We start from the raw sequence: 67,440 nt of genomic DNA, 5'->3' as shown, positions 1-67,440 counted from the left end.
AAATTAAAATTAAAATTAAAATTAAAATTAAAATTAAAATTAAAATTAAAATTAAAATTAAAATTAAAATTAAAATTAAAATTAAAATTAAAATTAAAATTAAAATTAAAATTAAAATTAAAATTAAAATTAAAATTAAAATTAAAATTAAAATTAAAATTAAAATTAAAATTAAAATTAAAATTAAAATTAAAATTAAAATTAAAATTAAAATTAAAATTAAAATTAAAATTAAAATTAAAATTAAAATTAAAATTAAAATTAAAATTAAAATTAAAATTAAAATTAAAATTAAAATTAAAATTAAAATTAAAATTAAAATTAAAATTAAAATTAAAATTAAAATTAAAATTAAAATTAAAATTAAAATTAAAATTAAAATTAAAATTAAAATTAAAATTAAAATTAAAATTAAAATTAAAATTAAAATTAAAATTAAAATTAAAATTAAAATTAAAATTAAAATTAAAATTAAAATTAAAATTAAAATTAAAATTAAAATTAAAATTAAAATTAAAATTAAAATTAAAATTAAAATTAAAATTAAAATTAAAATTAAAATTAAAATTAAAATTAAAATTAAAATTAAAATTAAAATTAAAATTAAAATTAAAATTAAAATTAAAATTAAAATTAAAATTAAAATTAAAATTAAAATTAAAATTAAAATTAAAATTAAAATTAAAATTAAAATTAAAATTAAAATTAAAATTAAAATTAAAATTAAAATTAAAATTAAAATTAAAATTAAAATTAAAATTAAAATTAAAATTAAAATTAAAATTAAAATTAAAATTAAAATTAAAATTAAAATTAAAATTAAAATTAAAATTAAAATTAAAATTAAAATTAAAATTAAAATTAAAATTAAAATTAAAATTAAAATTAAAATTAAAATTAAGATTAAAATTAAAATTAAAATTAAAATTAAAATTAAAATTAAAATTAAAATTAAAATTAAAATTAAAATTAAAATTAAAATTAAAATTAAAATTAAAATTAAAATTAAAATTAAAATTAAAATTAAAATTAAAATTAAAATTAAAATTAAAATTAAAATTAAAATTAAAATTAAAATTAAAATTAAAATTAAAATTAAAATTAAAATTAAAATTAAAATTAAAATTAAAATTAAAATTAAAATTAAAATTAAAATTAAAATTAAAATTAAAATTAAAATTAAAATTAAAATTAAAATTAAAATTAAAATTAAAATTAAAATTAAAATTAAAATTAAAATTAAAATTAAAATTAAAATTAAAATTAAAATTAAAATTAAAATTAAAATTAAAATTAAAATTAAAATTAAAATTAAAATTAAAATTAAAATTAAAATTAAAATTAAAATTAAAATTAAAATTAAAATTAAAATTAAAATTAAAATTAAAGTTAAAGTTAAAATTAAAATTATAATTGAAATTAAAATTAAAATTAGTTTTGTTTTGTTATTGTTGGTTTTTTTCTTTAATCATTGTTGTTGTTTTTGATTTCAGCTTAAAACCATGCATTGACCAAACTACAAGTGTAGCTTAACCAACAGAGGAAAAGAATGTTTGTCAAATTTATTTGGGCACAGCCCTATAGACTGGAAGATGGTTGGATTTATTCTGATAATTGGTTGATAGTTTTGCTGCAAGTAGAGGATGCTGATGAGGAATGTGGTAATTCCGAAACGTGCGTCCATCCAACCATCTTGCAGTCTATAGGGCTTTGCCCAAATAAATATTTTCCTCTGTTGGTTAAGCTACACTTGTAGTTTAGTCAGTGCATGGTTTTAAGCTGAAAACAACAACAATGATTAAAGAAAAAAACCAACAATAACGAAACAAAACGAATGAAAAAAAGAGGAAGCACGCTCAAAATAAACCCAGCCATATGCACTCAAATCGATGATTTGATGGTAGCAAAGGAAAAGAGATATGTTTGTACGAATTTATTTCGGCATAAGCCGGCTATCGTGTAAACCTTTTTTCGGAAGGTCCAAGTGTGGTTCACTTTTGGGTTTAGTGAACTGCCTGAATTTATTCTGATAATTGGTTGATATTTTTGTTGCAAGTAGAGGATGCTGATGAGGAAGGCGGTAATTCCGAAACGTGCGTCCATCCAACCATCTTGCAGTCTATAGGGTTTTGCCCAAATAAATTTGACAAACATGCCTTTCATCTGTTGGTTAAGCTACACTTGTAGTTTAGTCAATGCATGGTTTTAAGCTGAAATCAAAAACAACAGCAATGATTAAAATTAAAATTAATTTTAAAATTAAAATTAAATTAAAAATAAAATTTATAATAAAATTGAAATTACAATTAAAATTAAAATTTAATTTAATTTACCATAATTTAAAACTAAAACTAATAATTGCGTTTAATATAAAAAACTAAAAATCATATAACGATAAATGACATATAAATAATTTAAAATAAATTATTTTTAATCAAAACCTTTTCTTTTTTTAGGTTTCTGGTTATTCCATTGCCATTTCTTGTTCCACATTGTTATTGGCATGAACTTGATCTTACAAGTGGGAACAAATGCTGATTTACCACCAGTGCCACCAGGTTTCCCTACATGTGGTGACCACACACCACCTATACCAATCAATTAAGGTCTTAACAGCAATATAACAAACAACAAAAACAAAAGTGAAAATAATTTAGGGGAAAATGTTGAAATCACTATACATAAACCCTCTTTTTCGGAACATGCTGAACATTTCGTAAAACGAAATCAACAAAGAAAAAAACAACACAACATTTACTCTAGATATTTTTCAATATCATTAAATATAAAACATAGTAAAAGACAAAACAAATAACAAGAACACATGTACAAAGTTTTAAAAGACACATACATATAAAGCCAGTAAATACTTAACTCAAGCCGAACTCTAAGTGTATTAAGAACCCCGAAAATCTAGACGAAATGCACAAACAAATCTAAATACCTATACCTACTACTTTGTAGAGATGCACTTGTATATTAAAACAAAAACCAGCAACACAAAAACTTATGAATTAAAAACTGTTAAGCTGTTTTTTTGGGAAAAATAAAGACAGCCTAAGGCCTTAGACAATTCAAGCTTTCAAAAGCACTATTTATGTGTTTAAGCTCTAGAGTCGCGTAAATATTTTAATTTTCTATGCGCTTTCAATGCTTTCCAAATTATGTACAAGAGAAACGTTTAAAGCTTAAGCCTGAAAGCTTTTTAGAGCTATAAGCTTTAAATGCAATTTTCTTAATTTGTAAAGCATTAACAATTGAATATTCAGTAATAATTTTCAAACATCTACTAGCGCAATAGTCATAAAATTAATAATAATAAAAAAATATATATATAAATAATTGCAAATACACTCCTCTGCTGTAAAATAGTTAATTATTATTTTTGTTTTTATTTATCTTCTTTCGTATCGCAATTGTTCCTTTATCCTACACCTTTTGTTCTTTTTTCTTATGTATAAAATATCCCAATTCGTGTTGTAAATTAAATAAATAAATTTTTGTTTTGGTGTTTTTTTTTTTTACTTTACTTTAAACTTTCTTAATCATTTTTATTTAGCACAATTAAATTATCCCTTGTCTATGTTTTTGCGAATCTGTCTTTTGTTTTCGTTTTATTATATTTTTTAAATGTATAAGTGAATTGTCCTTATTTTTATATTTGCTTAGTGTATATTATTTTGTTTATATATACATTTATATATAAATATTTTTTTTATTTGTAAACAGAACTGCAATAGTTTTATTTTGCTTATATAATATCCTGATTGTTGTGAGCTTAAACCACCTGAGGTCTTTCACGTTCTTAGCGGTGAAAGGACTTGTTGTGGAAAAAGCTCATCTTCTCAATACACTTTACCCTTTTTCATTCTCCCGAGCATATTTCGAATGACTTTATGTTAATTATTATTTTTTTTTCTATCTTTACATATACATATATACGTTCTAATTCAAAGACAAAACCAACATCATGTAAAGGAAACTAAATTTTTGTATAAAGACATGTAAAATATGACATATTATTTTTTATACGAATATTACTGCCGTTAATATTAAATTTAATTATTTTTAAAAATAAACTATAAAATAAATTATATAAAATCCAAATACTCCCATCATTCCTTGTATTATTTTTCTTAAAGCTTACCCCCACACAGCCACCTTTTTTTTTAACAGTTACATGTAAATATATGTATATTTGAATACAAAGAAAGCAACCTAATTGCTGGGGGATTTAAACAATTTCGTTGACTTTTTATAAAAAAAAAACAACGTAAATACATTCAATTCAAAAGTAAGAGAGAACCTAAGCCGGTCGCAACTGACTACACTTATGGTAAAAAAAATATTCACAATATCAAAGAAATATTTTTTTTGCCATAATTATATAATTAAAAGAAAGTCAACAATATTTTATTTTTGAAGATATTTTCATTAAACCTATTTTAACATAACAAATATACTCGTGATATAACGAAATAATACTTTTAACAAGTATATACGGCCGTAAGTTTGTTCAGGCCGAAGCTTATGTACTCTCCACCATGGATTGCGTAGAAACTTCTACTGAATCGAATTACTTGGGTTGCGGTAACACTTGCCGATGGCGAGGTATCTTAAAACTTCCTAACACCGTCTCCTAAATTGCAAGGGAGTCCATACGTGGTATATAGTAAACTAAAAAAGTCCGATTAAATACGTATATAATTAAGTTTGACAAAATTTTCTATAGAAATAAAATTTTGATAAAAGTTTCTATAGAAATAAAATTTTGACGAAATAAAATTTTGACAAAATTTTCTATAGAAATAAAATGTTGACAAAATTTGCTACAGAAATAAAATTTTGACAAAACTTCCATAGAAATAAAATTTTGACAAAACTTCCATAGAAATAACATTTTGACAAAATTTTCTATAGAAATAAAATTTTGATAAAATTTTCTATAGAAATAAAATTTTGATAAAATTTTCTATAGAAATAAAATTTTGACAAAGTTTTCAATGGAATTAAAATTTTGACAACATTCTCTAGAGAATAAAAATTTTGACAACATTTTGTATAGAAATAAAATTTTGTCAATATTTTCTATAGAAATAAAATTTGATAAAATTTTCTATAGGAATACAATTTTGATAGAATTTTGTATAGAAATAAAATTTTGGTAGATTATTTTTGGCTCGAGTGGCAACCATGACTATGAACCGATATGGACCAATTTTTGTGTGATTGGGGATCGGCTTTATATAACTATAGACCGATATGGACCACTTTTGGCATGGTTATTAGCGGCCATATACTAACACCACTTTCGAAATTTCAACCGGTTCGGATGAATTTTGCTTCTTCAAGTGGCTACGGAAATCAAATCTGGGTAACGGTTTATATGGGGGCTATATATAATTATAAACCGATATGGACCAATTTTTACATGGTTTGTTAAGGACCATATACTAACACCACGTACCAAATTTCAAACGGATCGGATGAATTTTGTTCCTGCAAGAGGCTCCGGAGGTCAAATCTGGGGATCGGTATATATGGGGGCTATATATAATTATGGACCGATATGGACCAATTTTTGCATGGTTGTTAGAGACCATATACTAATACCATGTACCAAATTTCAGCCGAATCGGATGAGATATGCTGGTCTTAGAGGCTCCGCAAGCTTGGAAAAAGCTTCAAACTTTTGCCAAGTTTGAAATCGATAGCTTGTTTCGTTCGGAAGTTAGCGTGATTTCAACAGACGGACGGACGGAAATGCTTAGATCGACTCAGAATTTCACCACGACCCAGAATATATATTCTTTATGGGGTCTTAGAGCAATATTTCGATGTGTTACAAACGGAATGACAAAGTTAATAGACCCCCCATCCTATGGTGGACGGTATAATAAAATTTAAAATTATTCGAAGTAGTGAATCTTTAGAGTAAAGATAAGAAATAGGTAACCATTTTTATACTCTTCACCATTTTTATACTCTTTGTCAAATAAATAATTTGTATAACTTTTTATAATTTTTTATGGAATCTAACGCTTTGCGGAAACGTTTGACCTCAAATATTTTCAAAAATGCACAATTTTTTCAGATTGGATTTAGCATTTTTTTCTACAAAATTTACAAAATTTACATTTTATGAATTCTTAATCTGTTTTTACCCTATTTGAAACAAAAAAGTTAAAATTATCCATTAATAGTATGAAAAAACCAAGTTGTAAATAATTAAATTAAAAGAACTTCCTGGGTAGTTAAAATAAAGAACATCATTGGGAGTGCATCTTCTGGAAGTGCTTTTAAAGTTGTGCCTTTAGAAGAACTTCCAATTTTTTTTGCTGGGATAGACCGATATGGACCAATTTTGGCATGGTTATTAGCGGCCATATACTAACACCACGTACTAAATTTCAACCGGATCTGACGAATGTTGTTCCTGCAAGAGGCTCCGGAGGTCAAATCTGGGGATCGGTTTATATGGGGGCTATATATAATTATGGACCAATATGGACCAATTTTTGCATGGTTGTTAAAAACCATATACTAACACCACGTACCAAATTTCAAGCGGATCGGATGAATTTTGTTCCTGCAAGAAGCTCCGGAGTTCAAATCTGGGGATCGATTTATATGGGGCCTATATATAATTATGGACCGATATGGACCAATTTTTGCATGGTTGTTAAAGACCATATACTAACATTACGTATTAAATTTCAACCGGATCAGATGAATTTTGTTCCTGCAAGAGGCTCCGGAGGTCAAATCTGGGGATCGGTTTATATGGGGGCTATATATAATTATGGACCGATATGGACCAATTTTTGCATGGTTGTTAGAGACCATATACTAATACCATGTACAAAATTTCAGCCGGATCGGATGAAATTTGCTTCTCTTAGAGGATCCGCAAACCAAATCTGCGGATCGGTTTATATGGCGGCTATATATAATTATCGACCGATATGAACCAGTTTTTACATGTTTGTTAGAGACCATATATTTACACCATGTACCAAATTTCAGCCAGATCGGATGAAATATGCTAGTCTTAGAGACTCCCCAAGCTAAATCTGGGGGTCCGTTTATATGGGGGCTATACGTAAAAGTAGACCGATATGGCCCATTTGCAATACCATCTGACCTATTTGTGCCAAGTTTGAAGTCGATAGCTTGTTTCGTTCGGAAGTTAGCGTGATTTGAACAAACGGACGGACGGACATGCTTAGATCGACTCAGAATTTCACCACGACCCAGAATATATATTCTTTATGGGGTCTTAGAGCAATATTTCGATGTGTTACAAACGGAATGACGAAGTTATTCCCCCCATCCTATGGTGGACGGTATAATAAAATTCAGTCAAGTAATACTAAATACCGATCGTCTTACGAAATGGTCACATTGGGTTGGCAGAAATCAAAAAAAAAAAGTCGTCGCCACAGTCAAACCAGCACATATTACTAGCTATTGGACATGATAAAAATATTTCCCAAAAACTATATCCAGATATTTAGAAAGTGCTCATGGATAAAGTTTGACACTCGTTTTGGGAAAATATTTGTCCAGTGTGACCATATCCTTAGAATTGAATTCGGAGTCAATTTTGCAATGTCCGTCTCACAGTGGATCCTAATCGGTTTTTTGGAAATAATTCTACAACATTTGATCGTATTGAGATATCAACATATTTTTTTCTTTGGTGGGTCCCTAGTGGGTCCACGGGCTGACCTATAGGCGTTGAAAGTTCGTCACCTCGGGGGTATGAAATTTTGTTTTAGCTGTCAATTTAATGATTTTTTCTTTGTGCTTGTATGTCAGCACGTGGTGTTGGAAACTTAGTTGTTATTGATGGGATAATGAACGTCAAAATGTATTTAAACATTTTAAACATTTTGAAAGAATGTTATTACATATGGATCATATCGGACCACTTCTTGGTATAGTCAACATATAAACCGACCCCGCGAATTACCTTTTAGAGGCTCTTGGATGAGCAAATTTCGTCAAATCTGTTTGAGATTTGGTGCGTAGTTTACAGCCTTTAACAACTATGCAAAAATTGGTTCATATCGATCCATAATTATATACCCCATATAAACCAATCACCAGATTTGACTTACGGATCCTCTTGGCGGAGTAAATTTCATCCGATCCTGTTGAAATTAGGTACGGGATATAAAAATATGCCCTGTAAAAACCATCTAAAAATCGGTCTATTATAATATAAACCGATCACCAGATTTTACATCCCGGGCCTTGTGGAGGAGAAAATTTCATCCGATCCGGTTGAAATTTGGCCCTCTAACTACCACGCAAAAATTGGCTCATGTCGGTTGATAATTATATATAGACTCCTCTATATAAATCGATCAATAAGGAAAGATCCTTAAATATATAGCTATTTATTCTGCTTTTTATACCCTCCACCATATGAGGGGGGGTATATTAACTTTGTCATTCCGTTTGTAACACATCGAAATATTGCTCTAAGACCCCATAAAGTATATATATTTTGGGTCATGGTGAAATTCTTCGATCTAAGCATGTTCGTCCGTCCGTCCGTCCGTCTGTTGAAATCACGCAATCTTCCGAACGAAACAAGCTGTCGACTTGAAACTAGGCACAAGTAGTTGTTATTGATGTAGGTCGGATGATATTGCAAATGGGTTCACTTTTACGTATAGCCCTCATATAAACGGACCCCAGATTTGGCTTGCGGAGCCCCTAAGAGAAGCATATTTCATCTGATCTGGCAGAAATTTGGTACATGGAGTTAGTATATGGTATCTAAAAACCATGCAAAAATTGGTCCATATCGGTCCATAATTATATATAGCCCCCATATAAACCGATTCCCAGATTTGACCTCCGGAGCTTCTTGAAGGAGCAAAATTCATCCGATCCGGTTGAAATTTGGTACATTTCGTTAGTGTATGGCCGATAACAACCATGCCAAAATTGGTCCGTATCGATCTATATTATATATAGTCGCCAAATAAACCGATCCCCAATCACAGAAAAATCACGATTGCCACTCGAGCCAAAAATAATCTACCAAAATTTTATTTCCATAGAAAATTTTGTCAAAATTTGATTTCTATAGAAAATTTTGTCAACATTTTATGTCTTTGGTAAATTTTGTCAAAATATAATTTCTATACAAAATTTATTTCTGCAGAAAATTTGATCAAAATTTTATTTGTATAGAAAATGTTGTCCGAATTTTATTTCTGTAAAAAATTTTGTCAAAATGTTATTTCTCTTAAAAATTTATGAAGCATTTCATAGTTGGAGAGGAATTTTTTGCAAAATCTTCCAAAACATCAAGAATTCTACCAATCTACCAAATAGTAAAAAATCTGCCATTTTTGGTAGCCTCGTCTTCATAATTGTATATAGCCCCCATATAAAGCGACGCCCATATTTCAATCCTGGCTCTATAATTACAGCACAAAAGCTCACATCGGGTCGTAATTATTTCTTCCCTATATATACCGATCGAGAACTGAATATATACGTATTTAATCGACCATTCTTTTGTCTACTATATATCCCGCATGGACTAACTTACAATTTAGAAGATGATGTTAAGAAGTTTTAAGATGCCTTGCCTTGTGGATGACAGTCTTTAGTAGAAGTTTCTACGCAATCCATGGTGGAGGGTACATAAGATTCGTATATACTTTTTTATCTTGTGCAATCCATGGAGAGAGTATATAAGATTTGGCCTGGACAAACTTTCGACCGTATATACTTGTTGTAGCTGAGTCCGAACGGCGAAGCTTTGGAACTCTCTGAAATGTTTCCAGCATTACTGAGATCCACTACTGAAAAACTTTTTGCTGTTCGTTAGAAACTGGGATTGAAGCCATCAGACTTTGTATGCAAGTGGGGCATACTAACCTTTGCACCACGGTGGGATTCTAGTAAATTTATTTTTTTTAACCCTAGCTTTGGCACTAAAGGGTGATACGGTCAAAATTTGGTCAAGGGAAAACGCGTGTAAATCGGTGAAATCGTTTATTTAAAAAATCAAATTAAATTTCTTTTTCAAGTATAAAATTCAGGGAAAATATTCAGTTAGGCTTTCGCTTTTCCAAATTCGAATTGCCGGGCCTCACGCTTGACACCTGCCATAAGATTTTGTACAGCCACCTTATCCACCTTCTTCGCCGCAGAAAGCCAGTTTGCCTTGAACTGCTGCTCGTCCTTAGCAGTTTTTTTGGTCTTCTTTAGGTTCCGCTTGACAATAGCCCAGTATTTCTCAATTGGATGGAGCTCTGGCGTGTTGGGGGGGTTCTTGTCCTTGGGAACCACCTGCACGATGTTGGCGGCGTACCACTCCATGGCCGTTTTACCGTAATGGCAAGATGCCAAATCCGGCCAAAACAGTACGGAACAACCGTGTTTCTTCAGGAAAGGCAGCAGACGTTTACTCAAACACTCTTTCATGTAAATTTCTTGGTTGACAGTCCCGGAAGCTATGAAAATGCTGCTTTTCAAGCCACAGGTACAGATGGCTTGCCAAACCAGATATTTCTTTGCGAACTTTGACAGTTTTATGTGCTTGAAAATATCTGCTACCTCTCCCCTTCCTTTTGCCGTATAAAACTCCTGTCCCGGAAGCTGCTTGTAGTCGGCTTTGACGTAGGTTTCGTCGTCCATTACCACGCAGTCAAACTTCGTCAGCATCGTCGTGTACAGCCTCCGGGATCGCGCTTTGGCCGTCGTATTTTGTTTATCATCGCGATTTGGAGTCACTACCTTCTTGTAAGTCGATAGTCCGGCTCGTTTTTTGGCTCGATGCACGGTTGTAGACGATACACCCAGCTTATTTGCGGCATCTCGGAGAGAGAGGTTAGGGTTTCGCTTGAAACTACCGGCAACTCTCTTTGTCGTCTCAGCGGCTTCCGGTTTTCGATTTCCCCCCGATCCAGACTTCCTGGCTGTCGACAAACGTTCCCCAAACACTTTAATTACATTTGTAACGGTTGATTTGGCAACTTTTAGCGATTTTGCCAGCTTTGCGTGCGAGTAGCTCGGATTTTCGCGATGCGCGAGCAAAATTTTGATACGCTGCTCTTCTTGCTTGGACGGCATTTTGACAACTGAAGAGTGAATTCCAAAATCAAAATAGGAGCAACATTCTACACACACACACACCTTCAAAATGAGGGGTGTTCAGGTTATTCGCTATAAATTTATAAATATCTGCAAGGCCTAATCACGAGATTAGGAGTATTATCCCTACACACTACTCATTCATTAACCGAGTTTGGACACACGCCCAGTTCGTTAGTTTCTTCATCATCGGATGATGCATCCTGCGTGAATACGTCTGGAATCACAACAATAATATTTTATGGTATTGCGCCATTTTAGAAATACGTGCGTACTGCAAAAGATCCCTACGGTTAGTCATATTTCGGCTTACAGCCTGCCAGAAATTAAACCGTATTAAGAATCAAACAGAAATGTCAATAACGGATAAGAGAATAAAATTATATCTTATTTAAATTAATTATACTCCAATATAATCGAACTACAAAGAAATGAAACGCTATATAACATAAGTTGATGAACGCAAAAGATTGTTTTAGTTTTTGGATCGTGGGAGAAACAGAAATTAAAAAATTAGCGCGAATTTGCAGAAGAAGAAGTGGAAGACATACAATTCGGCGAACGCAAAAGCAAAATATATTTTAGTTTTTGTGCGTACGAAAAACAGTAATTAAAAAATTCGCGCGAATATTTTAATTGTATGTCTTCCACTTTTTTGTTAGCCATAACATATTAGCCATCTGCAAATACGGTCACTCTCGCCTTACACGAATTAAACCTGCACACACTATTGTATAGATTTCTTTTGAGAAATCAGTTTTTTGATCCACAACGTAGGATAATTCACAATTTTCTTCTACACTCGTTTATAAATCGTTATTCATTTTATACCTTTACCGCTTCAGGTTTTTTCTCCAAAAACTGAGCATACCTATAGACTTACACAAAAATTCCTATAGACTTACACGATTCCTGCCACTACTTTTATGAATTATTTTAAAATTTAAGAAAGAGAAATAACCCCCCAAAATCCATATTGGGAAATTATTTCATTATGACAAATTTGGGTGTTATTTCATTTGAAATAACTCCCCAAAATTGAAAATGAAATAGTTCCCCAAAATATGAAATAACTCCCCAAAAATCGTTGTTTTTGTTCTCTGTAGAGGAAATTGGGGACATATTTCATTTTTTAGTTTGGAGTTATTTCATGGGGACTTATTTCATGGAGCCAGCAAAAGTGTGATCACCCAAACCTGTTGCAAGAGTATAATGATATTTATAGACGGCATACATGGAACGTTTTTGTAGACATTTTTTGTATGCTTATCAAAATCAGATATATAGTTTCCGAGAAAATAATATGTTTGCGGCAAACATGTTAAATGTTCGCTGTCCACAAATAACATTATGCTGTTAAAACATTTTTGAAATGATCATATTCATTCTCTACGTAATACCTCTGATTTCCCAAAATTTATAATATGATTATCGATTCATAGTTTATATAGATTTTAGAATTAAGCCCCACAGAATTCTCAATAAAAATTTCGCACCAAAATTGGTCTTATAAAAAGTGCAGACATTCTAAGAAATCTCGCGTTTAAACGTAATATTCTATTGGATTTCTGTTACAAATAAATTTTTAAATTCACTACCAATGTAAATAATCAAAAAGCACCAACCTTGTAAATGAAATTCGCTCCTTCAGAAGAATTTTCTCAATATTCAAATACGCACCAACCTTGTAAATGAAATTCGCTCCTTCAGAAGAACTTTCTCAATATTCAAATACGTTCTATGGTAAGTTAGGATTACAATTTAAATTAATGTGAAAATATAAATTTATCCACAATATAAATGTATTTATATTTATTAACACTTGTCATTCTCTCTCTCTCTCTCTCTCTCTGTTTCTATTTTCTCTTTCGATATAGGTCCTCAATCCTTTGGATGCAATATGCGATCGGAAACGTTCAGATGCTATATGTGTTTCAAATTTGAAAAATGCCAAAGCTGTGGATAAATCAGTGCTGGTTGAGAGACCGGATGTAAAGATTTTCTTGCCCTTCCGGTTCTATGTGTACGAGCCAAAGAATTTATTCATACCAAACACCTATAATCGTTATTTGGGTAAGTTCGATCTGGCACAAGGGAGATTTCTTCTGTACATTTTGTGTACTCTTTGAGCCTGTGTTACGCTCTCGCTCTGTGTGTCTCTCGCCCTCTGTTAATGTTTGTGTTTAGTTCAATGTATTTTTGCTACATTTGTATGCTTTATTCCTATCGCTCTAGTTCGCCTAACTTTGTGTGGGTGTTTTCAGAGTTTTGTGTTTAATTTTTTTGTTCCTAAAACCAAAGGAACCAAAATTTTTGAATATATAACTTTCTCATTTGGAATATCTATAGCATTCCAAAATTGATTCCTTTGGTTGTAGTTTTAAGGCTTTTTTATAACCATTTCTTACTTCTTCAAACCAAAAACTCGACATTTTAGTTGCTCCTTCTGGTGATCATTTGACTTCGTTGATCGATGAAATATCGTACATATCACCACCATCACCGATGCTCTCGCAAATACACGACATACCGCCAGAGCTCTTCTGTAATGGTGATAATCGTCCTCCGGATTGTGGTCCCAATTGTGAATGTGTCCACACCATTGATATACCGCTGGGAGCTGTTGTGGAAGTGGTGTTGGTTGACGAGGTGCAGCAAACCAATCTTAGTCATCCCTTTCATTTACATGGTGGCGCATTTTATGTGGTCGGTTTGGGTCGCTCACCGGATAAGGCCATTAAAAAAATCAACCTGAAACACGCATTGGATTTGGATCGTATGGGCATGTTGGAACGTGATTTCTCCAAGCCTCCGGTCAAGGACAGTATTGCGGTGCCCAATAATGGTTATGCTGTTTTACGATTTAGAGCCGATAATCCTGGTTATTGGTTTTTCCATTGCCATTTCCTTTTTCACATAGTCATCGGCATGAGTTTGGTCTTTCATGTGGGCACCCATACCGATTTGCCACCGATACCAGATAAATTTCCAACATGTGGCAACCATGTACCACCCGTATCTCTATTCTAAACTTAACCCAATCCCTGGGGTCTAATTTGTTGCAAACTTAAAGTGGTATACTGCTCATATGGTAGTTATTGCAATTTTGGGGGTAAAGCGTTATCAGATTAAGCCCACAAGATCATGAACAGTTAACTAATTCCTCATATCCGAAACGAACGATTTCGTTCCTTTATAAGTTCAGCTGTTGTGGACATCCTAGTCGAACGAAAGCATTCATTTCGAATATGAGAAATGAACCTTAAATTTCGGACACTCATCTTGGAAATTTGCATGCCTTATTTTAAAGAATAAATAAATATTTTTCATTTAAATTTGATTTAATTTAAAACAAACTTTAAATATATGCTAAAATAATTATTGGGATTCTTTTTGGCTTGAGGTCATGATAAATGAAAAATGCTGGTTTAGTTGCTTTTTTCAATGTTTTATTATTGAAATATTGCTATTTCGGATATTTCGATACACCTTCGGTGATCATCTTCAGCGAGATATTATCTATAAAATACCATAATTTAAACATTTTACAATATTTACTTTAACAATGGTTTTTAACAAAAATATAACAAACATTTTTTTTCATATATACGTTTTACAAAAACATTTTTCATATTTACGTTTTACAAAAACCTCAAGCCAAAAAGAATCCCAATAATTATAAAATTCCAAAGGTCAACTAAGAAAACTAAACATATGCTAAAATTTATTTCGAAGATTCGCATGCTTGATTTAAAGTATTTTTTGAAAATATTTTTAATTGGAAATTTCTGTAACAATTTGAATTTTTTAACTGACATTTTAAATTTAAAATGGATGACTACGCTTACAGGACCACATCTATTTAATGAAACTGAAGCATTGACAAATCGCAAAGTAGCTACCATATGTTCAATAACGCCTTCGGATAGTAGACGGCACCAAACAGTACACCAAAAAAAACATGCAATGTCAAACTTCAACTAAAATGTTATTAAAAAAGGTAATACTTTTTGTTTGTAAACAAAATTTGTTAAAAACAATCATATTTTGAAAAAAAAAATATAAATTAAAAATTTTTTAAAATGTTCTTTATTCTAGACGAAGTTCAAGATAGACACAATTTACACATTTTTGAAAACAATGAATACAATTTAAGCAAAATTTATTAATTTTAGAAAAATGTGAACTATGAAAATATGAGCAATGCCAATTACGAATTTAGTGCAATTGTGTACTTCATTTAAGGTGGGTATTAAGTTCGAGTTTAGCCGCTAAAGTGAAAACTAAATCAGTTAAAAACAAGAATATACTGCCGTAAGTTCGGCCAGGCCGAATCTTATGTACCCTCCACCATGGATTGCGTAGAAACTTCTACGAAAGACCGAACTTGGTATGGACCAATTTTTGTGTGATTGGGGATCTATTTATCTGAGGGCTATATATAACTATAGACCACCTAGTTAGGCATGGTTGTTAACGGCCATATACTAGCACAATGTACCAAATTTCAACTGACTCGGATGAAATTTGCTCCTCCAAGTAGCTCCAAACCCAAATGTCGGGATCGGTTTATATGGGGGCTATATATGATTATGGACTGATATGGACCACTTATGGCATGGTTGTTAAATATAATATACTAACATCAAGTACCAAATTTCAACCGAATCGGATGAATTTTGCTCTTCCAAGGGGCTCCGGAGGTCAAATCTGGGGATCGGTTTATAAGGGGGCTATATATAATTATGGACCGATTTCGACAAATTTTTGTATGGGTGTTTGAGGCCATATATTAACATCACGTACCAAATTTCAACTGAATCGGTTGAGTTTTGCTCTTCCACGAGGCTCCAGAGGTCAAATATGGGGATCGGTTTATATGGGGGCTATATATAAATATGGACCGATGTGGACCAATTTTTGTATGGTTATTAGAGACCATATACTAACACCATGTACCAAATTTCAACCGAATCGGATGAAATTTGCTTCTCTTCGAGGTTCCGCAAGCCAAATCGGGGGATCGGTTTATATGAGGGCTATATATAATTATGGACCGATGTGGACCAATTTTTGCACGGTTATTAGAGATCATGTGTTGACACCATGTACCTAATTTCAACCGGATCGGATGAAATTTGCTTCTCTTAGAGGATCGGCAAGCCAAATTTGGGGGTCCGTTTATATGGGGGCTATACGTAAACGTGGACCGATATGGCCCATTTGCAATACCATCCGACCTACATCAATAACAACTACTTGTGCCAAGTTTCAAGTCGATAGCTTGCTTCGTTCGGAAGTTAGCGTGAATTCAACAGACGGACGGACATGCTCAGATCGACTCAGAATTTCACCACGATCCAGAATATATATACTTTATGGGGTCTTAGAGCAATATTTCGATGTGTTACAAATGGAATGACAAAGTTAATATACCCCCATCCTATGGTGGAGGGTATAAAAAGGCATAGAATTATACATATTTGTTGCAGATTTCATTATAACTTGATGGGGAATAGCCCAAAGCAAATTTTCACAAATTTTCACCCACCTTTACATACAACTTTTTGTTGCCATTTCTAGTTCATGTTATTAAAGAAATAAAAAATAATTAAAATATGAAAAATTTTCTCACAATTTGGTAAAATGTATCTTAATGCAAAAAGTTTTCATGAACTAAAATAAAAATAAATCGGATATAGAAATTTTCGTTGACTTTTTTCTGAGCGAAATGTTATTGAAATCATTAGGAGACAAATTTAGAAGACCGTTTTAAAAATGAAATGCTTTAAGGCCAGTACTATGTTCATTCTTGCGAAAAAAAATTTTATAGAAACCATTATTTCGCACATAGAAAGCGGTGTTTATTTAGGTAACAGGGAGCGATATTGAATTAAGTTGGTGTTTGATGCTTGCTATTACGAAAGTAACATTTTATTTTTCCTTTGACAATTAATCTGCTACTCCTTTGATCCTTTGTATATTTTCGGAACAAAAATATGATCCGTGTTTGCGTTATAAACCCACACAAATAGTTTTAATAAATAAATTATTTCTTAATTCACATTGCAAATGGCACCATGCCATAAACGTCAGTTTTTAACTCGAAAAAAAAAACAAAGTACCCCACATGGAAAAAATTTCGCTAGTTTTTCACATTTTGTGGTTTTGTATGGAGTTTCAACGCGAAAACCGAACGGAGTACCGGCCTTTAGGTTAACATAGGTTAGGTTAAAGTGGCAGCCCGATTAAGTCTCAGGCTCACCTAAATAGACTGTTCAGTCCATTGTGATACCACATTAACTAAAAGTAACTATAACTATGGGCACATCTAGTTTAAACCACTGAACCTTCTCGATTATTTTCTTCTGTTGAAACAACCAGATTGTTCCATGAACCAGATTGTTCCCATACCAATCTACTATGATCTAAGCTTTTTCCCGCAAAACTTTATAATAATTATCACAAATTATCGGACACGCGAATGAAGCTAATATTTTTACTCCTCATTATCGTAATTAAAACAAGTATATACGGCCGTAAGTTCGGCCAGGCCGAATCTTATGTACCCTCCACCATGGATTGCGTAGAAACTTCTGCCTTAGATGTTGTAGAACAAAAAATGTGTGGCTGAATATCGCATCGTGTTTAATTTGAAATGACAATAACTAAAAATCGGGGAAAAAATAAATTAGAAAATCGTACAAAAAGTTCATATTTTGCCTAAAATTTTACTTAAAATGTGTTCATAATTTTTTAAACTGGGCAAATTGTGTACCTTCCTTGAAATATTTTAATATTAAAATTTTAATATCAACATTTAAAAAAAAAATAATTCCATTTTTTAAATATGAAATTTTGTGAAACAACAGAAAAATATATTTTTTAATAAATTTTCTTTAAATTGACAAAAAAAAGTATTAACTTATTTGTGTTATTTAATTATTTTTTTTAATAAACCTACATTCTCTTTAATATTGGGACCATTTTTGCCATTGTTTGATATGACAGTTTTACAATGCTTGGAAGGCTCGTAATAAAGTCTACGCTACATTTGGTCTGCAACAAATTAGGCCCATAACCTTTTTTAATTATTTGTATATGTATATGTATTTTAGAACAAGTTTGTTTTATATTATTTGAATTTGTGTTTTTGTTTTGTAAACTAATTGTAACTAATTAAGACATTTTCGTTGTTTTATTACTAACAGTGTAAGATTTTGTTGTCCATTTAACTTGGGATCATTTGAAATTTTAACACAAATCAAAATGATTTCGAAATAATTTGTGTACATTTTTTTACAAATTGCATTTAAAATAAAGAGGACAACAACAAAATTTCTCTAAATTTATGATGTCCTTAATCAGAAATCTTTTTTCGGAAATCGAAACGTAAATTTCTATTCAAATGATCTCAATATAGAAATTCTGGATTCATGTAGAAACGAAAACGGCAATAATACAAGTCAATTACAAGTGTATATTTAAAATTTCATAAACTAATGCTATTAAAAATCAAAAGAAAAAAGATTGATGTTTAGAAAAAAAAATGCAGTGATTAAAAGAAGAATCGGCCAATTAATGACTATCCAAAGGTCATACAACAGCATGAATGGTCAGTATACAAAAGAAAACAGATGATTTTTCTGTTTGGACTGTTTTGTACGGACCTGATTTGATTTACTACTCTTGGGGTAATTCATGTCAAATTATGTACCTCAAATTGGAATTACACGAAGACAAATTATTATATATTCAAATTCATAAAATTTGGTGAAATTCTTTTAGAAAACAATACTACAAGTAGATTGCCAGTTTGTTAGGCTTTTCTGGCCAAAAATAAAATAACATTAAGGTGGCATCACTTAAACTTCTGAATTTAGAATTACTTTTATTTCTATAGAAAATTTTGTCAAAATTTTATTTCTATAGAAAATTTTCTCAAAATTTTATTTCAATGGAAAATGTTGTCAAATTTTTATTTCTATAGAAAATTGTGGCAAAATTGTATTTCTAAAGAAAATTTTGTCAAAATTTTATTTCAATAGAAAATGTTGTCAAAATTTTATTTCTATAGAAAATTTTGTCAAAATTTTATATCAAAGAAAATGTTGTCAAATTTTTATTTCTATAGAAAATTGTTGCAAAATTTTGTCAACATTTTATTTCTGTAGAAAATTTTGCCAAATTTTTAATTCTGTAGAAAATTTTTTCAACATTTTATTTCTGTAGAAAATTTTGTCAAATTTTTATTTCTGTAGAAAATTTTGTCAACATTTTATTTCTGTAGAAAATTTTGTCAAAATTTTATTTCTATAGCAAATTTTGTCAAAATTTTATTTCTTTAGAAAATTTTGTCAACATTTTATTTCTATAGAAAATTTTGCACAATTTTATTTCTATAGAAAATTTTGTCAATATTTATTTCTATAGAAAATATTGTCAAAATTTTATTTCTTTAGTAAATTTTGTCAAATTTTTATTTCTAAACAAAATTTTGTCAACATTTTATTTCTGTAGAAAATTTTGTCAACATTTTATTTCTGTAGAAAATTTTGTCAAAATTTTATTTCTGTAGAAAATTTTGTCAAATTTTTATTTCTGTAGAAAATTTTGTCAACATTTTATTTCTGTAGAAAATTTTGTCAAAATTTTATTTCTATAGCAAATTTTGTCAAAATTTTATTTCTTTAGAAAATTTTGTCAAAATTTTATTTCTATAGAAAATGTTGTCAAGATTTTATTTCTATAGAAACTTTTGTCAAAATTTTATTTCTATAGAAAATTTTGACAAAATTTTATTTCTGTAGAAAATGTTGTCAAATTTTTATTTCTATAGAAAATTGTGGCAAAATTTTATTTCTAAAGAAAATTTTGTCAAAATTTTATTTCAATAGAAAATTTTGTCAAATTTTTATTTTGTAGAAAATTTTGTCCAAATTTTATTTCTTTAGAAAATTTTGTCAAAATTTTATTTCTATAGAAAATTTTATCAAAATTTTATTTCTTTAGAAAATTTTGTCAAAATTTTATTTTTTAGAAAATTTTGTCAAAATTTTATTTTTTAGAAAATTTTGTCAAAATTTTATTTCAATAGAAAACTTTGTCAAAACTTTATTTCCATAATCAATTTTGTCAATATTTTATTTCATTAGAAAATTTTGTCTAAATTTTATTTCTATAGAAAATTTTGTCAAAATTTTATTTCAATGAAAATGTCAAATTTTTATTTCTATAGAAAATTGTGGCAAAAGTTTATTTCTAAAGAAAATTTTGTAAAAATTTTATTTCTATAGAAAATTTTGTCAAATTTTTATTTCTGTAGAAAATTTTGTCAACATTTTATTTTAATAGAAAACTTTGTCAAAACTTTATTTCCGTAATCAATTTTGTCAATATTTTATTTCAATAGAAAATTTTGTCAACATTTTATTTCTGTAGAAAATTTTGTCAAAATTTTATTTCTATAGAAAATTTTATCAAAATTTTATTTCTTTAGAAAATTTTGTCAATATTTTATTTTTTAGAAAATTTTGTCAAAATTTTATTTCAAAAAAAAACTTTGTCAAAACTTTATTTCCATAATCAATTTTGTCAATATTTTATTTCATTAGAAAATTTTGTCTAAATTTTATTTCTATAGAAAATTTTGTCAAAATTTTATTTCAATGAAAATGTCAAATTTTTATTTCTATAGAAAATTGTGGCAAAAGTTTATTTCTAAAGAAAATTTTGTCAAAATTTTATTTCTATAGCAAATTTTGGCAAAATTTTATTTCTATAGCACATTTTGTCAAACTGTTATTTCTATAGAAAATTTTGTCAAAATTTTATTTTAATAGAAAACTTTGTCAAAACTTTATTTCCGTAATCAATTTTGTCAATATTTTATTTCAATAGAAAATTTTGTCAACATTTTATTTCTATAGAAAATTTTGTCAAAATTTTATTTCAATAGAAAATGTTGTCAAATTTTTATTTCTATAGAAAATTGTGGCAAAATTTTATTTCTAGAGAAAATTTTGTCAAAATTTTATTTCAATAGAAAATTTTGTCAAATTTTTATTTTGCAGAAAATTTTGTCAACATTTAATTTCTGTAGACAATTTTGTCAAAATTTTGTTTCTTTAGAAAATTTTGTCAAAATTTTATTTCTATAGTAAATTTTTTCAACATTTTATATCTATAGAAAATTTAGTCAAAATGTTATTTCTAAAGAAAATGTTGTCAAAATTTTATTTCTATAGAAGATTGTGGCAAAATTTTATTTATAAAGAAAATTTTGTCAAAATTTTATTTCAATAGAAAATTTTGTCTATAAACAATTTTGTCAAAATTTTATTTCTATAGAAAATTTTGTCAAAATTTTATTTCTATAGCAAATTTTGGCAAAATTTTATTTCTAGAGAAAATTTTGTCAAAATTTTATTTCAATACAAAATTTTGTCAAATTTTTATTTTGTAGAAAATTTTGTCAACATTTAATTTCTGTAGAAAATTTTGTCAAAATTTTGTTTCTTTAGAAAATTTTGTCAAAATTTTATTTCTATAGAAAATTTTGTCAACATTTTATATCTATAGAAAATTTTGTCAAAATGTTAGTTCTAAAGAAAATGTTGCCAAAATTTTATTTCTATAGAAAATTGTGGCAAAATTTTATTTATAAAGAAAATTTTGTCAAAATTTTATTTTAATAGAAAATTTTGTAAAAATTTTATTTCTAAAGAAAATTTTGTAAAAATTTTATTTCTATAGAAAATTTTGTCAAAATTTTATTTCTATAGAAAATTGTGGCAAAATTTTATTTCTAAAGAAAATTTTGTCAAAACTTTATTTCAATAGGAAATTTTGTCAAATTTTTATTTCTGGAGAAAATTTTGTCAAAATTTTATTTCTTTAGAAAATTTTGTCAAAATTTTATTTCTTTAGAAAATTTTGTCAAAATTTTATTTCTATAGAAAATGTTGCCAAAATTTTATTTCCATAGAAAATTTTTACAAAAAAAAAAAAATTTATAGAAAATTTTGTCAAAATTTTATTTCTAAAGCACATTTTGGCAAAATTAATTTTTTATTTTATTTCTATATTTTATCAAAAATTTTATTTCTATAGAGAATTGAAGTACCTAAAGAATTCTACAAACTTGGGCAACCCTACTTCCAATACCAATCTAACATGATATAATGTACAGCTTTTAAAACAATAAACATATTCAATATTGCATATTGTTTATTGTTTATGACTGATAATTATGTGCTACTAGTTACTAGTTTCTACTCGGAAAAAGTCTCCAACAAAAACTCTCTCTATTTATCATATGTCATATTTGTTCTCAAACGACTTCCAGCAAAACTTTATGATAATTATCACAAATTATCGGACACGCTAACGAAGCTAATATTTTTATTCCTCATTATCGTAATTAAAAAAATGAAAGATCAGGACTACTGAGCTGTTTCAGAGATGTTGCCTTCTTACATCAAGTCAAATTAATATTTAAGTATGTTTTCGGAACATAAATCTGCATAATTTCGTTGTTGTTCGCTTACTGAGCAAAGTTATAGTGCATGCACAGAAAAAAATTTCACGAAAATTTTTCCAATTAAAGTCTTAATTGAGTTTTAAAAAAATATTCAATTAAACATTTAATTGATTCAAAACAGTTTTTAATTGAAACAAAAATCAATCACAAAGATTAATAGTATCAATTAATTTTTTAATTGGATCAATTCATTTTTTAATTGACTTTCAATTAATTTTTTGATTGGTACATTAATTAATTTTTTAATTAATTTACTTTCAATTAATTTTTTAATTGGTACTATCATTTCTATGATTGAAGACATTTCAATTAAAAATTAATTGGATCCATTAATTTCGTGATTGATTAATCGGATTTTCAAATTTTTTTGCTAGTCGCATTGTTTAGTAAACAACCTATTGTTATTATTTGTATCTTTTAATCATTTGCAAATATCAGGAACATAGCCGTATTTCGTATTTCAAAATATTTTTGACTAATTACTACTAACACCAAATAAATGATGAAAACTTATAAATACTTCATTCCAACTAAATTGTATTTGCTTTATAATCTCTTACATAATAATGTGTAACTAACAAATGCCAATTAATAGTATTTTTTAATACAATTTCCATTTTAACAGTTGTATGCAACAACAAAATTTGTATATTAAATTAAGAATCAATTTCTCATATACGCAACGAATACTTTGATTGGAGGGAAATGATAAAAACAAATGATTTTAATAGAAATTCAAATGTTTTTGACCTGAACGATGAGGCGAGAAAAAAATATTTGCATATGTAAGAAATTGACTGTATTTGTTTTTTTTTTTATTATTATATACTCAGTTTTTGTTTGTTCTTTTTTTTTTTGTATATGAGTGATCTGTTGCCTATTGTTTAATAAATATATATGTATTTCTATATATAAACCCAAATACTATATGTAATTATATTTCCTATTGTCAATAACATGTAAGTTTAATTTTGTTTCGTTGTATTTGTTTTTTTATGTTTAATTAATTAATTTAACCTTACAAATAAATATTTATATAAACTACATAAACTTGAGTAAATAATTATTTTTGAAATATTTCTTATAACAATTGTTGAAAATATTTATTTTTCTTGAAAAAAGGTAAGTTTTTAATTTGATCCTATAATCCAAACCCATTTGCATTTTATCCTTTCCTCAGACTTCATATAATTTTGGACATAATGACAGAACACGGGTATGGACACCATAGGAAAAATCATCGTCCAAATAAATCGAACTATTCGACATATTTCGAAAAGAACACGGAAAAAAATACTTTTTGTCTTCAATCACACAATTCTTTAATCACAGAAATAAACTGTCAATTACTAGCGTCTGTTAAAAAAAATATTGATACATTTATTTTTAATTCTTTTAGTTATTGATTTTTAATTAAAAAATATTTGAATCATTTAAATATTTAATTGAATATTTTTTTTTTAATTCAATTAAAATTTAATGCACTTAAAAATTATTGATTAAATTAAAAAAATATTGATTAAAGTATTTTTAATTATTAAGATTGATTTTTGTTTCAATTCTTATAACCAATTAAGTATTTAATTGAATATTTTTAAAATTAGATTAAACTCCAGTCGATTGTTTGTAAATACAGAGTTTCCAAAAGATTTACATCCAGACAAAAAATAAATGAATCTTTTTTTGAGCAGAAATATGGAAAAACTACACTCATACAAAAAAGTCTGTAACATACACCAGTCGGTGTAAGCTATTAACTTTTTCTTTGCTGTAATTTAAGAACTATTCAGGGTTTTTCGCAAATACAAGACAATTTCTTTATTTCTCCTACACACAATTATTTTTGTTTTTCATAACAGCAAAAATGTTTGCTAAAACATGTGGAACAGGGTATTATAAGTTAGTGCATATGTTTGTAACACCCAGAAGGAGAGGAGATAGACACATGGTGTCTTTGGCAATAATGCTCAGGGTGGGTCCCTGAGTCGATATAACCGTCTGTCCGTCCGTCTGTCTGTGAACACATTTTTGTGATCAATGTCTAGGTCGCAATTAAGTCCAATCGCCTTCAAATTTGGCACATGTTCCTAATTTGGGTCAGAATAGAACCCTATTGATTTTGGAAGAAATCGGTTCAGATTTAGATATAGCTCCCATATATATCTTTCGCCCGATATGAACTAATATGGACCCAGCAGCCAGAGTTTTATACCGATTTGCTTGAAATTTTGTACAAACGTAACACTTAGTCGTATAGTCAAGTGTGCAAAATTTGATTGAACTCGGTTCAGATTTAGATATAGCTTCCATATATATCTTTCGCCCGATATGGACTAATATGGTCCTAAAAGCCAGAGTTTTGGCCCAATTTGGTTGAAATTTTGCACAGGGAGTAGATTTAGCATTGTAGCTATGCGTGCCAAAATTGGTTGAAATCGATTCAGACTTAGTCCGTCCGTCCGTCCGTCCGTCCGTCTGTCTGTGAACACATTTTTGTGATCAAAGTCTAGGTCGCAATTTAAGTCCAATCGCGTTCAAATTTGGCACATATTCCTAATTTGGGTCAGAATAGAACCCTATTGATTTGGGAAGAAATCGGTTCAGATTTAGATATAGCTCCCATATATATCTTTCGCCCGATGTGCACTAATATGGACCCAGTAGCCAGAGTTTTATACCGAGTTGCTTGAAATTTTGTACAAACATAACACTTAGTCGTATAGTCAAGTGTGCAAAGTTTGATTGAAATCGGTTCAGATTTAGATATAGCTCCCGTATATATCTTTCGCCCGATATGGACTTATATGGCTCCAGAAGCCAGATTTTTGGCCGAATTTGTTTGAAATTTTTCACAGGGAGTAGAATTAGCATTGCAGTTATGCGTGCCAAATTTGGTTGAAATCGGTTCAGATTTAGATATAGCTCCCATATATATCTTTCGCCCGATATTGACTAATATGGTGCTAGAAGCCAGAGTTTTGGCCCAATTTGTTTGAAATTGTGCACAGGGAGTAGAATTAGCATTGCAGCTATGCGTGCCAAATTTGGTTGAAATCGATTCAGATTTAGATATAGCTCCCATATATATCTTTCGCCCGATATGCACTTATATAGACCCAGAAGCCAGAGTTTTATCCCGATTAGCTTGAAATTTTGCACAAGGAGTACAATTGGTAGTATAGTCATGTGTGCCAAATTTGATTGAAATCGATTCAGATTTAGATATAGCTTCCATATATATTTTTCGCCCGATATGGACTTATATGGCCCAAAAAGCCAGAGTTTTGGCCCAATTTGGTTGAAATTTTGCACTATGAGTACAATTAGTAATATAGTCATGTGTGCCAAATTTGATTGAAATCGGTTCAGATTTAGATATAGCTCCCATATATATGTTTTTCTGATCTCGACAAAAATGGTCAAAATACCAACATTTTCCTTGTTAAATCGCCACTGCTTAGTGGAAAAGTTGTAAAAATGACTCTAATTTTCCTAAACTTCTAATACACATATATCGAGCGATAAATCATAAACAAACTTTTGCGATGTTTCCTTAAAATTGCTTCAGATTTATATGTTTCCCATATTTTTTTAATAACATTGTGTTCCACCCTAGTGCATTAGCCGACTTAAATTTTAAGTCTATAGATTTTGTAGAAGTCTATCAAATTCTGTCCAGATCGAGTGATATTTAAATGTATGTATTTGGGACAAACCTTTATATATAGCCCTCAACACATTTGACGGATGTGATATGGTATCGAAAATTTTGATTTACAAAGTGGTGCAGGGTATAATATAGTCGGCCCCGCCCGACTTTAGACCTTCCTTACTTGTTTTTTACTAAAATTGTGTTCCACCCTAGTGCATTACCCAACTTAAATTTTGAGTCTATAGATTTTGTAAAAGTCTATCAAATTCTGTCCAAATTGAGTGATATTTAAATGTATGTATTTGTGACAAGCCTTTATATATAGACCCCAACACATTTGACGGATGTGATATGGTATCGAAAATTTGTTTCAACAAACATCCGTTAGTTGACACAGCAAACAGTTTTCTCTGCTGAAATAGCAATAACAATTTTTGAAAAATATTGCTGCTGAAATATTACATTGCATTGATTGAAATATCTGACATTGGTTGAAATATCTGACATTTTTTGCCTTTGCAACAACCTTTGTAATGTTTTTACGTGAAATAAAATCAGGCTTTTTTAGACCACCAATATATGCGACTGACGAAGAATGTGACACGTAAGATTTTGGATACAGAACAAATAGTCAGATAGACTGCAGTGCGTATAAAATTTTATTCGGATCTGCAGAATATTTCAGGAGACTACTGATTTTTCAGCAGCGTGTCTGCTGTTCCAACATAGCAGATTGTTTGCCGTTTCAGCAAACAATCCTGCTTTTAATAAGTATTTATGACCGTGCGTTTTAATTTTATTCTATTATAGTTGTTCAAACCGGGCTTTTTGTCTGCTGAAAAACAGCAGTCAGTGTTTGGTATTAACAACAGTCGTTTTTCTATGAGTGTAGATTACCTTTTTGGTTTTTTTTTTCAGCCAAACTCAAACATATTTTAGCGCGGTTAAGTTTAAACAATAGCTAACTAAGTTCGCAATTTTAGGAAATTTACTGCTTAGCAGACATTTTGTTGCTTTATCAGCTGTGTCTACTAACAAATTTCCTTAAATGCACTAAACGATTTTTTGGCAAGATTTCTGAAGTGAAAAACAGTAAATGGGTATCGAAGCTTTTACTTCCCAGGTTAGGTTAGGTATAGTGGCATTCCAACATTTCAGGCTCACTTAGACTATTCAGTCCATTGTGATACCACAGTGGTGAAATTCTCTCTTCTCTATCCCAGAGATTGCATGAGTGGCTATTAGAGCTTATGATCGCCCTAGCAACCCAGCAAAAAACAAAAATTGATAGTTCTTCGTAAGTCATTACATTTAAAGTAAATCAAAAGATGCTCTTCTAGAGATGGACTTAATTTTCACTTCACATGGACTTCTTTTGTGGTAATATATAAAAGTCCTTTTAAATAAAATCGTTTAAATGAAATCGGAAATACTTAAAGAGCATCATATCTAAAGAACTAATGTGAAATCAATGTCCCGAATGCCTAAAAATTAATTCCACCATATGACAAATCCATATAAGATTCATTGTTTGTAATTCAATTTTATACCGCTTTCGGATCCAAAAATAACATTTTCATTGATTTTTCCCCCTCTTTTTTGTTGGTAAACATCCCTAATATTATATATGAAATTTCGTTCAGATTAATTTAGCCCCGAAAATACAACAGTTTTTTTGATTTTATACGACTTGACATAACTAACAAATAAGACTGACTACACTTTGTTATTCTTTCTTTCCTCCCCCAAAATCCACTAACCAACCCTTCCAAATCCAAAGTCCTATCAAATGAAAGTTCTATATGGAATTTTTTTATAATTCATATGATTTCTTATTATTTTCTCCCCATCTTTACACAGTTGCTGCCGATGCTGATCACTTGGTATCACTAATTGATGAAGTCTCCTATATATCACCACCCTCACCAGTACTCTCGCAATATGATGATATTCCACCGCATTTATTTTGCAATGGTGATAATCGGCCCGTGGATTGTGGTGACAATTGTGAATGTGTCCACAAGATTGATTTACCCCTGAATGCCATTGTTGAAATTGTCTTGGTGGATGAGGTGCAACAAATCAATATAAGTCATCCATTTCACTTGCATGGTAGTTCCTACTATGTCATTGGTATGGGCAGAGCGCTGGACGAAGAATCACAACGTATGAGCTTGAAACTGGCAATTGATATGGATCGACGTGGCAAATTGGTGAGAAAATTCTTGAAACCTTCGCTGAGGGATACAGTGGCTGTGCCCAACAACGGCTATACCATTATACGATTTCGTGCTGATAATCCTGGCGTTTGGCTTTTCCACTGCCACTTTCAATATCACATAGTCATTGGTATGAATTTAATTTTTCAAATTGGCACAAAAAAAGACTGGCCCCCAGTTCCAGCTGGATTTCCCAAATGTGGAGATTTCAAGCCACCAATTAAAGTATGGTAGTTTTAAAACTGTAAAGACTCTACCTTATGGAGAAGACTGTATGAAGTGTGGACAGTCCTTATAATTAAAAACATAAATAAATATTAATAATAATAATTGTTACAAGATTTTTTAATGATTTGTTTTTCTTAAACAATTTAGTTGAAATTATCTATATAATCTTATATATATATCTATGTTATCTTTCAAAACAACAAATACAATACACACTATGAATAATATTACATAATTATTAACGAAATATTTTTACTAAAATTTTTGTGTAAATTTATATGAAATTGACATAGAATTTAAAAATAAAAATGTTTATCTAATGGAGAAACACACCAAAGCTGTCTTATGCTAAATAAAAAAAAATTGTTGTTACAAAAATCATATGATTTAAATTTGAAAAAATTAACATTTTAATTAAATTTTAATTGATGAAAGGTAAGATGGCATTTACAATTTTGACAAAATGATTTTTAAGAATTAAAATCTTAAACTGCAGCATCATGTAAAACTGCAGCAACAGTTTTATGTTGCTGAAATAACAATTTTCACATAGTCGATACAGCAGACGAAAAAGACAGTTTTTCATATGTTTAGGTGTAAAAATTATATGTTCTCAAATTTTTAACACATATAATGTTCATACATACACGGTTGAAAAAGACTGTTTTTCATATGTTTGGCTATAAACATTATATGTTTGGAACACAAATTTTTAAACACAATATTTTTGAGTGCAAGCATATAATGTTCATAAACTAGCATAACATGTTTGGGACATATATGTTAATATGTTAGAACATATTATGTTTGGGACATAAAATGTTTGTAAATATAATATGCTTGAATGCAAACATATATTAATTTAGAAATAGCCTATTAACATATATGTGTTTAGTAGCTTGGAGCGCTATTTAACAGGGAGCGATATTGAATTAAGTTGGTGGTTGTTGCTTGTTACAAAATTAACATTTTATTTTTCCTTTCCAAAAATGTATATGCTTGAAGCAAAATATGTTTGGGAGTATATGTTACAGAAGCGATTTTTTGTGAGCGTGTACCTGCTCAAAATTTTGTTTCTGCCCAATTGTATATTCCCCCACATCTTTCTCACTTCCACGAGATTTTTTAGTTCTTAGCACCTTTTTCTGTAATACAAACATTGTAGAAGAAATTATTCAATTGTATGATTTTTTTTTATTTTAATTTTACCTTTTGCCGGACGGGGATTCGAACAGCGGACCACACAGTTTGTAAGGATCAAAGAAGTAGCTGATCAATTGCCCAAGGAAGAATAAAATGTTAATTTTGTAATAACAAGCAACAACCACCAACTTAATTCAATATCGCTCCGTTAAATAGCGCTCCAAGCTACTAAACACATATATGTTTATAGGCTATTTCTAAATTAATATATGTTTGCATCCAAGCATATTATATTTACAAACATTTTATGTCCCAAACATAATATGTTCTAACATATTAACATATATGTCCCAAACATGTTATGCTAGTTTATGAACATTATATGCTTGCACTTAAAAATATTGTGTTTAAAAATTTGTGTTCCAAACATATAATGTTTTTTAGCAACTACACGGATGAAAAACAGTCTTTTTCATCCGTGTAGTTGCAGTAATGGTAAAATAATTCCCAAGTAGTTGCAGCATTACAAAAAAATAAAAACAACAAAATTCAAGTACATCCAGATGTCAGTTTTGTTTACAAATTTAATGTTAGTAAACAAAAGATATTAAATATTTTCAATTTGTTTTGTTTACATTTTAATGTTAGTTACCAATAGTAACCTATGTAACCAGTAGTTACCTACGTAACCAATAGTAACCAGACAAGTTTATGACAATAATAAGCTGTGGCATGTAAAATGACATAAAAAAACATAAAAGCAGCTCATCATAACGTCAAACTAAATGTCGGTAAAAAGTAAATAAACAAATACAAAAATGTTTGTTTTGATTTTGTGTTGCTCATGAAAATTTTTTTTTGTTTTAGGTGGGTATCAAGTTCGAGTTTAGCCGCTAAAAACGTCATTTTTTCACGATTACTTTTCTTTAATAATCCATTTTAAGGAATACAAACTTTGTGAAAATTTGCTTTGGGCTTTTCCCCACCAAGTTATAATAAAATTTGCAACAAATTTCTATAATTTCATGGATTTTTATACCCTCCACCATAGGATGGGGGTATATTAACTTTGTCATTCCGTTTGTAACACATCGAAATATTGCTCTAAGACCCCATAAAGTATATATATTCTGGGTCGTGGTGAAATTCTGAGTCGATCTGAGCATGTCCGTCCGTCCGTCCGTCTGTTGAAATCACGCTAACTTCCGAACGAAACAAGCTATCGACTTGAAACTTGGCACAAGTAGTTGTTATTGATGTAGGTCGGATGGTATTGCAAATGGGCCATATCGGTCCACTTTTACGTATAGCCCCCATATAAACGGACCCCAAAATTTGGCTTGCGATCGCTCTAAGAGAAGCAAATTTCATCCGATCCGGCTGAAATTTGGTACATGGTGTCAGTATATGGTCTCTAGCAACCATGCAACAATTGGTCCACATCGGTCCATAATTATATATAGCCCCCATATAAACCGATCCCCCGATTTGGCTTGCGAGGCCTCTAAGAGAAGCAAATTTCATCCGATCCGGCTGAAATTTGGTACATGGTGTCAGTATATGGTCTCTAGCAACCTTGCAAAAATTGGTCCACATCGGTCCATAATTATATATAGCCCCCATATAAACCGATCCCACGATTTGGCTTGCGAGGCCTCTAAGAGATGCAAATTTCATCCGATCCGGCTGAAATTTGGTACGTGATGTTAGTATATGGTCTCTAACAACCATGCAAAAATTGGTCCACATCGGTCCATATTTTTATATAGCCCCCATATAAACCGATCACTATATTTGATCTCCGGAGCCTCTTGGAAGACCAAAATTCATCTGATTCAGTTGAAATTTGGTACGTGGTGTTAATATATGGCCTCAAACTCCCATGCAAAAATTGGTCGATATCGGTCCATAATTATATATAGGCCCCATATACCCCGATCCCCAGATTTGATCTCCAGAGCCCCTTGGAAGAGCAAAATTCTTCACACTCGGTTGAAATTTGGTACGTGATGTTAGTATAAGGTATCCAACAACCATGCAGGAATTGGTTCCTATCAGTCCATAATTATATATAGCTCCCATATAAACCGATCCCCAGATTTGACCTCTGGTGCCTTTTGGAGAAGCAAAATTCATCCGATCTGCTTGAAATTTGGTACGTGGTTGTAGTATATGATATTTAACAACCATACCAAAAGTGGTCCATATCAGTCCATAATCATATATAGTCCCCATATAAACCGATCCCAAGATTTGGTTTTGGAGCCTCTTGGAGGAGCAAATTTCATCCGAGTCAGGTGAAATTTCGTACATTGTGCTAGTATATGGCCGTTAACAACCATGCCTAACAAAGTCCACATAAAGTTCATAATTCTATATAGCCTCGATCATTAGCGTAGCTAGACAATTTTCCTAGGAGGGGCTATAGCCCCCCTAGCTAAAAATATATAGACTGAACTTATGGGTTCAATTATTGTTTTATTTCATAAAAAAGAATGCAAAAATAGACATCAAAATAATATAATAAAGCAACTAAAAGTAGTTCCACACTTTTCCCAGCAAAAAAAATGGGATTTGTTTTAAAGGCACAACTTTAAACGGACCAAAAATGTCCTCACAAAGAAGTTAATTATATTAACTACACAGGAAGTCTTTTACTTCAGTTTTTTTTCATATTTTCTTTGTTCAAATAGTTTAAAAAAGAATAAGAATAAATAAAATGGTAAAAATTATTCAAACTTTTCCACAAAAATGCTAAATCCATTATAGAAAAATCGATAATTTTTGAAAATATTCAAACAAGCGTTAGAATGCATTAAAAAATATAAAAATTATTATAAATTAATGTCTCTTGAAGCTCGAGGTCTTTATAAATATTTATATAATTCTAACAAAAGGTCGACCAAAAATCAAATAAAAAACGAATAAATAAAAATTATTTATTTGGGAAAATATCACACAATTTTTTAATTCACATTCAAAACTCTGAATTCGGATCACACCGTAAGAAGTGATGCAAATTTATTGCAACGGCTGTTGAAACGGTGGACATTCGTTCTATGATGAGTTCCTATGATATTCATCGCTTCTCCGGCAATTTTGCACCACTTCCGGGCCTAAAAAGAACATTTTCACTTCTTTTTTGGCGACGCTTTTTTGCAGCATTATTAAGATATTAATTTATGAAAGAATAGTTTTAATACCAATTACTATTTTTTAATTAAGATGACTAAACCAGATTAAACAATGTAATAAAGGAGCTTTACTGCCTGTTTCTGTATGTCGAATGAGCTCTGTCGTAAATAGGTTTTCAAATTCTGGGGGGGGGGGGCTAATTTTTTTCTGGGGGGGTCTAAGTCCCCTCCCCAGAGGCCTTCCTACGCTTATGGCCTCGATATAAGCGACCCCCATATTTCAATTCTGGCTCTCTACGTACCGTTCAAAGTCCATGTCGATTCGTATTTATTTGTAGACTTACCTATACATAACTTTTTTGTCTAATATATACCACGTATGGACTAACTCACAATTTAGAAATCTATGTTCAGAAGTTTTAAGATACCACAACCCAAGTAATTCGATTGTGGATGACAGTCTTTCGTAGAAGTTTCTACGCAATCCATGGTGGAGGGTACATAAGATTCGGCCTGGCCGAACTTACGGCCGTATATACTTGTTCTTACTGATTTAGTTTTCACTTTAACGATTTTAGCGGCTAAACTCGAACTTAATACTCACCTTTTGGTATGGAAATACAAATATTCAAACGCGTGCAATAATTTTGGAATTTCTGTATCCAGTTATGCCCACTGTTTGGGGCATGTACTCGCCCAGTAACGCTGTTGTTGAAGTAACTCATTCCAATTTTGATCGGCTTGTGGATCAAGATGATGGCATTTGGATTGTTGAATTGTATGTAAACTGGCGTGGTCAGAGTCTAGCAAAAAATTGGCCAAAGCTTTGAAGGGTATCATCAAAGTAGGAACTGTGAATGCTGATGAGCACAAACAATTGGGTGATCAATATGATGTATGTGGTTTCCCTACAATTAAGATATTAGGTGCTACTAAACGCTCGAAGCTAAAAAAAAAAAAATTCAAAGAGAAAGCCTGGGGATGAGCTTGGTCTGACATTAAGCTTAGCAGTTATGTATGGTAATAGCTTGATATTAACACATTTGGACAAATTCAGTCTCTTACTGCAGATCCTGAGGCCTATTGTTTTGCGACAACTTTTGAATAAGTAAATGGGACCCTAAATAATAATTATATTGGTTTATTGTTAGCATTATAAATGTACATTATAAATTAATTTTGAGTAAAAATTTTATTTTTTAATAATCTTTGTTTCGCTTTTTGAGTTTTTAATCTTTGACGAATTTCCATCCATTAACACTTTCTTCGTTCGTATTTTGGAATAGAAAAAAATGGACTATTTTCACCATTTACCCGCTTGTTTTGTTTTTTGTTTTTCGGAATTTCAAATACAATTTAAATTTAAGACGCTAATTACAACAACATAATTTAAAAAAGTCAACAATATTTTTATACCCTCCACCATAGGATGGGGTATATTAACTTTGTCATTCCGTTTGTAACACATCGAAATGTTGCTCTAAGACCCCATAAAGTATATCTACTCTGGGTCGTGGTGAAATTCTGAGTCGATCTGAGCATGTCCGTCCGTCCGTCTGTTGAAATCACGCTAACTTCCGAACGAAACAAGCTATCGACTTGAAACTTGACACAAGTAGTTATTATTGATGTAGGTCGGATGGCCTTGCAAATGGGCAATATCGGTCCACTTTTACGTATAGTCCCCATATAAACGGACCAACAAATTTGGCTTTCAGACCCTCTAAGAGAAGCAAATTTCAGCCGATCCGGCTGAAATTTGGTACATGGTGTTAGTATATGGTCCTTAACAACCATGCAAAAATTGGTCTACATCGGTCCATAATTATATATAGCCCCCATATAAATCGATCCCCAGATTTGGCTTTCGGAGCCTCTAAGAAAAGCACATTCCATCCGATCCGGCTGAAATTTGGTACATGGTGTTAGTATATGGTCTCTAACAACTATTCAAAAATTGGTCCACATCGGTCTATAATTAAAGGGTGATACGGTCAAAATTTGGTCAATATAAACTTGACGTATTTTATTCAATTTTGCATTTAAAAAACCTGAACACCCCTCATTTTGAAGGTGTGTGTGTGTAGAATGTTGCTCCTATTTTGATTTTGGAATTCACTCTTCAGTTGTCAAAATGCCGTCCAAGCAAGAAGAGCAACGTATCAAAATATTGCTCGCGCATCGCGAAAATCCGAACTACTCGCACGCAAAGCTGGCAAGATCGCTAAAAGTTGTCAAATCAACCGTTACAAATGTAATTAAAGTGTTTGGGGAACGTTTGTCGATAGCCAGGAAGTCTGGATCGGGGGGAAATCGAAAACCGGAAGTCGCTGAGACGACAAAGCGAGTTGCCGGTAGTTTCAAGCGAAACCCTAACCTAACCGCAAATAAACTGGGTGTATCGTTTACAACCGTGCATCGAGCCAAAAAACGAGCCGGACTATCGACTAACAAGAAGGTAGTGACTCCAAATCGCGATGATAAACAAAATACGACGGCCAAAGCGCGATCCCGGAGGCTGTACACGACGATGCTGACGAAGTTTGACTGCGTGGTAATGGACGACGAAACCTACGTCAAAGCCGACTGCAAGCAGCTTCCGGGATAGGAGTTTTATACGGCAAAAGGAAGGGGAAAGGTAGCAGATATTTTCAATCACATAAAACTGTCAAAGTTCGCAAAGAAATATCTGGTTTGGCAAGCCATCTGTACCTGTGGCTTGAAAGGCAGCATTTTCATAGCTTCCGGGACTGTCAACCAAGAAATTTACGTGAAAGAGTGTTTGTATAAACGTCTGCTGCCTTTCCTGAAGAAACACGGTTGTTCCGTACTGTTTTGGCCGGATTTGGCATCTTTCCATTACGGTAAAAAGGCCATGGAGTGGTACGCCGCCAACAACGTGCAGGACAAGAACCCTCCCAACACGCCAGAGCTCCTCCCAATTGAGAAATACTGGGCTATTGTCAAGCGGAACCTAAAGAAGGACGAGCAGCAGTTCAAGGCAAACTGGCTTTCTGCGGCGAAGAAGGTGGACAAGGTGGCTGTACAAAATCTGATGGCAGGTGTCAAGCGTGAGGCCCGGCAATTCGGATTTGGAAAGGCGAAAGCCTAACTGAATATTTTTCCTGAATTTTATACTAATTTAACTTGAAAAAGAAATTTAATTTATTTTTTTAAATAAACGATTTGACCGACTTACACGAGTTTTCCCTTGACCAAATTTTGACCGTATCACCTTTTATATATAGCCCCCATATAAACCGATCCCCAGATTTGGCTTGTGGCACGGTGCGTTGTTTTGGTGGAACAACACTTTTTATACCCTCCATCATAGGATGGGGGTATATTAACTTTGTCATACCGTTTGTAACACAACGAAATATTGCTGTAAGACCCCATAAAGTATATATATTCTGGGTCGTGGTGAAATTCTGAGTCGATCTAAACATGTCCGTCCGTCCGTCCGTCTGTTGAAATCACGCTAACTTCCGAACGAAACAAGCTATCGACTTGAAACTTGGCACAAGTAGTTGTTATCGATGTAGGTCGGATGGTACACCGAAAAAAAAGTTTACTATTTTTTATGAAAAATGAACTAACCCATAGTAAGAATGACCATGATTTGGCGCCAAAGATTTTTTTCATCTAGATAAGTTCATGATTTTCTTATAAATTAGTTCATGTATTACATCGTATTTTAGTTCATTATTACTATGCTGTGGGAAGAATATAGTTAAACTCATTCAAAATATTCCTGCTATCCGGAAAAATTAACAATTTTTTGGGAAACATGTATTAAGAAATTGGTTTGAAATAAACTGTTTGTCGGTATAATTTTCAAAAAAGTAGAGAAATTGAGGAATCAAAAGTACAAAAAGCCTGTATACAACTAAGAAATTTTTCGTACAAAACAAGTCAATTTCTATAACCACCAGTATTTTATTTCAAAGAATTATTATTATATTACACAAAACTATGGTTTATGATATACAATAAAGGAAATATTTTTATTAGTACGTTGGACGCATTTACTTGTCGGTAGTTAGTAATTGCTTCTTCAAAAGAGTAATATTCTATGTTATTAGGACTAAACTAATTAATTTAAATGTCCATGTTTTCTATCCATATGAAAGATATATGTGGCATAAGTTGCTATATTCAATTGAATTGTCCAATTTCATCGATTTTGGCTAACTTTTGTTGGGCGGATTTGGCTTAGAGGCATCTGAAGTTATACAAAATATAAGAAAAATATTATTAATTAATTAATTGTATCGTTCATATTGATCTTTAACTTACGGTTTTCAAGAGTATTTCCTAGAGCCAATAAGGATATCAGCTTATTTAGTATTAAACAGTAAGAATATTCAAAAAATTACCATTACGAGACCTTTCTACCTGCAAGTGAAAAAAATAATTTTTAATAAATTGAAATTTTGGTTTTATTAAAAACGGACAAAATACCGTTTACAGAAAAACTTACCACATTGAAAAATCCATCCAGTGGGTACATTATTGGAATCATATCCATGGACAAATGGGGCGTTATTGAAATTATTCTCAGAATATAATTGAAATTAGACATAATTTCCACTTGTCAGTATAGCATTTAGTATTTAAGGTGGATATTAAGTTCGAGTTTAGCGGCTAAAATTGCAATTTCCATGATAAGTTTTCTTTAATAATCCATTATAAAAAATAATCTTTATAAAAAAACTTGATTTGGGCTATTCTCCATCAAGTTATATTTAAATTTGTATCGAAGACGTATAATTGTATACTTTGCTTAGTGATTTATTTTTAATTTTAGCGGTTAAACTCGAACTTAGTACTCACCTGTAGGAATTGCTGTAACATAAAAAATATAGATTCAAAAAAATGGTTGCTTCTCAACCTGTGATCCAGATGTAGAATACATATAAATCATCCTATTACCACTCATGTTGTATATTTTTTATGTAAATCAATTTAAAATCCGCACTAATTTTAAACTAACATATTAACAGAAATATACAGTTCCTTAATCTGTTATTTGTTTTTTATCAATAAAAAGCGTTTTTGATTCCTCTAACATCACATCATTCACTTCTCAGTTTCTAAAATGTTTCGAAATAAATGTATTTTCATTAATAAACACCAATACCGCACGTACAATTTTGCAAAATTAAATCCACGTGTGCACTTCATAAATGCATCAACATAACTGAATGCAACAATAAAACTGAAAGACACAAATAGTCATAAGGGATACATACCTGCCGTTAAGAAAAACAACTCCACACACACGTTCCCTTTCTGATCTTGCTATTGCAAAAAAACAACTCTCACCACAAAAGATACCAACAACACACAAGGAACATTCCATTGTCTCTAGAATCAAAACAACCAACAACAGCATAAATGACGCAATAACAAACACAAACAATAATACGAGATATACACAAAATGTCTCTAAAAACTCCCTCGCATGATGCACTCACATTTTCCAGTAGCACGTTTATTGATTAGTAGGAATTCTATCTATAAGTTAAGGTAAAATATATACCAAATCTATGAGGAATCTATAAAAATTATATACACCTGCCAAGGATTATATAAACTAATTTTTATTCTATTTTAACTAAAATTTTCAATGTGAGTAAAAACACTCCAACATATAATAAAAAGGGAAATAATCTGTAGGTAGTCATCGTACGAATCGGTAATGTCGTTAAGTTAATTTTTACTACAAAAATTTTTTTCATACAAAATTTTGTCTTAGTAAATTGTCCAAATTTCGTAGTAAGATTTTTATATTGCCCATGTATTTTTATAATAGAATCAACGATGCATTAACTACTGTGTTGGACATTTATTTAAGGAAAAATCCTTCCCATTTCGTAGTAAGTGAACTAAAAAACATTTACTGAATTTTTATAAGTTTTGCTTTAGCTAAGTTAATTTTCGTTGTGGTTACGAAAAATGAACTATATTACAGTAAATTTGTTGAACTATGTGGAAGTCAAAATGGTAATTAAATTTACAAGACACTTTTTTTTCTGTGTATTGAAAATGGGCCATATCGGTCCACTTTTACGTATAGCCCCCATATAAACGGACCCTCAGATTTGGCTTGTGGAGCCTAAAAGAGAAGCAAATTTCATCCGATCCGGCTGAAATTTGGTACATGGTGTTGGTATATGGTCTCTAACAACCATGCAAAAATTGGTCCACATCGGTCCATAATTATATATAGCCCCCATATAAACCGATCCCCAGATTTGGCTTGCGGAGCCTAAAAGAGAAGCAAATTTCATCCGATCCGGCTGAAATTTGGTACATGGTGTTGGTATATGGTCTCTAGTATCATGCAAAAATTGGTCCACATCGGTCCATAATTATATATAACCCCCATATAAACCGATCCCCAGATTTGGCTTGCGGAGCCTCAAAGAGAAGCAAATTTCATCCGATCCGGCTGAAATTGGTACATGATGTTAGTATATGATCTTTAACAGCCGTGCCAGAATTGGTCCATATCGGTCCATAATTATATATAGCCCCCATATAAAACGTTCTCCAGATTTGACCTCCGGAGCCTCTTGGAGGAGCAAAATTCATCCGATCCGGTTCAAATTAGGAACGTGGTGTTAGTATTTCTATAGAAAATTTTGTCAAAATTTTATTTCTATAGAAAATTTTGTCAAAATTTTATTTCTATAGAAAATTTTGTCAAAATTTTATTTCTGTAGAAATTTTTGTCAAAATTTTCTTTCTATAGAAAATTTTGTCAAAATTTTTATTTCTATAGAAAATTTTGTTAAAATTTTATTTCTGTAGAAAATTTTGTCAAAATTTTATGTCTACTTTCTCAAACTGAATTATATACGTATTGGATCGATCTTTTTTGATTTAATATGTACCACGTATGGACTTACATACAATTTAGAAGATGGTGTTAGGAGGTTTTAAGATACCTTGCCATCGGCAAGCGTTACCGCAACTTAAGTAATTCGATTGTGGATGGCAGTGTTTAGAAGAAGTTTCTACGCAATCCATGATGGAGGGTACATAAGCTTCGGCCTGGCCGAACTTACGGCCGTATATACTTGTTTCTTCTTCATATGGGGCCGTTTTGCCCCGATTTCGACCTTCAAACGCTCCAATAACGCCATATAATCGATAAAAATTATTCCATGCGCATCCAAAAAAAAAACAGAGGCCATTACTTTGCCAGCGGACTTTGGAGTCTTTCCACGCTTCGGAGACGGTTCACCGGTCGCTGTCCACTCAGCCGACTGTCGATTGGACTCAGGAGTGTAGTGATGGAGCCATGTTTCATCCATTGTCACATATAGACGGAAAAACCATAAGCGTAGGAAGGCCTCTGGGGAGGGGGCTTAGACCCCCCCAGAAAAATTTTAGCCCCCCCCAGAATTTGAAACTCTATTTATGATTTTCAATTTTTCAATGAATGTCAATATTTTTTTTTTAATTTTTTGAAACATAAAACAAGTATATACAATTGCACAAAGTTCCGCTAATGACTTTCATGAACAATCGAATTACTTGGGTTGTGGTAGCAGTTGCCGATGGATATGTTTGAAGTCAGATATTTATGAAATAAAGCTGTGGTTGAACTTATGATTGATTTCGTTTAGTCAATTTAATTAAAAAAATAGTAATTGATATTAAAACATTCTTTCATAAATTAATATCTTAATAATGCTGCGAAAAAGCTTTGCCTAAAAAGTAGTGAAAATGTTTTTTTTTTTTTTGGGTCTAGAAGTGGTGCAAAATTGGCGGAGAAGCAATGAATGTAATATGAGCTTGTCATAGGACAAATGTTCACCGTTTCATCAGCCGTTGCAATAAATGTGCATCACTTCTTAAGGTGAGATCCGAATTCAGTGGTTTGAATGTGAATTAAAAAATTTTGTGATATTTTCCCAAATAAATAATTTTTATATTGTTTTTATGATTTTTAATGCATTCTGACGCTTGTTTGAAACGTTTTTCCTCGAATAATTTCCAAACTTATCGATTTTTCTATAATGGATTTAGCAGTTTTGTGGCAAAATTTGAATAATTTGTACCAATTTATTTATTCTTACTCTTTATTTAAACTATTTGAAAAAAAAGAAAACAAAAAATTACACTTAAAAATAAGGAAAAAAATAAGTAAAAAATGAAGTAGTTAAAATAATTGAGGACATTTTTGGAAGTACTTTTAAAGTTGTGCCTTTAGAACAACTCACAATTTTCTTGCTGGGAAAAGTGTGGAACTACTTTTAGTTGCTTTATTATAAATTAATTGTCGAGTTATTTTGATGCCCAATTTTTTATTCAATTTTATGAAATAAAACATTAATTGAACCTATAAGTTCAGTCTATAAATTTTTAGCTAGGGGGGCTATAGCCCCCCCCTAGGAAAATTGTCTAGCTACGCTAATGGGAAAAACTCGGGTTTATTACGAGTTAACAGCTGCAAACACCGCTCAGAATCATCAGCACGTTGTTGTTTTTGGTCAAATGTGAGCTCGCGCGGCACCCATTTTGCACAGAGCTTCCGCATATCCAAATATTGATGAATGATATGACCAACACGTTCCGTTGATATCTGCTATCTCGATCAACTTCATTTTACCGTCATTCAAAATCATTTTGTGGATTTTTGTGATGTTTTCGTCGGTAACCACCTCTTTCGGGCGTCCACTGCGTTCACCGTCCTCCGTACTCATTTCACCACGCTTGAATTTTGCACACCAATCAATTATTGTTGATTTCCCTGGGGCAGAGTCCGGAAACTCATTATCAAGCCAAGTTTTTGCTTCCACCGTATTTTTATACCCTCCACCATAGGATGGGGGTATATTAACTTTGTCATTCCGTTTGTAACACATCGAAATATTGCTCTAAGACCCCATAAAGTATATATATTCTGGGTCGTGGTGAAATTCTGAGTCGATCTAAGCATGTCCGTCCGTCTGTCCGGCTGTCCGTCCGTCTGTGGAAATCACGCTAACTTCCGAACGAAACTAGCTATCGACTTGAAACTTGGCACAAGTAGTTGCTATTGATGTAGGTCGGATGGTATTGAAAATGGGCCATATAGGCCCACGTTTACGTATAGCCCCCATATAAACCGATCCCCAAATTTGGCTTGCGGAGCCTTCCGGAGCAGCAAAATTCATCCGATCCGGTTGAAATTTGGTACGTGGTCTAAGTATACGGTCTCTAACAACCATGCCAAAATTGGTCCATATCGGTCCATAATTATATATAGCCCCCATATAAACCGATCCCCAGATTTGACCTCCGGAGCCTCTTGGAGGGCCAAAATTCATCCGATCCGGTTGAAATTTGGTACCTGATGTTAGTATACGGTCTCTAACAACCATGCAAAAATTGGTCCATATCGGTCCATAAATATATATAGCTCCCATATAAACCGATCCCCAGATTTGACCTCCGGAGCCTCTTGGAGGGGTAAAATTCATCCGATCCGTTTGAAATTGGGTACCTGATGTTAGTATACGGTATCTAACAAGCATGCAAAAATTGGTCCATATCGGTCCATAATTATATATAGCTCCCATATAAACCGATCCCCAGATTTGAACTCTGGAGCCTCTTGGATGAGCAAAATTCATCCGATCCAATTGAAATTTAGTACGTGGTGTTAGTATATGGTCTCTAACAACCATGCAAAAATTGGTCCATATCGGTCCATAATTATATATAGCTCCCATATAAACCGATCCCCAGATTTGACCTCCGGAGCCTCTTGGAGGAGCAAAAGTCATCCGATGCGGTTGAAATTTGGTACATTTCGTTAGTATATGGCCTCTAACAGCCATGTAAAAATTGTCAAATTTTATTACTATAGAAAGTTTTGTCGAAATTTCATTTCTATAGAAAATTTTGTCAAAATTTTATTTCTATAGAAAATTTTGTAAAAAATTTATTTCTGTAGAAAATTTTGTCAACATTTTATTTCTATAGACAATTTTGTCACCATTTTATTTCTATAGAACATTTTGTCAACATTTTATTTCTATAGAAAATTTTGTCAACATTTTATTTTTATAGAAAATTTTGTCAAAATTTTATTGCTATAGAAAATTTTGTCAACATTTTACTTCCATAGAAAATTTTGTCAACATTTTATTTCTATAGAAAATTTTGTCAAGTTTTTATTTCTATGGAAAATTTTGTCAAAATTTTATTTCTATAGAAAAATTTGTCAAACTGAATTATATACGTATTTAATCGGCCTTTTTTTTGTTTAATATATACCCCTTATGGACTAACTTACAATTTAGAAGACAGTGTTAAAAAGTTTTACGATACCTTAGCATCGGCAAGTGTTATCGCAACCCAAGTAATTCGATTGTGGATGACAGCTTTTAGGAGAAGTTCCTACGCAATCCATGGTGGAGGGTACATAAGATTCGGCCTGGCCGAACTTACGGCCGTATATACTTGTTTCCCTTCAGAAAACAGTATTTTATCAAAACACGAAATTTATTTTTTTTCCATTTTTTCATAATAACAAAAGTTGCTTCACAAAAGGCGCTCTATCTCTCAAATTTTGACACGAATCATTTGAAGGTTGGTACTATATAAAAATAATATGCATTTAATACTAGCGACGCCATCTATGTGTCAGACCGGGGACTTATCACCCAACCTGTTATGTGGTTTAGGGTATAAAAAGAGGAAATCGGTCAATTAGTTGTGGGTAATAAATCCAAATTTCTGCAAATAGGGCAATAGATTTATGTAAGAGCTACATGTAAGTCTAAATAGATCAGCTGGTACATCAAATTTGAAATTTGAATAACATAGGTTAATAAATAAGAGTATTATGGCCAAATATGACAAAATCGAGCGATGCATAAATATGGGACCTATATCTAAATCTGCACCAATTTGTATAATATTTTGCAGGTATGATTGATACCACAGAAGGTGAGTACGATCAGTTAATAAATGAGGCCCCTACGGTCAAAAATAAGGTTATTAGGGGCAAATTTTTCAAAATCGGGAGATACATATATATGGGAGCTATATCTAAATTTGAACCGATTTCGATGAAATTTTGCACATACAGTTAGTGCTATAGAAGATTACATTTAGCCAATCTTGGTTACGACCGGTTGATAAATAAAGGTTTTATGGCCAAATTTGGCAAAATCGGGCGATACAAATATATGGGAGCTATATCTAAATCTGAACCGATTTCGATGAAATTCCGCGTATACAGTAAGAGCTATAGAAGATTACATTTAGCCAACTTTGAGTACGATCGGTTGATATATAAGGGTTTTACGGCCAAATTTGACCAAATCGGGCGATACATATATATGGGAACTATATCTAAATCTGAACCGATTTCGATGAAATTCCGCACATACAGTTAGATGTATAGAAGATTATATTTAGCCAACTTTGAGTACTATCGGTTGATAAATAAGGGTTTTACGGCCAAATTTGGGAAAATCGGCGATACATATATATGGGAGCTATATCTAAATCTGAACCGATTTCGATGAAATTTTGCAAACTTAAAGGGTGATGAAAAAGTTTACTATGTGCAAAATTTGAAGATGATCGGTTTGTAGAAAAGCGCAACGTGACTCCATTTTGTCGAAATCGGGCGATACATATATATGGGAGCTATATCTAAATTTGATTCGATTTCTTCCAAATTCAATAGCGCTCGTCCTTGTGCCCAAAAAACACCCTGTACCAAATTTCATCCAAATCGGTTAATAATTGCGACCGGAATCCTGTGAACAACAAATACATGGACAGACGGACGGACACCAAGCGCTAAATAGATCGACTCAGTAGGTGTCTAAAATCAATATTTCTGGTAGGCACATTTTTTGGCCGATCAAACTTATTATACCCTGACCACTATGTGGTTTAGTGTATAAAAAGAGAAAATCGCTCAATTTGTGTGGGTAATAAATCCAAATTTGTAAAAATCGAGCAATATTCTTATGTAAGAGCTACAAGTACGTATAAATACGATCGGCTAGTACATTAAAATTTGAAATTTGAGTAACATTGGTTAATAGATAAGAGTATTATGGCCAAATTTGGGAAAATCGAGCAATTCATATATATGGAAGCTATATGTAAATCTGAAGCAATTTGCATAATATTTTGCGGGTTTGATTAATACCACAAAACGTCACCTTGTGCAAAAGTTGAGTAAGATCAGTTATGAAATGAGGCCTCTATGGTAAAGGTGTGCGCGTGACACGAAATTGTCGTGACACGCGTGATTCACGCGTCAATCATGTGAGTTGTGAATAAAATCTGAAACAACTCCCGTGAATGTGCGTGAATGGGACTAAAACAAATATATCGTGCGTGAGTAATAAAATCGGTTCGTGAATATGCGTGAATAAAATTTCTGCAAAATCATACTCACGAAAAAAATCAAGATTTAATTCTTACTCGTATGTTAACTGAAATTGATTTTATATTTTATTTATGAATTTTGTTACCTTTGCTCATTCCCTGTTGGAAAATGTCGCGAGTCTCGTGAATTTGTCGTGAGTCACGTGAATTGTCGTGAATCGTGCGTGAATATGAGTCTTTAAAAGTAGTTCGTGCGTGAGCGTGCGTGAGTACTGGTTTTCATTTCGTGAATGTGCGTGAGAGAGATTGACTACTACGTATCGTGCGTGAGCGTGCGTGAATAAATATTTGACTTCGTGAATGTGCGTGAGTGTGAGTGAAGTTTCACTCACGCGCACACCTCTACTCTATGGTCAAACATAAAGTTATTAGGGGCAAAATTTTCAAAATCGGACGATACATATATGGGAGCTATATCTACATCTGAACCAATTTCGATGAAATTTTCCACAAACCGTTAGTACTATAGAGTACTGAATCTAGCCAACTTTGAGTAAGATAGAATAATAAATAAGAGTTCTATGGCCAAATTTGGGAAAATCGGGCTATACATATATATGGGAGCTATATCTCAATCTGAACCGATTTCGATAATTTATATATATAGAAGATTACATTTAGCCAACTTTCAGTAAGATCGGTTGATAAATAACATATATATGGGAGCTACTCTGAACCGATTTCGATGAAATTTTGCAGACTTAAAGGGTGATGCAGAAGATTATTTTGTGCTAAATTTGACGACGATCGGTTAATAAAAAAGTGTAACGTGACCCCACATAAACGATCAAAACTCTATGGAAAACATAATAGAGCGCGATGTGAAGTTCTACAGCTCAATGGAAATATGTATGGAGCTAGTGCAATATTTGCAATTTACAAGAGCGAGAATCAACAATACATTATATAGGCACATGTCCTGGTTTTAAAGAATATCGTATTGGATGTTTTCAGAAACACACATTAAGCGAGTCAGAATTAATTTTTATTTTAAATGGCGAAGGCTGCGACAACTGGAGCAATTTAATCAAATATTTGAAAACTACTACCTTTAAATAAAATTACTTGGAGGCAGACGTTTTTATACCCACCACCATAGAGTGGTGACGGGGTATAAGTTTGTCATTCCGTTTGTAACACATCGAAATATCGATTTCCGACTATATAAAGTATATATATTCTTGATCAGGGAGAAATTCTAAGACAATATAACAGACGGACGTCTGTCTGTCTGTTGTAATCACGCTACAGTCTTCAATAATGAAGCAATCGTGCTGAAATTTTGCACAAACTCGTCTTTTGTCTGCAGACAGGTCAAGTTCGAAGATGGGCTATATCGGTCCAGGTTTTGATATAGTCCCCATATAAACCGACCTCCCGATTTGGGGGGTCTTGGGCTTATAGAAATCAAAGTTTGTATCCAATTTGCCTGAAATTTGAAATCTAGAGGTATTTTATGACCATAAAGAGGTGTGCCAAAAATGGTGAGTATCGGTCCATGTTTTGGTATAGCCCCCATATAGACCGATCTCCCGATTTTACTTCTTGGGCTTATAGAAACCGCAGTTTTTATTCAATTTATCTGAAATTGGAAAGCTAGAGGTATTGTAGGACCACAAATACGTGTCCCAAAAATTGTGAGTATCGGTCCATTTTTTGGTATAGCCCCCATATAGACCGATCTACCGATTTTACTTATTGGGCTTATAGAAACCGCAGTTTTTATTAAATTTACCTGCAATGGGAAATCTAGAGGAATTGTAGGACCACAAATACTTGTGCCAAAAATTGTGAGTATCGGTCCATGTTTTGGTATGGTCCCCATATAAAACGACCTCCCGATTTGGGGTCTTGGGCTGATAAAAACCGTAGTTATACCCTAAACCACATAGTGGTCAGGGTATAATAAGTTCGATCGGCCAAAAAATGTGCCTACCAGAAATATTGATTTTAGACCCCATAAAATATATACCGATCGACTCAGAATCACCTCCTGAGTCGATCTAGCGCTTGGTGTCCGTCCGTCCGTCTGTCCATGTATTTGTTGTTCACAGGATTCCGGTCGCAATTATTAACCGATTTTGATGAAATTTGGTACAGGGAGTTTTTTGGGCACAAGGACGAACGCTATTGAATTTGGATCAAATTTAGATATAGCTCCCATATATATATATATAACTATATGTGCAAAAAATCATCGAAATCGGTTCAGATTTAACTATAGCTCCCATATATATGTACCGCCCGATTTTTCTAAATTTGTCCATAGGCTCACAAAAACGTGTTTCGGATTAAGTTTTTATAGGTCCATTTGGCAATGCCTCCATATAGACCGACTTCACTTCTTGAGGGTGTAGAAGGCGCACTGATCATGAAAATTGCTTGAAACTCAATGTAAAATTTCCAGGTTTTACTTCTACAGATTTAAGATTTCAAATCAAGACGTTATTTTATAATTTTCTTGCACATTTACAGGAGATGTTAATGATTCCTCTAAAACTCAGACAAAAATGGTTCTTATAAATCCAGAATCTGATATAGTCCTCATAGGTGAAATCTTTAAATTTATATTCGGGAAGTGTCCTCAAGTCCTCAAGCCCTCCTGAAATTTCAAAGGAAACCCTAATATTTGGTTCATGGTGGTGGGTATTTAAGATTCGGCCCGGCCGAACTTAGTGCTGATATACTTGTTTTATAAAACATTGTCTAAACTAAAATTTTTCTTTTTATACCCTAAACCACATAGTGGTCAGTGGTATAATAAGTTTGATCTGCCAAAAAATGTGCCTACCAGAAATATTGATTTTAGACCCTATAAAATATATACCGATCGACTCAGAATCACCTCCTGATTCGATCTAGCGCTTGATGTCCGTCCGTCCGTCCGTATCCCAGCAAAAAAATTTGGAAGTTCGTTCAAAGGCACAACTTTAAAAGCACTTCCATAAGATGCACTCCCAATGATGTTCTTTACTTTAACTACCCAGGAAGTTCTTTTAATTCAATTTTTTATAACTTGGTTTTTTCATACTTTTAATGGGTAATTTTAACTTTTTTGTTTCAAATATGTTAAAAATAGAGTAAGAATTCATAAAATGATACAAATCATTTAAGTTCTGTCGAAAAAAATCCTAAATCCAATCTGAAAAAATTGTGAATTTTTGAAAGTATTTGAGGTCAAACGTTTCCGACAAGCATTAAAAATTATAAAAAATTATAAAGATTACTTATTTGACAAAATATCACAGAATTTTTTAATTTACATCCAAAACATTGAATTCGGATCACACCTAAAGAAGTGATGCAAATTCAGTGCAACGGCTGTTGAAATGGAGGACTTCCGTCCTATGACAAGCCCATGTTAAATTCATCGCTTCTGCGTCAATTTTGCACCACTTCTGGATCCGAAAAGAACATTTGCATTACTTTTTTGGCGACACTTTTTTTGCTGGGATGTCCATGTATTTGTTGTTCACAGGATTCCGGTCGTAATTATTAACCGATATTGATGAAATTTGGTACAGGGAGTTTTTTGGGCACAAGGACGAACGCTATTATATTGGGAAGAAATCGGTTCAGATTTAGCTATAGCTCCCATATATATGTTCCGCCCGATTTTTCTAAATTTGGCCATAAACCCCTTAATTATCAACCGATCTTACTCAAAGTTGGCTACATTTAATCTTCTATAGCACTAACTATATGTGCAAAAAATCAACGAAAGCGGTTCAGATTTAGATATAGCTCCCATATGTGTATCGCCCTATTTTGAAAAATTTGCCCCTAATAACCTTATGTTTGACCATAGAAGCCTCATTTCATAACTGATCTTACTCAAATTTTGCAATAACAAGCAACAACCACCAACTTAATTCAATATCGCTCCCTGTTAAATAGCGCTCCAAGCTACTAAACACATATATGTTTATAGGCTATTTCTAAATTAATATATGTTTGCATCCAAGCATATTATATTTAAAAACATTTTATGTCCCAAACATAATATGTTCTAACATATTAACATATATGTCCCAAACATGTTATGCTTGTTTATGAACATTATATGCTTGCACTCAAAAATATTGTGTTTAAAAATTTGTGTTCCAAACATATAATGTTTATAGCCAAACATATGAAAAACAGTCTTTTTCATCCGTGTAGGGACGTAGGCCCACAATGTAGGGAAATTTTCACTCAACACAATTGGAATAATTTTTACATTTTGGTGGCTCTAGAGGAGGAAATTAGAAGCCGGCAAGGCTTGATCTTTAACAATGTGTGGAAAATTTTGTCAACATTTTATTTCTATAGAACATTTTGTCAAAATTGTATTTCTATAGAATTTTTTTTCAAAATAACTATAAAAAATTTTCTCAAAATTTTATTTCTGTGGAATTTTTTCTCAAAATTTTATTTCTATAGAATTTATTGTCAAAATTTTATTTCTATAGAAAATTTTCTCCAAAAAATTTGTTTATAGAAACATTTTCCAAAATTTTATTTCTATTGAGATTTAACAAAAAATTACTGTTTTTGGTAGAATTCTACCAACTGTGGCAACCGTGGTGGTAATACAATTTTATTTTCTAGGTTATATACGTTGCATTTTCATGTTTTAAGATAATAAAGTACTTAGAACTATTTATGTTTTGTAAAATTTGTTTAAATTTAGCGAAAATATTGTAGGGCAAATTGTTTGGGAATGTATGGGAAAGTAGGGAACTTTTTTTGTCCTTGTAGGGTAAACCTGACAACACTGACTATGAGCTATAGTCAGATTGAGACAAAGCAGCCATAAACATGTACCCCTTAATTTTCTTAAATATGCAACTGCGGTTTATCTCCCAGACCTATATAAATGTTACCCCACAAATGCTTATGATTACTAATTCAGTAAGGGTGGTTTAGGGTATGATATAGTCGGCCCCGCCCGACTTTCTACTTTACTTACTTGTTTTGTTATAAAGTTATGTAAGAAATTTAGTACATTACAACATTTTGTAAACAAATACCTTTATTCAATAAAAAGAAATCAACTTAACTTAATGCAGCATTTATTCAATCTATGATTATATATCATTGAATTAAATATTATGTAGCTTTTAATCCTTACGATAATGTTGCTAGCTACGCCAATGTTTAATTGGGACAAATAAAAATTCAAAATTATTTTATACCCAAAAGTATCGAAATAAATGGTCCTCATAATTGATGGTAAGAATTATTTTAATTATTCTTGCGAAAATATTTGCTCATTTTTCGAAGCGTACATTTCCAGATTTTCACTATTTTAAAGTGTTCAACATGTGGAAAATTTAAATCAATTTGACTGACAATCAAATTTTCAATATAGCGACTGACATTTTTGTTTTTGTAATACTAAAACCACCTTACTAAATATGCCTTGCATGATATGTTTGGGTTAGATAAATTAAGGTCATGTTCCAAATTTCCAACTGATCGGATGCAATTTGCTCCTCCTGGAGGCTCCAAAAACCAAATCTGAGGATCGGTTTATATGGGGGCTATATATAATTATAGACTAATTTTTACATGATTGTTAACATCACGTACCAAATTGCAACTGGATCGAATTAAATTTGCACCTCCAGGGAGCTCCGGAAATAAAATCTGGGGATTGGTTTATATGGGGATTATATATAATTGTGAACCGATATGAACCAATTTTCGCATGGAGGTTAGATGCCATATTTTAACATCAAGTACCAAATTTCAACCGGATCAGATGAAATTTTCTCCTCCAAGAGCATCCGCAATCCAGATCTTGGGATCGGTTTATATGGGAGCTATATAATTATGGAACTTATTTGCATAAGGTCGTATGTTCACAAAAAACTCATACGAAAAAAGTAGATTTTTAACTAATTGAGGTCGAATCTCAAAATTACAACTTTTTTATATGCTTTTAGTAAATGTTGGTTGAAACAACAAATAATATATTACAGACAAAAATACTTCTTTGAATACATATAACTTAAGATATATATATTACTGATTCATTAAGTAGTTATTAATAAGTTCTTGTTGCTCCGATTCTACGCGTTGCAAATATTGATATTCACTCTTTAAGCGTTCCAATTCCAAATTTTTCTCATGTATTTTGCTCTGAAATTAAAAACAAGCCATAAAGTCCTTTATTATGGTGTATTTCATTACACATTTAGAATTTGTTCTTCCACTTACCTGATATAGCTGTTGCTCAGCCTGCCTTTGTTTAGCCATAGTCTTTAATCGATTTTGTGTACCGATAGCTCGTAATTTTTCTTTTTCCACATCTTTGGCATAATTATTAATGATTTTATCAAATTCCACAGCTAACTTTTTGAATTCATCTAATTTATTAGCATATTCAAGACATTCTTCACGTAATTCATTCGTCTCATTGGCAATACGGGGATCTTGAACCCTCAAACGATATATATCGTCTATAAAAAGACCAGCCTTTTGTAATTCCTCTGTTCCCATGTTCGATGAAATATGACTTGCAATGTATTCAGTTTTTCATGGCTTGCGAATATCCCTTTATTGCCTGGTGGTTAAAACATCATGGTTGCCATGGTTATACCTTTTCAAAAATTTGGCTATGTTCTCTTTGGTTGTTAAGATATTTGGTGGATTTGTTTTTATTGGTAGGTTGTTATAGTCTCATATTGGTTGAGATACAGGTACAGTAATAACAGCAAATAAGTTGTTTATGTTTCAGCAGTTTCATAAAAAGAATGAGAATTGAAATCTTGCTATTGCCGTTTAGACTAAAAATGGCTTAAGAATTTGGTAACAAAAATCAATTCCGCAAATTAATCTTCTAAGTTAATTTTTAAATTAATTTTAGTTGGAATTTAAAATTTATTTGCCATATGGGAGTGATAGGTGCATAATAAGCTTGTCGTTACGTTATTAACACATGGAAATATTAATTTCCATCTGTCTGTCTGTTGTAATCACCCTACAGCCTTCTATTATGCAGATATCGTCCTGTCGTTTTTTTTTTTGTCTGATTATACAGGATGGCTTATATGAATTGCTAGCGACTTCAGGATGCTAAAATTTCTAAACGCTAGTTTGCCAGCTGACAGATTTATTCCACTGACAATACATTTCATTGAAGTTCAAGAGCTCACAGATGCACAAAAAAATTAGACTAAAAAGAACTAAGAAGTTTATTCGCTTGCACAAAAGTGTCCAATTACCCAATTTGGTTTTTATACCCTTCACCACTACTGTGGTACAGTGTATAATAAGTTTGTGCATTTGTATGTAACGCCAAGAAGGAAAAGTCTGAGACCCGTTTAGTATACCGATCGTCTTAGAATTCAATTCTGAGTCGATTTAGCGATGTTCGTCTGTCTGTCCGTCCGTCTGTCTGTATGTGTAATTTTGTGTGCAAAGTACAGCTCGCACTTTAAGTCCGATCTTCCTCAAATTTGACAGAGTTTTACATTCGCTCAAAGACAATCGCTATTGATTTAAAAAAAAAAAATCGGTTCAGATTTAGATATAGCTGCCATATATATTTATCACCGATCTGGTCATAATTGACGTATTTATCAACGTATTTTCTCAAAATTTCGGGCAGCCAAATATTTTTGGGCTTTCGTACGATATGCAAAATATCAGCCAAATCGGTTCAGATTTAGATATAGCTCCCATATATATCTTTTGACCGATTTGAACTTATATGGCCTCAAAAACCAGAGTTTTGCCCTGATTTGCTTCAAATTATGTACAAGGAGTACGTTTAATAGTATCATTAAGTGTACCAAATTTCGTTGAAATCAGTTCAGATTTAGATATAGCTCCCATATATATTTTTGGTCCGATTTTCACTTATAGGGCCAAAAAAGGCAAAGTTTTATCCTGATTTGCTTCAAATTTTGCACAAGGAGTACGTTTAATAGTATTATTAATTGTGCTAAATTTGGTTGAAATCTATTCAGATATAGCTCCCATATGTATATATCTTTCGTCCGATTTCGACTAATATGGCCTCAAAAGCCAGAGTTTTGCCCTTAATTGCCTAAAATTGTGCACAAGGAGTACGATTAAGAGTATCATTCAGTGTGATAAATTTGGTTAAAATCAGTTCAGATTTAGATATAGCTCCCATATATATCTTTCGCCCGATTTAGACTCATATGGCCTCAAAATCCAGAGGTTTGACCTGATTTGCTTCAAATTTTGCACAAGGAGTACGTTTAATAGTGTCGTTAAGCGTGCCAAATTTGGTTCAAATCGGTTCAGATTTTTAGATATAGCTCCATATATATCTTTCGCCCGATTTACACCCATATGATCACGAAGGCTAAAATTATTCTCCCATTTAGGTTTTTTGCTGAGATAGCAGGATTATTATTCTAACTATGCATGTTAAATTTAGTCAAAATGATCGAATTTTAAATAAACCTCCGACTTGTGGAAATATCGCCCGAATTGCCCAAATAATATATCACAACCCACAATTGACCACATATCTTGGCGAGATTTAACCCATATCCTTTGTAAAATCGCCACTGCTAGTAGGAAAAATTTTAAATATTACTCAAATTGTCCTATATCTCGAATGCATATGTTATGTATCGCCCGATAAATCATAAATGCTATTTTGTACAATTGCATCAAAATTGCTCTAGCTTTATATTCCCATATTTTTTACCAACATTGTGTTTCATCCCAGGGTATTAGCCAATTTAATTTTTAATTCTAGCGATTTTGTAGAAGCACAAAAAATTGTCTCCAAATCGTTTCAGATGTAAATCAGATATGGTAACACAGATATGGTCTACATAATGGTGAAGGGTATAATATAGTCGGCCCCGCCCGACTTTAAACTTTACTTACTTGTTTCCAATGAGAAGCCTGGAATGGCTTGAGCAGTTTGTGAACAAACAAAATGATCGGGCTTACGGCCATTTTCATGTAGCTCCTTCATAAAAAAAATGCTATACTCTGTTGCTTTACATATCAGCACTCCGTAGACTGATCTCTGCGATTAAAATGATCCATTTATATCAATAAGAGCTTTCGTCCTTCCTTCCATTCTATAAACCTTCAGAATTTAGGTCTCGAATCAGGTGGAAGGGGATATTTTCGTACTATTTGGAAATTCGTTATAAATTCTCCCTCTACCTAAAAGTATATATGAATTAACTTTTATCCAGAACTGTTCCCTTTCGATGTCGATTCCCAATGTTCTATAAAATAAATCAATACACTTGTCCTCATTGTCTATATCAGCTCTAACCAATTTTCCACGATTTTCAAAAGAAATCGGTTAAAAATCGTTCTGTTGGTAATACCATTTTCGGGTTTTATTAACAAATAATGTCCTTAAGTGATTGAACATTCTTTCGATAGCAAGCAAAACTACATAGGGGCATATTGGTCTTGGAGCAATTGTAAACTTTTTGTTGGCCGCATCCTTGAATACCACACAATTGCTTAGGTGGAGGTTCCTTTGGTGGTTGCGGTTGCAGAGGAAATTCTACACCTACAGGCAAGTTCAGAAAACTGCCCTCAGCAGTATTTCTATAGCTAATAACAGGTATTGCTTCTTTCAGACTCTTCGGTTTGGCTGATGAACGATATTTACTTTCCTGCTTCTTAAGAAGACGATCCATGGTCTTCTTTTTATCTTTTTCACGTTTCTCATCGGCTTGCTGTTTACGTTTTAGAATCTTCATAGCAGCCTTCTGCAACTCTTCTGCGGTCTGAGGTTTCTCTTTTTCCTTATAACCAGTTGGCAGAGATATTAAAGTCTCAGTGAAACCCGGTGCTGATTCAGTGTCGTTATTACGATCATACATTGCTCGTTGGCGGGCCGTCATCAACTTGGGATCTTTTATTTTGCGCAGTTCTACATCTTCCACATCCTCTAGTTTTCCAGATTCGATGGCGGTAAGCCATCGTTCTTCTTCACTTGAAGTGCCGCTTTCTCGTCGTTTTCTTGACTTCTTCGCATTGGAACTGGTTGCAGAGCTGGACATGGTGTTGGCGTTGGCTTTATTTGGCGGTATTTGAATGGCATCATTTCGTTTACTGGCCTTTTTGACTTTCTCAATTTTCTCAATAACTTGATCTGTTGATTCCTCATCCATTTTGATGTCTTCGATGCTATAATCAAGTGTTACCTCCTCCACTTCTATATCGACTATTTCCTCATTATAGACAATAGATTCGTTTATCTGAATGTCATTGGAAAGTGTATGACTTGTAATGTCACCATCTACCACTACTTCTTCCTCCACAATTTGTGGTTGAAAATCTGATTTTGTAGAATCCACCGTTTTGTGTTTACTGGATTTATGGTGCTTATGTTTCTTGTGAGATTTGCTTCTGCGGTGCTCTAAGAGGGTTGTTGTTGTAAGTATAGCAACTACTTTACTTTTCTATATTTTACCCACCTTCTTTTTCTTCCTCCTTTTTGCCCATTTTGTCCTTGATTATCGTCCTTTGTTTACAAAACAATAACGAACGCAGCGAATTGGCAGAAACAACAAATGCTCGTTTGACGTTTTGTAACAGCTGATGGGATATTTTATGAGAATGATTTATGGAGCAGAGTTGCCGTATCAAGAAATTCTAAACTATACCTAATTACTGTTATCCGCGTCAACGATGAATTTTTTGAAAACTAGCAAATTTATAACTTTTTTTCTGACAAATTTTAATACAATTTTTGTTTTCACCTTTGAAACACGATCTTAGTACCGGCCTTTAAGAAAAAACTATGGATCTTGCCTTTTCTTTATCTATGTACTATTTTTGGAATATTTTCTTATTAATTTTCAGAATACTGTTTAAAAAGAAAGTACAGTTTGTTTTGGGATCTGATTTTGCAAAGAATTTATTGACAGCAGTCAAACAGACTTTTAATGAATTTTAGTTGTCCCATGCTTCCACATTTCGTCGCACGCAATAGTTTTTGATAGTATTGGACGATGATCGTATGAATTTAATAAAATCACAAAAAAAAATCAAACAAAAATATATTAAATTGTGGAAAAAAAGACGTTTATGTAATTAGTTTCTTAAATTTTTATATTTTGCAAATAATTTTATTATTCGCGCCAACTTTTTTCATTTGAAATTAGAATTGAATCCCGAAACAAGAAAACATGTCTATAAATAAATCTGTTTATAAATAAGTTAGGTATAGTGACGGCCGATTCTATGTTTAGATCAATGACAAGGGAACTCCCATTTGTAGCCGAGGCAGAATATTACGTGTACAAATAAATAAGTTAGGTATAGTGGCGGCCGATTCTATGTTTAGATCAATGACAAGGGAACTCCCATTTGTAGCCGAGGCAGAATATTACGTGTACAACGTGCCTACAAGACGTCCTTGCTTACAAGACATCGTTTCAATCAATCACAATTATGACCGAACACCAAAAAGTTCTTCAACAATGGTTTATCCTCTCTCTGAGTGGTTCAAAGTTTCTCTATGAGGTTTCAAATTCATGTGATACGCGTTCGGACTTGGCTAAAAAGAAGGTCCTTTGACATTGGGCTTTATTGATAAGAGAGAAGTACACCATCACAATGGACTGAATAAGCCTAAAATATCGGGCTGCCACTATACCAACCTAGCCTACTTATGAAACCATAAGGACAACCTTTCAAATACTCAGGAATGAGACTAAGGTCACTGAAGGAAGATAAAACACAGCTCGAAAACTTTTTGGTATTCGACCGAAACTGGGATCGCACCAATTTCCTGTGGGTTTTATAACTATTCATTGTTCAAAAACCTAATAGGCCTTATTCGAAAAAATTAAATAAAAAACTTTAGTCATACTTGCCTTGAATATTACGTTTTTTTTAATTAAATATCTTTGAACGTGCAAAACCACATTTATTTTCGAATTTGATTCCAAAAGATTTCATTAAAATGGTACGTATAATGCAAAAGTGATCAATATCTATAATAATTACTTTATCTGTAGGATGCGGAAGATGATATAAGATCTTTTGATGTACGATCTCCGTTCTCACCATTCACACCAAAAGATTCAGTTGTATCATTTGAAATAACACCGTCAACTGACCCATTGGTGGTGAATCAAATACAATCTATTGATGAAAATGAAACTGTGGCATCAACTACCACCAAGAAAACCGGGGAAAAGCAAGTTCCAAATAAAAACATGTTGGCGAGTGGCCTGAAATCAGTGGAATCAAATCCTTCCAAAAGTTACCGGGGAAGAATGATTCCAACAAAAACAATGTTGACAAATGCACTGAAGTCAACTATAGTTATTAGTACGCCACGAAAATGTATTACCCTACAAGGTATCAAGAATTACATGGCATCAGAATATGACATTACCAAAGAACAAGTTAAATCCCGTATGCCCTATGTTAAACGTGTTCTACACGAATTTTTGGATACCAACCAAATTAAACGAAAAAGCGGCAAAGGATTCGTAGGTTCATTTTATGTACCAGCGTCGAGTAAACTTCGTAAATCAAAAAAGTCATCCCGCAAGGTAAAAAAATCAACGAAGAAAAGAAATGTTAAAAAGGTAAAGCCCCACAGAATGAAAGCTGCGAAACCCCGCAGAATGAAAGCTCGTAAGTGATATTGCCTCTTGATGTGGCATATTGAGGAATCGCTTTATTTTTGAAAAAAAAATATATATATTTTACTCGATATATTTTTAAAATAAATTTGTATAACAAGTTGCTTTTTTTCTGGACATTCTTAGTCTAATCATTTTCAATATTAATTTAATTTAATTAAGGACAGACCAGTGGACATTTGTGGTTTTAATAGGACTACAACAAGCAAACAGAATTATGTGACAATGGTGCATTTGGAAGTTATTCATTTTTGTCTTGTCTACATGTAAAACAAGGTGACTAGTCTATATGCTGTTCCACACCAAAAAAAAATTTGTTATTCATAACAGCAAAAAAGTTTGCTAAAGCAGCAGTATTTTGTTTGCTGAAAAACAGCAGACAGTCTTTGCTATTAACAGCAGTATTTTTTCTATGAGTCCGTAGATGATATCCTGGATTATCTAATCCAGGAGGTACTGTTTTTACAATAGAGGCGATCTTGGTCAAGATTCGCTCCTGATATTGTAACTTCAGCTGAAGTAAATGGCATCGTGTTGTCGAATCGAACACCATGAAGGCGCCAATTGCCTCGCCTTGTTGCTCTCGGAAAACTGCGAGCAGTCGATTGAAAACCCTGCCGCATATCGCTGTATACGTCGTTAAAGGTTTAATGTATGGGATGACATCAACAACTTACGCGGATTTAAGGCAATGAATAAGTCTAATATCTCACATTCAATCTCGGGAGCCACCGTGGTGCAATGGTTAGCATGTCCGCCTTGCATACACAAGGTCGTGGGTTCGATTCCTGGTTAGACCGAACACCAAAAAGTTATTCAGCGGTGGATTATCCACCTCAGTAATGCTGGTGACATTTCTGAGGGTTTCAAAGCTTCTCTAAGTGGTTTCACTGTAATGTGGAACACCGTTCGGACTTGGCTATAAAAAGGAGGTCCCTTGTCATTGAGCTTAACATGGAATCGGGTGATAAGAGAGAAGTTCACCAATGTGTTATCACAATGGACTGAATAGTCTAAGTGAGCCTGATACAACGGGCTGCCACATAACCTTCACTCTCGCGATGCATAATAAATTTCCGGTTATAGAACCCCATGCACCTCTTCAGATCCCTCACCATCACGATGTCAAATGTTTGTATTGTACGGTCATCCTTCATGCCTTCGAGAAGAATTCTATACCACAACTTACCTATACCTTATCCTAGGTTATATAGCTGCGTATGGTCTAACCACTCGTTCTGTATGTGCTCTTTAATACTCTTACGCATCTCTGGAGTGAGTTCGCTGAATCCAAGATCAGTAGGGTTAATCCGATGAATGTCCACTATACTACCGAAGGCTATTGCTTGTTCACCTAGATTTTGTTCCAGCAACTAGGTTTATCTTATAGCAGAGTACGTTGTAATTATGTTGCATTATTGGTGTACCATCATTGATTGGTAAATGGTAAATGTAATTTACATTATTTTAATTCATTACTTGTTCGAGTTTTAGCGGACACATTTACAAACTATTGCACTTCCATTTGATCAATACAACAATCCACAACTACAAACAATCTATAATTTGATATAAAAAAAACAGCGCCTCTAGCGGAGAATAGTTGCGAAACGAACACTGAAATAATATCACCAAAATATTTCCGATTAAAAATTTGATTAAAGTTGAAAACGTAATTAATTAAATTAAAAAAAATTATTGAAAATGTTTATGCTTCCAATTAAAATATTAATTTTATCACTTAACATTTTAATTGATATAATTAAAAAATATTTTCAAATAAAAATATGATTAAAAATTTTGTTCGAAAATAATTAGTCTCTAATACAAATACTAGAATCATTAAAATTTCGCTCAAACCCAAAGAAAAAATAAAAAACTAATAATCCTGTGAAAATTATTTGAAACTTATTTTATCTAATATGTGAGTATTATGTTCAGTTTTTTCACCACAACACTAAATTAAAACTACAAAACAATATATGAAGGCGACTCTATTTTTATCAAGTTTTGTCAAATTACGTATGAATCCATTACGTATGGATTCAAAGCTGATTGATTGCGAAACATTTTACATTTCTAAATTAATTGATTCAAAAAAGTAACCGTGAAAATAAGCTGGTTTTCAGATTGAAAACTGAACATAGTACTTACCTAAAGATAAGATAAAATTATTAATATATAAATGAAAATACAATAAATGACTAACTCATTTCGAAAATTGAGTTTTAAGGCAAGAATCAATCAATGTTTTAATGTACCAATTAAAAAATTAATTGAAAATGCCTACGAAATCAATTAATTTTTTAATCAGAAATATTTTCAATTTCTAAACTATTCTGTGATTGATACTATCATTTTATGATTGAAGCAATTTAAATTAAAAACATAACTGAATAAATTAATTTCGCGAATTAGAACAAATTTGTTCTCTGAACTTGGTAAAAACCTTTAGCTTATATTTGAAATTGAAAAAAGTTAGCTTTTTTACATTTATTTAGTTTTATTGGTGTAAAGATTACGTATATTTTGCAAAAACTGACATTACATTTATTATTTGCATGATTTTCATTATCCTGTCTGGATAATAAAAATCCTGTTTTGGGTGATATATATAATAGAAGAATAGAACATTTAACAATTCCTGTACACAAATTTCATCAACAAGTAACGTTTATAATTTGTTGTTTTATATTTTCAACGAACAGTGGAGTTTTTTTTTTTTGGGAAATTATGTGTATGTGGGTGTGTAAGTGGTTATCGATGAAAATGTAAAGTTATTGTAAATTACTATTTAAAAAATTTATATAATAGTTTTTTTTTTTGTTCTGAGTTTATATGTAAAAAAATAAAAGGAGTGCTGTAAAAAATCATAAAAATGTCTTAAATTCTCTTTGTATCGTTAGTGGACCAAGAAGGATGCAATTCATTTACGATGCCATTCTCTTTGATGCCATTTAGAACTTGGTATATATGTATGTATGTGTGTATATATATGTGTGTGTATGTGTTGTATATTTGTAATTGTATTTATTTTAGAATATTGAAAACCATTCACTATCTCTCCCTAAGTGAGGCTAGTCATACTGATGTAAATTCATATTAATACGCCACAAGTGGTTAAGCCATTAGGCACTGTCACTACCACTTGTACGCCATAGTTAGGGAAGAATCGGTCGAGGTCGCACCACATAATGTGTTACAAATCATGTGGGATTATTACGTTTGTTCGAACGTAAGCGTGCCAAACCGGTTCGTTCTTCTTCTTCATCGCTAGTATACTGATGCATTCCACTTGATCCTGCCGATGATGAACCGCCTCCCGAAGGATTACGAACTGATGATGTAGCTTGCAGCAATTCCTGGTCGGGGGCATTACGATTTTCATAGAGCAATACCTGTAAAGTTTCCTCATAGATCCGAGCTTCGGGAAACTCAACTTTAGTGTGTTTTCGATCCGTGGCATAAACAATAGAAGTGCAACAAACTTCGGCAACTTTTTTGCCATGTCCATAAAAGGACCAGCAACATATCTCACTTGGTCCTATCACATCTTTTATGAAGAGAATACGTTCATTGAATCGCAATGATAGTTTATCAAATAATTCAATATTTTTCAATAAATTGTCATCCGAATTGCTGGTATACGAATATTTATTATTTTGTCTTTGTACCACCAAAATCACGGCAGGCTTCGATGAGGAACTTATTAGCATTTGTTCTTCTTTTTGTGATGTTATCAATGGAATACGACATATTGGCTTCGGTTCTTGGTGGGCTATTAGGGCACGCTCGCATGACATGGCCAACTCGGTTATGCAATAGTATTTGGCCTCTGCGAGCAGTTCAGCTATTTCACGATGAGATTCCGGTAGAGGTACAGTACCATCTCGTAGATAATTAAGAATTGTTCCGAAAAATTGGCCACATCGATCAATAAGAATCCATCCTGTAATAAGAAATGCATAAATAAACTTGGGATAATATCATGAAATATGGAGGCCAGTACAAAGTTAGTATCTTATAAATGGAAATGAATGAATACGTTATATTGTTACATAAAGTTTTTAAAATTTTCGTTTGGAAGAAGTTGGAAAAAATGTTTGTTCTCCTAGTCAAGAAACGCTAACATCATCAGATGATGCGGTATGGCATTCTAATAATAGTCCTTTTATTCGATTGCAAAAGTGCTGATCTCCAAATCATAGCATTGAATGATATAACCATTTTCTTGTATTCCTCTAGGTACTTAGCCAACCAACAAATGCAATAATATCACTAGATCAAGTTTCTATCATGCGGCATATTGGCGTAAAAAGATATCTTCAAAATTTCAGCTGACAGGGAAGTTAAATACAAACGTCGTTTTGACGTTGGTATTTGGAGTCGGCTGACTGAAGTTACGCGAGATGGGTTAGGTTAGTTTAGGTGGCAGCCCCATGTATAATGGCTCACTTAGACTATTCAGTCCATTGTGATACCACATTGGTGAACTTCTCTCTTATCACTGAGTGCTGCCCGATTCTATGTTAACGGCGAGTCCGAACGGCGTTCCACATTGCAGTGAAACCACTTAGAAAAGCTTTGTAAGCCTCACAAATGTCACCAGCATTACTGAGGTAGGATAATCCACCGCTGAAAAACTTTTGGTGTTTGGTCGAAGCAGGAATCGAACCCACGACCTTGTGTATGCAAGGCGGGCATGCTAACCATTGCACCACGGTGGCTGCCAAGATAGCTCAGTAAATTGTCCTTTGAAAAAAAACCGCTTGTGTCAAGCACGAACCAACTCTGTCTCTAGAGTCAGTTGTCGTGTCAGCTTACAAAACATGAGTGCAAGGTCAGGATGGTCCATTCAGCCCACTGTTTTTTAGGAATTTATTAGGTATGACCTACATGGAGTATGTGAAAAGGGCTTAAATTGGAATTGTAATTGAAGAAATGGCGGAAGGAATGAATAATTTAGATCAACGCTGGTACACCTACGTCGAGTTAAACGAAGACTGTCCTGAGTGTTCTTTTTAGAATAAACTTAAATATTTGTTTTATTCCATTACAGGAACAAACGATTAACCATAAACAAAATGATTTCAGTGCGACAACAAACCTCCTTTCTGATTTCTATCACAAACTAAATACCACTATAACTTCTAGTTTTATTATTACTTACCTTCTGAGTCAGTTAATACTTCCATACGACCACTGAACATAGCACTCAACATCGTGTCATTGTGTTTCGTTAGTGTTCCGATAGTGGTATAGTACAAACGACCACCCACATTCAGCTTCACATACTGGGAACTATGACCCTTAATTAATGTCTTTTGATCTCCCGACATATTGGGTTTGGTTCGTAAAACCAATTCGTCACAAGGATTAGCCGATATCTTGAGTTTAGACTCCAATGTACGAGTCAAGGGAACTAAACAATTTGATGATGATGATGATTGTTTCGTGGCATTGCAGCTTTCAAGGGTACTACTTGTGCTGCTAACCAAAGATGGTGACGGTAAGGTAGCAATTTTGGTAGTGTTTAGCTTCCACGACTCGGAAAAGTGGAGTTTGGAAAAGGGTCCAAGCTCCTATATTATAAACGAAACTAAAAATTCCTCACTTGCCGTACACGCCCCAATTGGAACCAGATGAACAAAGTGCAACTGAGAATATATAATTGTTGGGTGTTTTGTATGCTTTTGTAGCGTTATCTGTTTGTGAATCAGAATATTACTATTCCTTTGCAGTAATGACGATATATGATAAAGTTTTCCAAAGTTCCCAAATTGGAACCAAATGGACGATTTGCAATACACAATACGGTACTTTGGTCAGACGGCTGGGGGGTATTGTCATAAGTTTGTCGTGAAGCAGTATTGCCAGATTTACAATTAAAAGTGCATTGCAGTCGTTGCCACCTAGTAATACTTATAGGTAATTGGTAGAGAACAGCCGTTTAGAGCCTTTATATAGATCATTCCTCTGCAGTTTGTTCACACATTAACATTTCGAGATTTGAAATCGACTTTCTCGTAAAGGTGAGTACTAGGTTCGAGTTAAACCGCTAAAAGCAAAAATAAATCTGTAAACAAAGAATATAATTATACATCTTTTAGTCAAATTTTGATTGATGGGGAATAACCCAAACACTTTCTATTTATAGTTTTTATTCTTTAAAATTATTTAATTAAGAAATTTAATCGTGAAAAAATGCTGATTCCCTGCCAGCATTTCAAAGTTCCATTTCAACCTCATCGTTACCAAAGACTCGTAAATGTCACTTCAACCATCATGAAAAGGTACATCAAAAAGTACATGCAAGTAATTTGCCATCCCTACTGTTAAAAAAGCCATTTTTTTGTGAAACGCCAAGCGCAACCAGCTTGTTATATTTTAATTAAATAAAAACGAAAATAAAGTTCTGAAAACATAGATTATACGCTTAAAATTCTGAAAGGTATATTGGTGAACAATTTGGTGATTTTCCAAATGGAATAAAGTGATTGTTTTTCAGATATTTTACAGACACGCTGCCTCCATGGAATAAAAACACTGGTTGATAGACGCAGCAACATGTAACTCGCTACTTGTAACTCAACATCATCATTAATGCCAAAAATTATGTTAAATGTAATGTGATAGTGGTATAAATGTTATATTTTTAAGAATTTGTAAATGTTTAATCAAATTAATAAATATCTAAACAAACGTGTTTTACTCGACCACAATGATTCTTTTACAACTATCTTAAAATTCACTTTTTCTGATTGTTTGGAGGGTCCCTTATTGGCGTCGTTCTAAATTGATCTATAAAGGCACCTAATAATTGCACTCATGCGAAACATTTTTGTAGTAACTTGGCGTGGTACAACTTCTCAATAGTGACGGCGCTTTTCCGACGAGTTTTTGATGTCGTATATGATTGTTTTCGACGTAGTGGGGATTCTCAAAAGAGTCCCCAAATTCAAAAAATGTTGGCAGAGTTGCGGCTAAACTCTAACTTAATATTTATTTTGAATCCCGGGATTTTTCGGGATCATGTGGGAGTTATAAAGGGTGATTTGTTAAGAGCTTGATAACTTTTTTTTTTTAAAAAACGCATAAAATTTGCAAAATCTCACTAACTATATTTCCTATATTTCTTTTACCTACCTGTAATCGATACCTGTCATCGATGTAATCGACGTGTTTGCGCGTGGGTTGTTTTTTTAGTTGGAATCGCGTTGTTATGGTATACGGAGAGATTGTTAAAAATAATATTGTAAAATAATATAATAAAAAAACAAATAAAATATATAAAATACAGTAGAATTCATTTATAGCGACCTCGGTTATAACGACCGTCTGCTTATAACGACGGATTTTCAAAGCAAGTTTGGTTCTTAATAGTTTGTACATGCGCAAGCATTCGCTTAGAACGTCTCCGGTTTTAGCAACCATCTGCTTTTAACGACCAATTTGCACGTCTGCTTTGGAATGGACATTCGTTTATAACGACGATATAAGTTCTGTGTACTAATTTTTATTTTTTTCATTCCATTTTTTGTCGTCAGGCAATACTAAATAAAGAAACATATACTGCAGGGAATCACAGAATTTGTTTTCGACTATCCCAAACAGAGGTGCAAATGACAAAGAAGAATTATTCAAACCAGTTTGGGATGAGTTAGAGTTCAAACCAGGACTGGGATAAGTTCGTAAATGTCGATGACAACGTCGTGACATCAGAAGAGCCATCATTGAGAGAAATAGTGGAGAACACAAAAGAAAATGATGAAACTCACAGCGATAATGAACAAGATGACGAAGATGAGCCAATCAAAATTCCAACTAGGACAGAAACCTTGAGTGCAGTGCACACATTAAAACAGTATTTACGATTTGGGGGTTCTGATATATCAGAGAGTTTATATAAAGGGTGATTCTTTTGAGGTTAGGATTTTCATGCATTAGTATTTGACAGATCACGTGGGATTTCAGACATGGTGTCAAAGAGAAAGATGCTCAGTATGCTTTGACATTTCATCATGAATAGACTTACTAACGAGCCACAACGTCGAATTTTCAGTGAATGGGCCCTAGAAAAGTTGGCAGAAAATCCGCTTTTTTATCGACAAATTTTGTTCAGCGATGAGGCTCATTTCTGGTTGAATGGCTACGTAAATAAGCAAAATTGCCGCATTTGGAGTGAAGAGCAACCAGAAGCCGTTCAAGAACTGCCCATGCATCCCGAAAAATGCACTGTTTGGTGTGGTTTGTACGCTGGTGGAATCATTGGACCGTATTTTTTCAAAGATGCTGTTGGACGCAACGTTACGGTGAATGGCGATCGCTATCGTTCGATGCTAACAAACTTTTTGTTGCCAAAAATGGAAGAACTGAACTTGGTTGACATGTGGTTAGTGTCTGCGAAACATATGATTCTAATTTTTTTAGTGTTCTTTTCTCCAAACGTCATACAAAAAAACAAAACAATGTTGTCATTGCGAAATGAATTACAATTTTAATGTAGAAGAAGAGTAACTAATTTTTCTTATCTACCGGAAAAACTTAAATTTGACGTGTTATTTGATTATTTTTAAATTGAGATTGCGGAATTTTGATATTCTATGAAATAAAAAATATGGGAAAGTGTTGCATTTGCAAGAAGAAAGTTGGTGGACTGCACGGCCCAGGATTTTATGTTCCAAAGGATGATAAGAGAAGAGCAGAATGGGCAGCAATTTGTAGAATGGAACTGAAATATTACTACCAAATATGTGCGGACCATTTTCTCCCTAGTGATATCATAAATAGTTCCTACAGAAAACACCTCTTACCAAAAGCAAAGCCTTTCATTGTAGGAGAGTAAGCTACGTTCAATTTGTTAAGATATTAGTCGAAAATGTAGTGCTTTCATTTAGGGTACAATCTGCAAAAGCAAACCTGTCTGGCCACCGGATACGAGTAATGGACACAGCAACCAGGTTAGTTCCAAAAGCTACACACATCTACGTATACACAATAAAATTTTAACATTCACTAGTTATACAGAGGAAGAGTTGCGTATACCTTGTTCTTCACCTGAATATGCTCCAAATACATACGACGGGTAAGTTTAAAATTTTGACTAGCATTGCAGTGTTTTACTCTTCTCGCTCTTTTTTATGTTCCAGTTTTCTTGGTGTAAATGAAGGCTTTTGCGCACAAATGGATTTTTCATTTGGGTTAGTATGTCCCATATATACACCTATATACCTATATATAACAGAGTTGAAGATCGATCGATTGACATAGACTTTTAATTGTACATATAGAAACCCTGTTAATTTTGGTTGATATCGGTACATCTTTAGATAGAGCTAGCATACATAATAGTATTGACGACTGTTGTATGTACTTA

General features: G+C 32.4%; 5 protein-coding genes and 2 long non-coding RNA genes across 9 annotated transcripts in view; 3 read left to right on the top strand and 4 right to left on the bottom strand.

The window, feature by feature from the left end:
* The window catches only part of stw (laccase), a 275,331-nt gene extending 246,488 nt beyond the window's left edge, over positions 1-28,843 (top strand). Inside the window, exons 6-7 of one of the 3 annotated variants that reach the window (XM_075309737.1) lie at positions 13,002-13,197; positions 28,179-28,843. In XM_075309737.1, coding sequence (XP_075165852.1) covers positions 13,002-13,197; positions 28,179-28,771 — 789 coding nt within the window. In that variant the 3' untranslated portion in view covers positions 28,772-28,843. Of the gene's footprint in view, positions 1-2,456; positions 4,108-13,001; positions 13,198-13,561; positions 14,243-28,178 lie in introns of those variants that run through there. The other 2 variants (XM_075309738.1, XM_075309736.1) reach the window with 2 other exon arrangements.
* An 8,178-nt stretch (positions 28,844-37,021) lies between these two features.
* Positions 37,022-37,409, bottom strand: LOC142241811 (uncharacterized). The gene is made up of 2 exons (XR_012723819.1): positions 37,342-37,409; positions 37,022-37,267 (listed from the first exon to the last, which is right to left on the bottom strand). It is a non-coding gene; the product is annotated as an uncharacterized LOC142241811 (long non-coding RNA).
* A 13,079-nt stretch (positions 37,410-50,488) lies between these two features.
* Positions 50,489-53,004, bottom strand: IFT20 (intraflagellar transport 20). Its single transcript, XM_075310959.1, has 2 exons — positions 51,664-53,004; positions 50,489-51,585 (listed from the first exon to the last, which is right to left on the bottom strand). The coding sequence occupies exons 1-2, from the start codon at positions 51,943-51,945 to the stop codon at positions 51,469-51,471; spliced, it is 399 nt and encodes a 132-aa protein (XP_075167074.1). The 5' UTR covers positions 51,946-53,004; the 3' UTR covers positions 50,489-51,468.
* Positions 53,005-54,761: 1,757 nt separating this feature from the next.
* On the bottom strand, positions 54,762-56,008 carry LOC142239192 (INO80 complex subunit B). The gene is made up of 2 exons (XM_075310958.1): positions 55,881-56,008; positions 54,762-55,822 (listed from the first exon to the last, which is right to left on the bottom strand). The coding sequence occupies exons 1-2, from the start codon at positions 55,906-55,908 to the stop codon at positions 54,792-54,794; spliced, it is 1,059 nt and encodes a 352-aa protein (XP_075167073.1). The 5' UTR covers positions 55,909-56,008; the 3' UTR covers positions 54,762-54,791.
* Positions 56,009-57,221: 1,213 nt separating this feature from the next.
* Positions 57,222-58,181, top strand: LOC142238761 (uncharacterized). The gene is made up of 2 exons (XM_075310485.1): positions 57,222-57,376; positions 57,429-58,181. The coding sequence occupies exons 1-2, from the start codon at positions 57,374-57,376 to the stop codon at positions 58,062-58,064; spliced, it is 639 nt and encodes a 212-aa protein (XP_075166600.1). The 5' UTR covers positions 57,222-57,373; the 3' UTR covers positions 58,065-58,181.
* Positions 58,182-60,547: 2,366 nt separating this feature from the next.
* LOC142238528 (BTB/POZ domain-containing adapter for CUL3-mediated RhoA degradation protein 3) lies at positions 60,548-63,914 on the bottom strand. The gene is made up of 2 exons (XM_075310212.1): positions 63,235-63,914; positions 60,548-62,013 (listed from the first exon to the last, which is right to left on the bottom strand). The coding sequence occupies exons 1-2, from the start codon at positions 63,401-63,403 to the stop codon at positions 61,271-61,273; spliced, it is 912 nt and encodes a 303-aa protein (XP_075166327.1). The 5' UTR covers positions 63,404-63,914; the 3' UTR covers positions 60,548-61,270.
* Positions 63,915-64,345: 431 nt separating this feature from the next.
* LOC142241740 (uncharacterized) lies at positions 64,346-64,876 on the top strand. The gene is made up of 2 exons (XR_012723786.1): positions 64,346-64,515; positions 64,573-64,876. It is a non-coding gene; the product is annotated as an uncharacterized LOC142241740 (long non-coding RNA).
* Positions 64,877-67,440: the final 2,564 nt, after the last annotated feature.

The sequence above is a fragment of the Haematobia irritans genome, chromosome 5, assembly GCF_050003625.1.
Source record: "Haematobia irritans isolate KBUSLIRL chromosome 5, ASM5000362v1, whole genome shotgun sequence".
In the NCBI taxonomy this organism is placed as follows: domain Eukaryota; kingdom Metazoa; phylum Arthropoda; class Insecta; order Diptera; family Muscidae; genus Haematobia; species Haematobia irritans.
Note: the sequence above shows the minus strand (reverse complement) of the source record. Positions and strands in the feature narration are given on the sequence as shown.

What these genes read in the sequence shown, in the direction of transcription:
- LOC142239192 (XM_075310958.1), bottom strand. Translation starts at nt 55,908, where the DNA reads ATGGGCAAAAAGGAGGAAGAAAAAGAAG. An exon ending in AAAGGAGGAAGAAAAAGAAG is followed by an intron (nt 55,823 to 55,880) that starts GTGGGTAAAATA and finishes CAACCCTCTTAG; the next exon opens with AGCACCGCAGAAGCAAATCT.
- LOC142238528 (XM_075310212.1), bottom strand. Translation starts at nt 63,403, where the DNA reads ATGTCGGGAGATCAAAAGACATTAATTAAGGGTCATAGTTCCCAGTAT. An exon ending in AGTATTAACTGACTCAGAAG is followed by an intron (nt 62,014 to 63,234) that starts GTAAGTAATAAT and finishes TTCTTATTACAG; the next exon opens with GATGGATTCTTATTGATCGA.
- IFT20 (XM_075310959.1), bottom strand. Translation starts at nt 51,945, where the DNA reads ATGGGAACAGAGGAATTACAAAAGGCTGGTCTTTTTATAGACGATATA. An exon ending in CTGAGCAACAGCTATATCAG is followed by an intron (nt 51,586 to 51,663) that starts GTAAGTGGAAGA and finishes TTTTAATTTCAG; the next exon opens with AGCAAAATACATGAGAAAAA.